At 43.5% G+C, this 71,646-nt stretch overlaps 4 protein-coding genes across 4 annotated transcripts in view; 1 reads left to right on the top strand and 3 right to left on the bottom strand.

Moving 5' to 3' along the window:
* P3H4 (prolyl 3-hydroxylase family member 4 (inactive)) overlaps positions 1-14,742 on the bottom strand; it is a 15,699-nt gene extending 957 nt beyond the window's left edge. Inside the window, exons 1-6 of the mRNA XM_073683305.1 lie at positions 13,811-14,742; positions 10,486-10,635; positions 10,151-10,322; positions 9,667-9,795; positions 9,410-9,555; positions 7,454-7,540 (exon numbers count right to left, since the gene is read on the bottom strand). Of these exons, the coding sequence (XP_073539406.1) occupies positions 7,454-7,540; positions 9,410-9,555; positions 9,667-9,795; positions 10,151-10,322; positions 10,486-10,635; positions 13,811-14,278 (1,152 nt within the window). The 5' untranslated portion in view covers positions 14,279-14,742. The remainder of the gene's footprint in view (positions 1-7,453; positions 7,541-9,409; positions 9,556-9,666; positions 9,796-10,150; positions 10,323-10,485; positions 10,636-13,810) is intronic.
* An 8,295-nt stretch (positions 14,743-23,037) lies between these two features.
* FKBP10 (FKBP prolyl isomerase 10) lies at positions 23,038-37,516 on the top strand. Its single transcript, XM_073683303.1, has 10 exons — positions 23,038-23,391; positions 29,513-29,658; positions 30,104-30,293; positions 30,419-30,564; positions 32,687-32,876; positions 33,000-33,145; positions 33,314-33,503; positions 34,396-34,538; positions 35,703-35,866; positions 36,844-37,516. The coding sequence occupies exons 1-10, from the start codon at positions 23,198-23,200 to the stop codon at positions 37,027-37,029; spliced, it is 1,695 nt and encodes a 564-aa protein (XP_073539404.1). The 5' UTR covers positions 23,038-23,197; the 3' UTR covers positions 37,030-37,516.
* A 1,789-nt stretch (positions 37,517-39,305) lies between these two features.
* NT5C3B (5'-nucleotidase, cytosolic IIIB) lies at positions 39,306-59,566 on the bottom strand. Its single transcript, XM_073683304.1, has 9 exons — positions 59,333-59,566; positions 56,862-56,960; positions 50,574-50,643; positions 50,435-50,481; positions 49,906-49,991; positions 48,475-48,564; positions 48,199-48,361; positions 42,194-42,394; positions 39,306-39,830 (listed from the first exon to the last, which is right to left on the bottom strand). The coding sequence occupies exons 1-9, from the start codon at positions 59,336-59,338 to the stop codon at positions 39,720-39,722; spliced, it is 873 nt and encodes a 290-aa protein (XP_073539405.1). The 5' UTR covers positions 59,339-59,566; the 3' UTR covers positions 39,306-39,719.
* A 7,445-nt stretch (positions 59,567-67,011) lies between these two features.
* Positions 67,012-71,069, bottom strand: ANKRD60 (ankyrin repeat domain 60). The gene is made up of 4 exons (XM_073681082.1): positions 70,756-71,069; positions 68,975-69,105; positions 68,440-68,605; positions 67,012-68,101 (listed from the first exon to the last, which is right to left on the bottom strand). The coding sequence occupies exons 1-4, from the start codon at positions 70,967-70,969 to the stop codon at positions 67,689-67,691; spliced, it is 924 nt and encodes a 307-aa protein (XP_073537183.1). The 5' UTR covers positions 70,970-71,069; the 3' UTR covers positions 67,012-67,688.
* Positions 71,070-71,646: the final 577 nt, after the last annotated feature.

Genomic DNA, 71,646 nt, shown 5'->3' with positions numbered 1-71,646 from the left:
TATATATTGCACTATATGACGGTAATTTTTGTTGTGGATCACTGAAATGGGATCACATTTACGACATATAAGTGGTAGAGGTTTTGTTGTTGCTGGCGAAGAATGGGGTGTCATGTCATTACTTAGTGGGGTCATTTTCCTGGGTAGTTATGGCACTTGTTTCTATTGTTGAGCAGCTGCCTTAGATCACCAAGCACAATGCCGATGGAGTGGTGTGAAGCTGCCGCCACTGGACTCAGGGGCAGTGGAAATGTGTTCTGTGGAGTGGAGAATCACTTCTCTATCTGGTCGTTGGCGTAAGGATGTGGAATAGGATATCATAAAAGCTCTTGTAGGTGTAATGTGTACGTTTCCTAATGCATATGTCCATATAGTGTATATAATGTAAGGTGGGCTGAGTTATCTAACCCCAGCCGTGTTCTGCAGGGCACTGCAGTGTTTAATGAACGTGCTCCTGACTACTGCGCTCTGCTAAGGGTTAATAATGTCATGTTGTTCTATCCCCATCCCATGCATGGTCTCCCTCCTGCCTGCCCAGAACAGCAGGATCCCTCCCCTCCTATGTCTGCTTTATAAAGGGCAAACCCTGCATTTACCCCTCCTCTTCCCAGCTTTCCTGCTTCCCGATGTCTGTTTGACCCATCCTGCCTCCATTTTTTTGTTACTTTTTCTTGATTTGTGAAGTATTCATCGTTAATGTCTTATGCTCCTAGTCTTGGCCGCGGTCCATTTACAATCTGATGTGATTATTGGTACATCGGCCGATTTGCCTCCCGCAGACTCCAGCTGTCGGCATGGCGCTTCGTACCGCTTTTCTTTTGGTTGCACTAGCCATTTGTGCCTTAACTTTTTTAAAAAAAAAATAATACTCAAAAATATCCTAAAATGGTTTAAGCTGTGAATGACCTCGATCCGTTAAAAGAATGTATTAATAACTTGTGGTGTGGTCTATCTAGTCCTTGCATAGGGTTTATGATAAGTTGTATCAAAGCACCACTCCAGTGTTTTTTTAATGTCACCCGTGGAGTGGTATTACTGTACTAATGTCTGTTCCCTGCTTGTAGTAAAATACTGACCAGCCACCATCTTTGGCTCTTCCCAGCACTGCTACGGTCTTGATCCACCATCTTATGACCACATCTCCTGACTGACCGGAAGTCAGAGATAACGGTCACAAGCTCTCAATATACAGTATTTTTTTGATTATAAAATGTACTTTCCCAATGGGGGTGCATCTTGTAATCTGGGTGTAGTTTACAGGGGGGAATGCGGCTTCGGTGGAGCAAGGTTCCAAGAGGCAGGGTCGCTGCTGCTGCTCCCGAGATTTCAATCTGCGCATGCGCCACCTCTGACGGCCATTTTGCCGAAGTACACCGCAGTGAAAAAGATGGGAAGTACCGGGACTCCTGACATTTTGTAAAAGCCCGGGTCACACCTCGCACCGCTGAACACTCCCTCCTCCCAGCTTGGGGCCCGCAGCATCGCTCCCTTCTGCTCCCACCAGCTTCCTGCAGCAGCGACCCAGCCTCCTGGGACCCCGTACCCCCTGTAAGCTACCGTAAAAGCGGACTATAAGATGCACCACCATTTTATTAAAAAAAAGTTTTTCTATTTTCCTCCCCAAAATTTGGAGTGCGTTTTATGGTCCGGTGTGTTTTATAATCAGCAAAATATGGTAAGTCTAGAAGACCCTCATTCTGGCTCCCATAGACTTACATTGAGTTTTGACTTCCGGTCTCTCCCAGCAAATACTGGAGCGATCCGGCAGCTCACAACCTGCATTAAACAATCGGAGTGGCGCCGATAACAGATGAAGATGGCGGCTGGTGAGTATAATACTACGGGCCACCACTCCAGTGGTGGGTGAAAAGAAATAAAAACACCGGAGTGCTGCCTTAATACCGTTTGGTTCTGGTACTAGAGGAGGAGGCTTTTCCCATATCTGCCCATGACTCATCATCATAAATACCAGTTACTATGGCAACCAATGGCTTACTTCTAGATCACAACAATAAGGAGCGATCAAAGTCCTGTTCATGGAGGCAACTACAGTATCTCCTCAGATACCGGAAGACTTGGGCCCAACAGAATATTATCTGCCATCTGTAGATATTTTACCTGTCAGGAGTTCAACGCCTTCATATATGTGTGTCTGCCTATTGTTCTATCCTCTAAAAATACTGTGTATGTTTTGTTTTATATATACAGTCATGGGCGAAAGTATTGGCACCCTTGAAACTCTACAAGAAAATCAAGCATTTCTCCTTGCAAATTATTGCAATTACACATGTTTTGTTACACACATCTTTATTTCCTTTGTGTGTATTGGAACAACACAAAAAAGAACTGAGAAAAAAAGGCAAATTGGACAGAATTTCACACAAAACCCCAAAAATGGGTCGGACAACATTGTTAGCACCCTCAACTTAATATTTGGTTGCACACCCTTTGGAATAAATAACTGCAATCAGTCGCTTCCTATAACCATCAACAAGCTTCTTACTCCTCTCAGCTGGATTTGGGACCACTCTTCTTTTGCAAACTGCTCCAGGTCTCTCATATTTGAAGGGTGCCTTCTACCAACTGCAATTTAACCCCTTAATGACCGGAGCATTTTCCATGTTGGGTTTACGTTTTTTGCTCCCCTTCTTCCCAGAGCCATAACTTTTTTATTTTTCGGTCAATATGTTGTACTTTTGAACGACATTACTGGTTTTACCATATCGTGTACTGGAAAATGGGAAAAAAATTCCAAGTGCGGTGAAATTGCAAAAAAGTACAATTCCACAGTTGTGTTTTTTTTTTTTTTTTTTACCACATTCACAGAATGCTAAAACTGACTTGCCATTATTATTCTCCAGGTCATTACGAGTTCGTAGACACCAAACATGCATAGGTTCTTTTTTATTTAAGTGGTGAAAAAAAAAATCCAAAGTTTGTTAAAAACAATAAAATGGCGCCATTTTCCTAGACCCGTAGCGTCTCCATTTTTCATGATCTGGAGCTGGGTGAAGGCTTATTTGCTGCACGCTGAGCTAACATTTTTATGGATACCATTTTGGGGTAGATAAAATGTTTTGATCGCCCGTTATTGCATTTTATTGCAATGTTGCAGCGACCAAAAAAACGTAATTCTGACGTTTAGAATTTTTTCTCGTTACGCCGTTTACCGATCTGATTAATTATTTTTTTATCTTGATAGATCGGGCGATTCTGAATTTGGCAATACCAAATATGTGTTTTTTTTTGTTTTTTTTTACTGTTTTATTTTGAATGGGGCGAAAGGGGGGTGATTTAAACTTTTATATATACATATATATTTTTTATATATTTTTAAAAACATTTTTTTTACACTTTTTGCATGCTTCAATAGTCTGTGTAATTATCTGATCCCCTCTGCTGCACACAGGCAATGAGCAGATCACCTGTGTGTAGCAGATTTGCTCACTTGCTATGAGCGCCGACCGCTGGGTGGCGCTCATAGCAATCTGGCAGTGACAACCACATGGGTCTCCTGCAGAACCCAGGTTGTCATGCCGATGGGCAGGGCCTATGACGCACTTCCCGGAAGCGCGAGTTGATTGCCACTGTCACAGATTGACAGCGGAATTTAAGAGTTAACAGCTGTGGGTGGATCGCAATTCCACCCGTGGCTGTTGCAGGCACATGTCAGCTGTATAGATCAGTTGTCATGTGCTCGAGAGAGGTGCAGGCCCCAGTGCTGAGGGGGCTTTACGTGGGGCGTACTATTACGCCCCATGTCAGAAAGGGGTTAAATATATGTCCACAGGTGTTCAATGGGATTTGGATCCGGACTCATTGCTGGCCACTTCAGAACTCTCCAGCGCTTTGTTTCCATCCATTTCTGGATGCTTCTTGAAGTATGTCTGGGGTTGTTGTCCAGCTGGAAGACCCATGACTTAGGACACAAACCCAGCTTTCTGACACTGGACACTACATGGCAACCCAAAATCCGTTGTTAATCTTCAGATTTCATGATGTCTTGCACACAGTCAAGGCACCCAGTACCAGAGGCAGCAAAACAACCCCAAAATATCTTTGAACCCCCACCATATTTGACTGTAGGTATTGTGTTCTTTTTTTGTAGGTCTCATTCTGTTTTCAGTAAACAGTAGAATGATGTGCTTTATCAAAAAGCTCTATCTTGGTCTCATCTGTCCACAAAACGCTTTCCTAGAAGGATTTTGACATACTCACATACATTTTGGCAAACTGCAGTCTAGCTTTTTTATGTCTGTGTCAGCAGTGGGGTCCTCCTGGGTCTCCTGCCATAGCCTTTGATTTCATTCAAATGTCGACGGATAGTTTGCGCCGACACTGATGGGCTCTAAGCCTACAGGACAGCTTGAATTTCTTTGGAACTCGATTGGGGCTGCTTATCCACCATCTGGACTATCCTGTGGTGCAACTTTTCATTACTTTTTCTCTGCTGGCTACGTCCAGGGAGATTAGATGCAGTGCTATGGGTTGTAAACTTCTTGATTGTGGACAAAGGAACGTCAAGATCTCTGGAGGTGGACAATTTTAGTTCTCAAGTCCTTAGACAGTTCTCTTCTCCTCTTTCTGTTCTCCATGCTTAGTGTGACACACACAGACACACAATGCAAAGATTCAGTCAACTTCTCTTTTTATCTGGTTTCAGATGTGACCTGTTACTTGCCACAGGTGAGTTTGAACGAGCACCACATGCTTGAAACAACTTTTAAAAGGTGCCAATAATTTTGTCCTGCCCATTTTTGGGTTTTTGTGTGAAATGATGGTCCAATTTGCCATTTTTTCTTAGTTTTTTTTTGTGTTGTTCCAACACACACAATGAAAATAAACGTGTGTAACAAAATATGTGCAATTGCAATAATTTTCTGGTAGAAATAATTCACTTTCTGGAACAAGTTCATGGGTGCCAACACTTTCAGCCATGACTGTACATATATATATATGTATATATATATATATATATATATATATATATGTATATATATATATATATACACTGTGTTCCAAATTATTATGCAAATAATATTTTCTCATATTTTCCCAAATTACCTATGTGAATTGCAGTCATTGTCATTTTCCAGTCAAATAACTATTAGAGTACAATTGAAAGGTTTTTGTACAAACTGCCTATGATAACAGTATATTTTTTTAAAAGATAAAACACTCAAACTGCACTCAAAATGCATGTTCCAAATTATTATGCACAGCAGAGTTTTCAACCTTTTCATTTTAATAAAGAACAAAAAAATGGTCATTTTTGAAATTATAAGCATTAGCAGGTTATTACAAACTGAAATCAAACAGTTTTCAACTCAAAACTTTATTCTAGGTGATGTTACATTTGCACATAGGACCCCTTGTTCGAAAGGAGCTTCTGAACTCTCTCGTCCATTGAATTTGTCAGGTTTTGGATGGTTTCTGCTTCAATTGTTTTGCATGAGGACAGAATACCCTCCCAGAGCTGTTGCTTAGATGTGAACTGCCTCCCACCATCATAGACACTCCTTTTGATGATGCTCCAGTGGTTCTCAATGGGGTTGAGGTCAGGGGAGCATGGGTGCCACACCATAAGTTTGTCCCCTTTTATGCCCAAATCAGCCAGAGATGCAGATGTGTTATGTGCAGCATGAGACGGGGCATTATCATGCATGAAAATGATCTTGCTGCGGAATACACGGTTCTTCTTCTTGAACCATGGAAGGAAGTGCTGTTTGAGAAAATCAACATACATTATGGAGTTCATCTTTACCCCTTCAGGGATCCTAAAAGGGCCGACAATCTCTCTCCCCATGATTCCAGCCCAAAACACTACTCCACCTCCTCCTTGTTAGCGCCGTAGCCGTGTTTGCATGGGGTGTCCATCAACCAGCCATCCTCCACTCCATCCATCTGGACCATCGAGATCATTTCATGCATGATAATGCCCCGTCTCATGCTGCACATAACACATCTGCATCTCTGGCTGCTATGGGCATAAAAGGGGACAAACTTATGGTGTGGCCCCCATGCTCCCCTGACCTCAACCCCATTGAGAACCTCTGGAGCATCATCAAAAGGAGTGTCTATGATGGCGGGAGGCAGTTCACATCTAAGCAACAGCTCTGGGAGGGTATTCTGTCCTCATGCAAAACAATTGAAGCAGAAACCATCCAAAACCTGACAAATTCAATGGACGAGAGAGTTCAGAAGCTCCTTTCGAACAAGGGGTCCTATGTGCAAATGTAACATCACCTAGAATAAAGTTTTGAGTTGAAAACTGTTTGATTTCAGTTTGTAATAACCTGCTAATGCTTATAATTTCAAAAATGACCATTTTTTTGTTCTTTATTAAAATGAAAAGGTTGAAAACTCTGCTGTGCATAATAATTTGGAACATGCATTTTGAGTGCAGTTTGAGTGTTTTATCTTTTAAAAAAATATACTGTTATCATAGGCAGTTTGTACAAAAACCTTTCAATTGTACTCTAATAGTTATTTGACTGGAAAATTACAATGACTGCAATTCATATAGGTAATTTGGGAAAATCTGAGAAAATATTATTTGCATAATAATTTGGAACACTGTGTGTGTGTGTGTGTGTGTGTGTGTGTGTGTGTGTGTGTGTGTGTGTGTGTGTGTGTGTGTGTGTGTGTGTGTGTGTGTGTGTGTGTGTATATAATATATATATATTTATATATATATACTACAGGGCTCAAAGTTATAGGGATTCTATGCAAAACCTTTTAGGGCATATTCTCACATGCAAAACAGTTGTATTTTTATTCTACATAATAGCAATGCGTCCTGATAATTGTATGTTTTTTCCTGCTTTTTGATACATTTTTGGTGTAAATTTTAATGCGTTTTATTTATCTTTTTTAGTGTAGAAATGCTGGGATTCTGCTCTTAAAAACACAACTGTGTTTTTTACATGCATTTTCTCAGGCTCCCCATGAAAACAGAGAAAAAATACTGTCTTAAAATGCACAGTGGACACAAATTTTTATGAAATCATATCCACTTTGCCTGAACTGTTAATCGCAGATTTTCTGCATAAGGCCACAGCCCCACTATCAGTATTCGGTCAGTATTTTTTCTCAGGAGTGGGAGCCAAAGCCAGGAGTGGGTGATAAATGCAGAATTGGTGCCTTGTTCCTATTATACCTTTTCTCTGATTGTTCCTCACCTGGTTTTGGCTCCCACTCCTGAGAAAAAATACTGACCGAATACTGACCAAATACTGATAGTGGGGTCGTGGTCTCAATGGGAGTCTCAGCACCTGCACTCCGAGCAATGAAAACTTCTGACAAGAGAAACGCAATAAACATTTCAGGCCTCCTCAGTCCGTGCACATTATTTTATGGCTACTAAGCTGTTACGTAGTACAGTAACCTTCTTCGGTATCAGGATACCCATTGGGACTGCAACATCTGTAAGGTAAGGTTAATTCATTTTTACCTCATCGTCATCTCGGTGGAGGAAATCTCGGGCAAACTGTAACAGCTCCTTGTGCCTGGTGGTCTGGTTATGATACCTCAGAGCTTCCTGGAAGGAGACATTGCCCCCATAGGAGAAAAGAAAGTCAGATGGGCTTATATACAGTACCCACTAACCAGTATAGAGTACGTCCCCATAATAACATCCTAAGTGCCCCCTTAAAGGGGTTATCCATGACTATTTTTTTCTATGGGTATAAGTACTAACAGGCAGATAGTTGTGCCCGGAGCCGACCTCTGCTGGCACAGAGCAGTCACAGACCAATCCTGCTTGGGATTCTGCGGCTTCTGCTGATGTCGACAGAGCAGGGGCTTCTCTTTACTTCACTGTGTAGAAAGGGCGTGACTGCTGATGTCATGCTGTCTGAAAGTCGGCTCCCCGCTGCCTAACTGCAGGGAGCCGGCTGTCAACAAAGCAGTCCAGAAGAGGAAAAGCTGCTCTGTTGATGCAGAGCAGCTGAATCTCCGGCAGGAGCGGTCTTTTTTTGCCCCCCGAAAAAAAAAATAGCTCCTTAAAGTACTTCTCATAAATGACAGCAGCAGCATGTAAAATATTTACTGAAAAGTGCTACAAAACTCTTTATCTTTATACATTTATACAGAGATCCAGATTCCTTTGCTTCCCATCACAGCATTTCTCCAACACTAGTTGCAACGCCCATTGAAAAATTGTACATATATTTGCAACTAGCTCCCTCTAGTGGTAGCTGTGTTTACAAGAAGCTCCGAGACCATAGAAAAGCAGGCAAGTATGCTCAAAGACTGTCAAGAGTTGGATATCAATTACTAACACCATAAGAACCGGGAGATTTTTTTTTTTTTTACGCTGTCATTTTTCCAAGTGCCAAAACTCTTTTTTTTTTTTTTGGCGACATAACTATATAACGGCTTTTCTTTTGTACTATACTGCAATACTTTTCTATGGCAGTATAGTTACAAAAAATTTCAGTCCGCTATGAACGCCAGATAATCTTCATAGGAGCACCATCATTACAGGCATGGGGGTCTTCAGCAGATACCCGGCTGCTATAGAAACCCATTGGAACCCCGCGGTCGTTTTGCAGGGAAGCCAATGGGTGCATAGTAAATACCTTGCTCTATAAATGCAGATGTCAAAGATTGACAGAGGCATTTAACAGGTTGATAGCAGTAGGCAGAGCTTTGCTCCATCTGGGCCTGTTAGAAGCAGATGATGGCTTAATAACACAGTCTCCATCTGTCAGGAATGATGCAGGATTATCTCTTCAGCCCACTTCATACACCAGCTTCCTACAATCACCGTACATTTTACAGCATTCATCGCTAAAGGGTTAAAGGGAATAGGTACCCAAAAATTAATATACTCTACGTAGAAAGCTGTGATGTCCCAGTCCCGTGAACTGTTTACTTCTGGGCAGACCCCTACCAATCGATACTGATGACTTATCCTAAGTCGCGGAAAACCCCTTTAAAGAGGGCCAGGTCAAAGTGGTCATTTTTTTTCTCTTATTTTATTCTCGCGATTCCCCTGAATATTTAGGTTTTTGTTTTTCTAAAATCCACCATACGGTTCAAAGGATATGATGGGCATTTTAATTTAGTACTAATATTCATGGTCTTTATCAAAGGGACATTGCTCACAAGATAATTATGCAGAGCAGTCTAAAAAGAAGCCCCCTGAAAAATCTTGTTATCCACGCCCCCTTGGTAAAGACCATAATAGTACCGTAATCACTAAATAAAAAGTCTCAAATCTCTGGAAATGTATGGCTGATTTAAAAAAACACCCCAACAAAACAAAAACTGAATACTGAGAGAAGCAGTGGGAATAAAAGAAGAGTAAAAACGGCCCACTTTTGACCTAGTGAGAAATCCTCTTCAAGGGTACATATAGGGGACCTTCAAGAAGGCTAAGATTAGTTTTATCGTTTAACATTACCTCTCTAGGGTTGAAATCTGGGACCTCAAGGTCCCACTTCTCCTTGTAAAACTTGTAGTAAGCCAGATTTTGTTGCATCACCGTATCCGCTGGGTCAAAAAGCATATAGCTGGACACACACTGAACCGCGTTCTTCACATCATTCACTGGATCAGAAATGTTAGTTTGATTTTTATTTTTTTTTATTATAATATATTTTATATTGATATATATGATTCATATCCAATACAGTTGTGATATGAAAAACAGAGACTTACGTTTGTAATATGCAAATTGCAGATAATGATACATGGTCGCAACAAACTTATGAACAAAATAGCCCCCGACGTTAGGGGTCAGGTTAGACTCGCAATCCACCTTACACTCTAGGACATCGGCAAGATGATCTGAAAGGAGAGAAATATAGAAGAGTATGTATACACAGACAAATGATTGTCTGCAAGCTAGCACTGGCCCACCGGTGAGCAGGTAAATTTCCCGGTGGGCCCCTGTGCAAGAGTTGGATCTCTATATATGATCAGTAGTTGACCACTATATAGATATATCAGCTCCTGTTGAAAAGTATGTTTTGCCCTAGAATTTTAGAGTGAAACATACAATCTGCGATAACGAAGCCGGCCGGTCTCTGATTGATACGGCCTTTGGATCGGTCAGCATGAATCAACTGACAGCTTCCCTTGAAAAAAAGAATTTCACACCTCCATCACTTACAATTTAAAAAATATATTGGCATTCTCTTACCTGCAACAGCTGGGTAGAAGTCTTTGAACTCCCTCATCTCATAGACACCCTCACAGCCGGTGAGACAGCTGTTGTACGCCTTGTAGTACAAGGGCAAGGCCTGCTCCATGTCCTCAATACTGCTCCGGAAGTCTCCAGCATTGTAGGACTTTACTGCCTTGACAAACACTCCCTATGGAGAGTGAGAGCTTCTATTAGAAATAAGTACACCATAAGAGACAATTTTCGAAATAGGTGGAGATTTAAAGAAGTAGACAACTTCGGGGCAAACTTTTTTTTCCCCCACGATATGTATCTTGGGAACGTATTTTTGATGAGTTTGAAGAACCTCTTACCTCATACGGCTGAGCCTCCAAATCTATAAGAAACTCATCAACCTCCAGCAGGGTCTTGTAGTAATTCATGTATCTCAGCGTCATTTCATGTGTGGGATTCTTCTGTAGGAAGGTGTGGGCAGCGGATACTGCTTTTTCCAGTTCATTAATCTAGGAGAAATGTTATGAATGAGATACGTTATTATGAGGGTCCTAAATAGCAAGTTGGGGAATGGATGGGCAACTTTCCTTGTTACACATGGTCTTAATTTCTATAAAACGTTCACTGCTTTTATACTATCATGACAGAATTGACCCATGACCCTTATGAGTATTTAGGACAAAAAAATGTCCCATATAATTGGCAATTTTTGAAGGGTAAAGTGCTGGGTCTTCTGGTGACCCTGTCAGCCACCAGCAGGCACCTATGCACCGGACCCACCTGGTGTGTCCTCGGCTCTCCCTTCATGTCTGTCAGCCATATGTGCAGTGTGTTGCCCCCATGTTCCCGCCCCTGACCCTTCTTGTAAGGGGACAGCTCTTCTGCTTTGAGGCAGGAGGAATTTTCAGTCAAAAGTTAAAGTCAAAGTTTACTGATTGTTTTATGTACTTACACCAATTTTTTGTAATTGGTCTTGGCTGCCATTTTTGGCAAAGTGACAACAGGAAGTGTTGCCATACTGATTGTCACCTTTCAATATGCTTCACTGACCAAGCGGACTAAATAGTTTTGCCACCAAGTGAGCAACCAATATGGCCGCTCTTCCTGTTATGTTGTGGCGGCCATTTTTACACAACAGAAATATAACACTATGGCTGAAGTTAAAAACAAAAAATCTTCTATTAGGTACATTAACTTTATTAAAATGTTGTTTTCACTCTTTTCTTTCCTCAATACAAAGCTTAAAGAGGACACTGCCCTGAAGGAATGGTCATTACTCGATGGACAGGGGCCCAGATAAATAGTGATAGGAGGGATAGGGGGGAGTTATTTTCTGGATGTGAAATACTTTTTCCATCCTGAAAGGGCTGATAACTGGAGACAATAAATTGCATGTTTCAGGTAAGAGTCTCTTTAATCAGTGATATACGGTCCAGATGGATTTCTAAGTGGCGTCTCACAGGTTTAAGCATCTGGGAATCACACAGCTTGTAGGATATGAAGTGTGAAGACCTGAGACAGATTCAGGGCATGTCTGGAGACGTGGCAATCCCCGACCTCAGCTGGGAGATCACGAAAACACAAAATCAGATGTGCTGCTGGCAATGACGAGCACATGCTTCCAAGATCAGACTCGCACATCTGTCGCATTTACCTTCATCCAGACATTTGTTGGATAAAAATGAATTTCATTGAAACAGCCCATCAGGGCATGATTGTGCTTGTAGTTTCACTAGTAATTGCATCATGATCAGGATAACACCTTTGTACAGGCCCTATTAAAATGTTTGGATGTCATAGAAGAAGTGCCATCTGTTTTGTACAGGGCCATAATAGGGCACCGTAGTGGGTCATAGGGTTTCTGGACTTCTATATGCCAGAGTATGAAATTGGGTGGACATGTAGAAACAGTATGACCCATCGCATCTAAATGGGTTACTACAGCATGAACCATTGAATGCTTTTAGGGAAAATAGCTCTTTACATATTGCATCAATACAGAGTGGTTTGGGACGCCACGTGCCACCATACTGCCTCCTAACGCCATAGTCTCAGTCATGAGCCCTGTACGACACTGAAGGCAGAATATGCAATAACATAAAATTACACATTTTAAAATGACCAAATACAATCTTATCGGCAGGCCGCTTATGAGGCTATAGCTGCTGGTTTTAGTAGCCTGAGGTCTAACCGTGCGCACCAAGCTGGAGTAAAATGTCCTGTGTCTGTTGACAATGCAACCATGGCGTTATTCTTGGAATCCATATGACCAGCGGAGATGGGTATGACATTGATGCTACAAAATGTATTCCCTTTCCAACGGCTGTTTGGCATTGAGATGCTTAGTATGGACACATCGCCTACCAACCTCTGCAGAGGAATTTATAGCTGTTTTATTAGGCAGCCAGTGAGGCACGAGAGGCGGTGACACTATAATAGCCTCAGGACCCATACATATGGTTAATTCCGAATCATTGTCGCATGAATCCTAATATGACCTCCATACACTGCTATAGGTCCATACTGTACCTCCATGTGTATGTACGTTTTTAGGGGAGAAAATTGACGCACCATCTGGCGATCTACAGTGCCTTCAGCTCTAATAAACAGACCTATAGGGACCCTGTGTGCTGCCATACAGTGTGGCGCTATGTGGGTGCTACATACTATGCCATCTGCTGTGACCTCAATATCATTGTATGAGACAACCTATAATGGGAAAGCATCGCCTGCTTCCAATGGACCAGTGGCAACTCTGTCATTGTTCCGGGAGTCAGATAATGGAGACCAAACATTTCAGGATTTCTAAATTCGAGACTCCTCACAAAATATTGAGAAGAAGGCTATGCTAAAGGGAACGTGATAGGTCCCCCGTGCCCTCCAAACCACCATCATTTCTCTATTCCTTTATAAACATCTTACCTAACAAGCCCTTTATAGTGTTTGACACATTAACAGATCTTTAGAAAAATTATCTCCGCAGTCCATACAGGAGTGAAGACATGTTGGTGGTTTGGAGGGCATGGGGGACCTGTCAGGTTCCCTTTAAACGTGTTTTTCTTTTTTTTTAGCTGTTCAAAAATTACGAGTTTTTCAAGCATAAACCGATTCAGGAAAAGCTCCTTTTTGGAGCAGTTTTTCTTTTCGTGAAATGTTTTTTAAAGCATTTTGGAAGAGTTTTTTTTTTTCCTGAAGCATTTTTTGAAGCCTTTTGATTGGACAGTGCCTCATTTTGGAGCGGATTATATCAGGATCCGCTTGAAAGAAGTTTTCCGCCATGCGTTTTTCAAAGCCTGTTCAGGAAAACATAATGCTCCAAAACATTCTCCAACAAAGTGGATTTCAATTAGAAATGAATAGGAAGAGTTTTCAAGCATTTTTTAAGTGTTTTTTTGAGAAGGATTTTGGAGTGAATCCGCTCAAAAAAACTCTGTGAACATAGCCTGAAGCAGTCTTGTGCATTCAGCTGGTCCATACTTATATCTTCTTTAACCAAAAATATTTTGAGACTATGACAAACATTACAACTTACACAAGGGTTGTCATCCAGCTCTCTTGTGCTCCTGAATGGCAAACTATGGGGACCTTTGTCTGATTGGATGAAAATCTTTATGCTTAAGACCAATTTTTATGAAAATACTGGTGGTAAATACAAAGTGTGAAGGTATCACTTTCACGTCTCACCTTGAAGTAGGTATAATGCAGGTACTGGTAAGCGTCTCGCCTCTGGAAGGCATTTAGGGTCTCCTTGTCTGGGTATGGCTGCTGGAACACTGGCAGGGTGGCTTTACACTTCCTCAGACACACTGCCCGGGATAGGACCCGTCCAAACAATTGCAGCTCGAGCTTCCAGTCGCCACGTTCCTCTTCTCCCTGCAGTTCCTCCAGGCCAGGAATTTGGGATTCATCAATACAGCTCTGACCGCAGAAGGCTTCACTGTCCTGCAGAAGTCTATGGAGCCTTAGGCTGGCCTCTAGCATACGACTAGCCTCCCTCCAGGACTGCGCTTCATACAGTTCCATGGCTTTGGCATAGGTTGGCTTTAGTGGTTTGATATCCGAACGAGGAAAGCCTCGAAAACTGTACTGTTCATACTGGGAATAACTTGGGGACATCAAAACGAGCAATGTGCATAAGAGGAACAGCAGCATGGCGGCAACAGCAGGATGTGCCAGGGAGGATGGGTGTCCCAGAAAAGTTTAGAAACTACAGGTAAACTTCTCAGAAAAGTTTAGAAGGCAGCCTGGAATGTAGCATCAAGCTTTAGTCAGAGCCGAGCCACAAGATGGGGATGAGAGGAATGAGAAAAGTGGAGGGAGACTCAGCCAGAAGAAGGGAAGACTAGCAGGGGGGCTGTAGGGACTGCTTACTGCCAGCTTGGCGGTGACACTCAGACGAGCTCCTTCCAGGCCATACACAGGGATGCAGATAGTCTGAGCTCCTTGAAGGATAAGACTAGGAAGCATCGGATCTTGTGGATCACACAGTAGTCCTCAGTAAATCTCTAAAAAACTTTACTCCACTCACAGTTTCCACCATCTTCCTAAAACAAATGTAGTAATACAGAGCAATCCACACTGAGTAATGTGATCTGGATGCTTACAGCCCTCCTGGAGGACGAAACTGGAATCCACAGGGTCTTAAAGAGCAAGTCATAATGTGAAAAACAGAGAGCGGAATGAATGAAAAGTAGCTAGGGTACCTTGCCACGTAGCAGAAAAACGCATCGGAAAAATGCATTCTGCAGTGCCAGCACCTCAAGACCCCAGAATAAAATATAGATAAATAGTATTTCTGCATAAGTGACAAAAATCAATGATTGTTACCCACATGCAACAATTTTACATCACCCATTCAGTTAACATGTGGAGCAAGACCCTAGACAAGCAGAATTGCTACCCATAAGTGGACTTCAAACCACATAATAAACCGCGATACGTATTTATAAAACTATATGCACTACCCTCATAGTATTATTATAGGATAGTATGCAACTTCTCCTTGTATGACTAATTACTCCAGCTGGTCTTTCAATATACCGGAAAATATCTAAAGTATACAAGTCCTCGACCAGCAGAGCTCATTCAGAAAAGGGGGTAGCAAACATATTTTTTTACAAATACTAAACAATACAACATGAGAGGACCATTTTATTTTAGGATCTTTGCTTCACATCTCTACATATAGTTGTTGAGAATACCAAGGGATGTTAAGCATCTGTGTTTTTACTTAAAAGGGTATTATCAAGTTTTGAAGTTATCCCATATCCACATCTGACTGCTGAGACCCCCACCGATTCCAACAATTGTGGCTCTGAAGAACCCCTTGTGAGTGGAGTCGTGGTTGATCATGTGCGCAGGCACTCCATTCATTCTTAATGGGAGTACCAATAATCAGCCGAGCCATATGCTGATCAATCTCCAGCAGAATCTCAACCGAGCCATGTGCTGATCTATCTCCAGCAGAACCTCAACCGAGCCATGTGCCGATCTATCTCCAGTAGAACCTCAACCGAGCCATGTGCTGATCTATCTCCTGCATAATCTCAGCCGAGCCATGTGCCGATCTATCTCCAGCATAATCTCAGCCGAGCCATGTGCTGATCTATCTCCAGTAGAACCTCAACCGAGCCATGTGCTGATCTATCTCCTGCATAATCTCAGCCGAGCCATGTGCCGATCTATCTCCAGCATAATCTCAGCCGAGCCATTTGCTGATCTATCTCCAGTAGAACCTCAACCGAGCCATGTGCTGATCTATCTCCTGCATAATCTCAGCCGAGCCATGTGCCGATCTATCTCCAGCATAATCTCAGCCGAGCCATGTGCTGATCTATCTCCAGCAGAATCTCAGCCGAGCCATGTGCTGATCTATCTCCAGTAGAACCTCAACCGAGCCATGTGCTGATCTATCTCCAGTAGAACCTCAACCGAGCCATGTGCTGATCTATCTCCAGTAGAACCTCAACCGAGCCATGTGCTGATCTATCTCCTGCATAATCTCAGCCGAGCCATGTGCCGATCTATCTCCAGCATAATCTCAGCCGAGCCATGTGCCGATCTATCTCCAGCAGAATCTCAGCCGAGCCATGTGCTGATCTATCTCCAGCAGAATCTCAGCCGAGCCATGTGCCGATCTATCTCCAGCAGTACCATTAAGAATAGATGGAGCAGCAGTGTGCATTATCCACAGCAGCTTCATTCACAAAGGGGCCATGGTTTCTCGGGATTGGCGGTGTCTTAGTGGTCGGACCGTCAGGATTCGACATTGTTTACCCCATTCTGTAAATAGGGAAACTTGAAAATACCCCTTTAATAAGATGGGACAATTACCCGGGAATCAAATGCATTATATTATATTAAGTTTAACCCCAAATTATTTAAAATATGAGGCTGACTGTTATATCCAGTGGTGGGGTACCACTATGGGAACTAGGTGTGCACCAAGTTACGCATTTTTTTTTTATTTGAGAAGATGAGAGGAACAGTTCATCTTTTCCACAGTTGCCCTTCATTTGAACCTGGTTCTCGAGTACTGGTTTATTGATGACCTTTTTATTTGGCCTGAAGATGTACTGTCACTGTTACAATTTTTTTTTCTTTTCTTTTAAAGACATTAATAAAAACATTTTTTTGCCTCTTACACTGATATTCATTAAAAAGAGACACATCTTCTAGATTTAAACAACAAACCCAATGATAGGAAAAGTCTTATACCCATATCCAGTTGTCATATTCCAAATTGGCTACTGAATATCCTCAAAAGCCAATTCAGAAAATTATGTATGTATAAATTGCATTAGGACTACTGATTATGAACCTGAAGCAGTGCTTACAATATTTAGAAATAAAGGGTACAATATAGACACACGACAAGAAATGAAAATTAAAATGAAAAACTCCAATGGACCATTGACTGAGAGTTAATACTGTTCAAAATTATGCCAATAACAATGAAATAGGCACACAGTTATACGTACCAATTATTGCCCAATACATTGCCCAGGCAGGATTATTTCAAAACCTCGTAAAGAACATTTTGATATTGTACAGATTGATCAAATAATAGGAGAATTGTTATGTACGGACGCAGAATTCATTTTCAGAAAATCCGGTAACATTGGGAGTTTGTTGGCGACAAGAGTGCAGAATTACGAAAAAAATTGGAGCAATTTAAAAATTTTAAAGGAAACCGTCTTTTTTATGTAAGGAAAAAGTGTAGTGTGTATTATGTTGTATGCTACTGGCTAATAATGTGTTAAGAGAGTTTTATAATTAAGAGGGTAACGGGATTTTTGTGGTATAACCTCCGTGATGTTATGTAACTCAGCACTCGGAAACCTAGTGTAGAACACAAGAGCAATTTTCTTTAAGTGAGCGCTCCCGGCCACCGGCCAGGGGGTGGCGCTCCTCATAACGGAACGAGGAGCGCCCCTTGTGTGTATCCTGGTGTTCAGAAAACCAAAGAAATTTCCATGAATATTGAACATCCAACTGGAACTATTAGGCCACAGCCCCACTATCCTTATTCGGTCAGTATTTTTTCTCAGGAGTGGGAGCCAAAACCAGGTGAGGAACAATCAGAGAAAAGGTATAATAGAAATGACTCGCCCCCTGGGCCGTGGGGTACCCGGAACGGGGCTTCTGTACGATGCTGGGGGTAGTAGTGGCAACCCGATCCTGTGGCTCAGGGTGGTCAGACCAAAGTTGTGGCAGTCTATTTATAGATTTGTGAATGTCCGACTACGCCACCCGTGGATTGCGGTCAGGGATAACCGCCGCTGTGAGGCAGACCGCTGAGGCTGGTGTTGATGTGCAGCACAGGGATAGGATAACTCCCCACGGGAAGAGTGTAGCCTCAGGGCAGTGTAGGTGGATGCTGGGGGTGATAGTGCAGGCCGCAATAGTAAGAGTTCAGAGTCCGCTTCAAACAGTCCAGGGTCTTTATTGTAGGAATTATTAATGACCCAACAGTGGTACCGGTTAGGAGTGGGCCTGGGTGTCTGAGAGCATTCGGGCAAGCTCCACTGGTCAGGGTGAGTGTGTAGGCCTACCGTTCTCTCTATGCTCTTTCTGACTATCCCCCTCTTCGTGGTGTAATAGCCCACGTCCCTGAGCTGGCTTTGTACTTCTCGCCCGTATGGCTTGCGACTTGGGTTCCTTTTACCTTTGGCCTCTCTTGGCCTTGCTGGTCCCTTCTGTTGTGGCGGAGCCTCCGGGCTTCTTAGGCCAAAGGACCTGAAATCCCTTGTGGATTGGTTCTCTGCTGCTGGGCTTATAACCCTGACAGCCTCGGACCCCAATGTCCGGTAGATTGGTTCTCTGCCAGGACCGGCTCTCATCGCCTCTGTCCCTGGCTTGCAGTTCCTCCTCTGCCTTACGGACTCCTCAGCTACAGCTGAACTGTCCCTCCTTCTCTGGAACTAGTCTCAGTCTTGAGCTAAGTTGTCCAGTTCTCCCTAACCCTGCCCCCAGTTCCAGCTTTTATAGGGGCAGCCAGCTCCCCCTACTGGCATGGGACAGGAGGTGCTGTATGCTAATTGTCCCTAACCAGGGAACCTCCCTCCTGCTCTCAGACACAGCCTTTAATATTTGCGGCATCCAGACCTGGGGTGACACAGAAACAAGTCACCAATTCTGCATTTATCACCCACTCCTGGTTTTTGCTCCCACTCCTGAGAAAAAATACTGACCGAATACTGATAGTGAGGTCGTGGCCTAAGGAGAATACTATACTAATACTATGAGGTTAGTGTTCATGGTTTTATAAATACGTGTTGTGGTTTATTATTTAATTTGAAGTCCACCCATGGGCAGCTACTCTCATGCATATGCTGCAATATATCCTAACCGTAGACTGACCAATACTGTGTATTTGAGATCTGAAGCATGTAATTTCAACCTGAGGATATTATTGTGTACCGTTTCCACTGCAAAGGGTGAAATGCGAGGACCACCCACACCTTTTTTTGCAACTAGGTCAGTGAGGAAAATTTCTCTCCAAAAATGAACGTGCCAGTCCTTGAGACTTTGTTGTAAAATTTAAGTCCTCAATTCTACCTGTTTCTAGACGAGGTGAAAATGAATATGGCTGCCACTGGTTACTTGGCTTTTATCAGAGCTTTTGACAGCAAACTGGAGGTTCCCCCATACCAGTCAATAAGATGACGGCATTGATTTTTCTAGTGGAAACACGGAAGTGGTGATTTTATCAGCTGTGATGGACAAGTCTGTCATTTCTTGTCTTCTAAGGTTATTTTCTAATGGAATTTTTGAGGGGGGTCAAAGACTAGTCTTTCAAGTGGAAACTGGTTCTGGAAACGCTCTTTTTTGGGGAGTTTTTGAAGAAATTTTTCATTTCCGGAAAAGTTTTTTTTTTAGCTGTTCGATTGGACAGTGGCTTCTTTGGAGTGGATTGCATCAGGAGCCGCTTCAAAAAAGTGACATGCAGCTTTTTATTTTCCACAAGGTGTTTTCAAAACCTTTTCAGAAAAAAAAGAAAATGCTTAAACTCCAGATGAACAGCAAAGTGGATTTCCCATTGAAATGAATAGCAAGAGTTTCCCATGTGTTTTTGAAGCGATTTGCATACATGCGGTCACATGCTGTCTTGACGTGCGTGGCCTCCCTCAATACTAGTGAATTGAATGAGGCCGAGCACATCTAGTCTGCAGGTACTCGGAAGTGTGTAAATCGCATACTTCCGGTTGCATGACCACCCACTCTCACCGGCAACACTGCAGAATCCTGACAGTGAGTGGTGCGCATGCTGTACGGATTCAGAAGTCTGCAGTCACATAGGGACAACCCCTTTAAGTAACAGATATTTGGCTTAAGAATGATAAGACACACTGCTTTAAATGGTTGAGAACCTGAGGTGTTTGGTCCATCTGAACCCTATACCTGGCTATTATAATTCCCCCATTTAAATAATATTAGTGACGTCACCTGCTAGAGCAGCACCACTACCATAGATGCCCACCATAAACACCGCCCACTATTGAATACTACATTCCTCAACATTGAAATTGCAGCACAAAGAAGGAAAATTCATGGACTTATGGAAATCACATGGTTGATATTCATAATAATGATATGCCAAGGCATATTTGGTTTCTTGCCCTGAAAAAGGCACCGGTCCGGAGATGAGACGCATAGTTAATAAAAACCTTAGATTATCCATTGGAGAAGGATCCTTTATTCCAGCAGCGTGAATTATCCATTTTGTTCAAGGCATGTGGCACTCATGCAATTATAAAGAATTCAAGATTTTTGTCAGAATGTTGATTCCATTTTTTAATCATTTGCATATCATTAACATGTCTATCCATCCTGTGATTTCCATAATTCCTTGACTTCTTCTTGGTGTTGCAATTTTAATATTGAGGAGTGAGAATATTGGTGCAGGTGGTCATCCATTCGTTTAGTTTAAGGCCTCATTCAGACTTCTGTTCTTCACGCAGAGAACATGTACCTTTTATAATCTATGAGACACCTAATGGTAGTTTGGAGTTTTTTTTCTTTTTTTTGCACATGAGAAAAATGGATGATAAAAATGAACACAGATGGATGAAAATTGGATCCAGCACATTGTTGAACAAGGACCTTTTTTTTTCTTTTTTTCTTATATGCAAAAAGAATACGTAAAGACGTGTGATGAGGCGTAACCCCCTTCCAGTGCCAGCTGCTTTCCTTCACAATTCAGTCATTACACAAGCCATTTCCATGTCCCCCGGGGTGAAAATAACGTCATGGTGGCAAATACTCTGAAGATCTCGTCAAATATTTGAACAGCCCCATGTGAATCTTATGTGTCCTGGACAGTGTGCATTATGGCCCCGAATCACCATTTGAGTTTTTTTAAGTCACTTTTGTTTTTTGTCTTGTGGTATTAGTTGTTGTTTTTGGCACCAAATTCATCAAAATGGCGCACACTATTCAAAAATTTAGCGCAAAGTCACCACGTTTTATTTTTCTTGTCTTGAACTGTTTTTGGCACCAAAAGTCCCAAAAATTAGACCTAGTTTTGGCATGCTTAAAAAAATATACCAGGGGGAGACTGGAGTGGAGATGCGCCAAATTTTGCTACTTTCAATAAAGTCAAAATTGAACAATCAGGCGATTAAACATCTGGAATAACTAGACAGGGCGAAAAACAAAACAGCCGAGCACATATAAAATAGACTTCAGAAAAGGCGCAAATAGAATAATGAATAGAGTGCAAAACATACAATACTAGACAAAAACAGAAGGCAATGATGAGATAGTAAAATGTGTTAATTTTAGTATATGTTGTACATTTGCATTGCAACCAGCTCCTGTCGAGGCCGTGCCTGTAATAATGTTCATCCTGTTCCAGTTCATGAGTAGAGATCTAGAACAGCAGTGAAGACTGACACTAACTATGAGAAAAGAAGGACTGGAAGTACAATTCTATATACCAGTCCTGAGTTATATATGAGCCTACAGTCACACATCCTTGTGCTCTCTGAACCCATAGATCACACACGGATGTATAGAGATTCATGAATCCATAAACACAAAATGGATCTGTGCGTTCGATTTCAGAGACTTGGAGCATCTCCTGTTTTTATCCATTGACTCGGTCATTACAGTCTATGGGGATTTGTTCAAAATGAGTGAAAATGGAAGACATCCTTCTGAGTGCCATCTGTGCTTCATCTGCTTTTTAACTGAACCATTGTTATGGATCAATTAATAAAAAAAAGTTTATTCTGCCTGCTTGAGTGAAAAAAGGGATGGGGAAAAAAAAACAGATACAAAATGGACGACACATGGCAGAAACACAGTTTTGTTTTTTTTCAGACTTCTGTTTTTCATAGACCAGTTCTGTCTGTGTTTTTCACGGTCTACTGAGCTGTTCACACGTCCATGTTTTTTACAGACCGCCTGTTTGCCAAAAAAATAATGGCAACGTGTCCATTTTTTATTTGAGTCAAAGATCAAAATCATCCATACAAGTCTTTGCCCTAGTCGGAGTCTGTGATAAGGTCAGTGATTATCTAGAAATGGCAGAAAAAAAATCTTAAAAGATTTCATATAAGAGGATAAATTATTTTAGCTAATGTATTGGTTTTGGTGGCCCACAGTGTCACAAATAGGTCCCGATATGATGTGTGGACTCTTTAAGACTGGGCTTAAAGGAGCAGTCTAAGCAAAACACACATGGATCCAAAGAACACTACAGTGTCATTACCACCGCCCTCACCATCAGGTCTATGTGGTTGGATCTCCAGTCATTCATTCTTCAGCTCTAGTAAAACTACAATTCCCCAAATCAGCTGGAGAGCCCCAGGTTGGAGGTCACTACGTTAGGCTGCATTCACCTGTTGTCGCCATTTGTGTGTTTTTTTTTTTGTTTTTTTTTGCTGCAGTCACGATTTATTTTGGAAAATCTCCATCTAATATCAAATTGTGAAGAAGATCCTAATTAGCAGGACCCTTTATGGCTGCATTCACATGTTGCAGCCATAAAGGGCCCTGCCTGTCACAGCATTCAATTCCACCTCTTCGTTCCCAATGTCAGATTGGTTGAAAAATTGTAATTAGTAGGGCACTTTAAGTATCTCTGTGTATAACTACAACCTAGTGTGAGAATACAACTCTTTCAGAACACGCTGAGAGTTGTAGCTGAAAAACAGCAGACGACCTCTCTGCGAATTGGTGCAGCACTAGGACCCTGAGGTTTTGCACTCCCTCAATCCTAGGTTTGGCCAAATTCCTACTTTTTCCTATCCCCTTAATATTCATTCTGTTATTTTAGTTTCTTAAGTGTAGCTGATCTTTTTCCATAAACTAACAATTAATTTTATTTTGTCTTTTTGCAATGTAAGATTTTAGAACAGAAGAGAGAAAAAGAATCTGCTTCCTCTCCTCTTTGGGGGAAGTTCAGTCTCCTCCCCCGGCTCAGATATCTCCAGCCTGAAGCCCCGCTTTCCACGTTAACAGAAATTCCTTTATAACCAGAGACTTGGCAGTCAATGAAGGAACAGTAGAGAGGAAGCAGAAGCAGCGGTGACAGTCTGCAGGGCCACTGGATCTCCTGCAAATATGATTTTTAATAGCCTTATAGTGTGGCTTCAGTTCCTAATCTTGTGTGTCTCTTCTGAATCTGGACCCTTAGAAGATGTCGTCATTGACCGCTACGACATCCCCAAGATATGTCCAAGGGAAGTTCAGATGGGAGACTTTGTAAGATATCATTACAACGGGACTCTTAAAGATGGACAGAAGTTTGATGCCAGGTACTCAACCCTCTTATCGATGCTAATGGTCAGTGGCGGGAGATCCCTGGGTTAGTTGCCCCTTTGTGGTGGCTTCAGAATTTTCTTGAGATATTTTCTCGTGAGATCACAAGGGTAGGTGAAGACCAGTGAGGCCTAATATTATCAGGATGAGCAAAATTTTAATTTTTACAGCTAAACTTACCCTTATCGTTTTATATAAGACAGGATGGACCTAACCAAATGTATGTATTATGTGGAGAAACAATTGTAGGCCCTTTGTTTTTGGGATATGTGATGGAAGTCACCACTTTGTGTATAGATCTCTCTATGAAAATGTAATTACTCCATATAGTAATAGAGTAGGGTCATTCTACTGAGATTGATGGGATATATGTTCTATTCATTGTTGGGTGGATGGGAGTTTGACCACTATAATGACCCCTACCAATTGCTAGAACATGATAGAGGCTGTGCCAAGAAAGTGCAATCCCACTTCAGCTCCTGATGGTTATGCTTGCCTTTTTTTTGTAGGCCTTATGGGTGGGTAGTCTGAATTGGGCTCATCAAGCTGAGCCTAACCAACACGGGCCTAAGTGGCCCTCCACACTCCTAGCTGCACTACCATGCTACAGATCTGTAGGGGTCATAGCTGTGGGACCCCCAGCAAATAGAAATGAATGGAATATTTTATCAAGAAGCCATCACCATCTGTAGTGAGGCAACCATAGATGTGAGTATCTAGAGTTCAGTGATGGACATTTTCTCTGTTAACCCCTGACTCATAGGACAGTGAAAAACGTAGGACAATGACAAATTTCAGTTAATAGGTTTGCATTTGAAAAATCTTGTAATTGGGGGATGGACATTAGGATATTAGTTCTCTTAGTTGGAGGAGGAAAATTTCTGAAGTCCACCTTTAAATTATCAACCTCCTTAATTGAAGCTTTGGGTAGTTAATTCTTAAGCTATATTCACACTGAGGTTTTTTTTCCAGAGTTTTCGGAGCAGAAACGCTTTAGAAACAAAATTTGTGGTCCTGGAAAGTTTCTGCTCCAAAAACTCAGTGTGAACAAACCCTAATAGAGAAACTTAGATTCACCGTAAAAGTCTGGTGGAAGACTCCAGTGAAGTGATAGATTTGGAGGTCGAAGTGCTGGTGTTATAATAAGTTCTATATTGTCTTTGTCCCACATGTTGTAGCCCACCTCTACTGCACAATGTAGTGGTAAGAGGTGCTGGGGCCTAGCAGGAGTTGCAGCTGTGTAAATGGATGGAAGGGAGGCGTGCATGTGTGATGGGTGGGATTCGGGCTTCTATTTGTAGACGTGGCCGAGCCAAACATTGCCTGCAGCTCTGGCCGCCTGAAGATGTCCCGTTGCAGGAGGGATCTCCATGTAACCTCTATATACTGTATAATACTAATGAGCATTCCCACCAAAAATAAGCAAATTGCGAATAAAGTCTTGAGTTGCTAAAAACTCTTAGCTCTGTTTTTTTTTCTAGGAAAGTGGGTTAACCATACAGTCCCAAGCACTTCTACGGTGTCAATCACACAAGGGTATTACAGAAAGTTGTATCTAATACAGCATCTACATGTGCGTGCTCCTTGTTATGCCTCCAGTTACATACAATTGCATCTTTCATCAAAATTGTATTACGGAGGTATCCTGCATACAGGAGATATTCATCACTAGGAGCAGAATAATATCCCCCTCATTGCCGCTAAATTAGGTAGATTAACTATACAGAACTCTAGAAAAGCTGGCTGACTTCCGAAAAAGAGAGTGGTCTGTATTCCTAATGGGAGGGGAGAACCTGTGCATACTTCTCCTCTCCACAGACCTTACAATGCACCGAGACCGTTAGTTCAGGGCTGCCATAGTATAACCAGCACCAGAAGGGAGCCCAATTTTAATTTTTGCCCCTGTCTGTGTGGACTTCAGCAGTGGCCATCTTGGTTGTAGCCATCTATCTTGGAAAGAGATTTAGGAACTTGATGGAGAGCTAGAATCTGATGCAGAGAATATTTAGCAGCATTTGTACATATTAGTACAACAGAACCGTATAGCGGGCCAATGGTTCTGAACGAGGTTCTGATTCATGGGATAAAATGTCCTCTAGAACAGTTTTCCTTTTTCCTAACCTTTGATTGTCCAGCTGTTACAATGAGAGAACTCATAACAATATAATGCATGTGAGGGGTTAACACTACAGTTAAGCATCATACAAAACTGATACTGTGTTATACCCAGTGCAGGGCCTATAGGGGCGGAGCATGACAAACACAGTCTCTTTAAATTCACTAAGTCTTTGTCACGCTCCGCCCCCTCGGGCTCTTCACTGGGTATAACACAGTAGATTAGATTTTCCTGGTGCTTATGTATGATAATTAGTGGTTATAGGTGATCGGCCACTGTTAAACGTTAGCTTTCATTTCAACCCTGCGTATAAAACTCCAGGAATGATCGACGTGTATGTGGCAGGAAGCCTCAGAGATACATATACATCCCAACATCAGAATACTCATTTTTGGTCATTTTAAGCTATGCCCTTGACCCACCAAGTCAAATAGAAAACTGTTATTAAAGGGGACACATCTTGAGATTCATAATGGTCGAATCAGATTCTGGATCCGTTATTGTTTTACTCTGAAACTAAGCGGTCACAGACTTCAGGGAGAGGCCTGACTAGTCCAAGAGACCGGTCCCCAGTGGCTTCTTCCCGCCTCACTCCCCTAGACTGACAGTTTTCTTCCTATACACATACAGCCAGCCTTCTTTAACCACTTACTTGGTCTTCCATATTTGCTTTGTATTAATGTTACCCTGGCTGGTACCGAATTACATGGTGGAGAACGTCTTAGAAGGAATACCAGAGTGAGGCGTGGTGAACGTGTAAGAACCTGAGCCTATTCTACATAGTCACACCATCTTGGCATGTCCAGAACTGTACGGCCTCCATGTAATGAGCTTATTTGCATTAGAGAAGTTCAGCCAGAGGTGTTCACAGTCCGATAACCTCTTCCCTGACCTCCTGCTTCATGTAGCCTCAAGCCACAAAAATGTAGAAATCCTAAATGAGTGGTGGTGGTGGAGATGCGGTATGAGTTAGTGAATGATGGGCAAATGCAGATCTCTACAAGGGGATCTACTACGGGAGGGCTGTAGTCTATATGAGATGGAATTATAACGTTTCCATAGTGCCCGCATGATTATCTACCGAAGTACCATAATGTTACATAGTCCCTCGCATTTTTCAATATATTTACCTGCACACTTTCTAGTGGTTTGAGGTTGGCTACAGCTTTAATGAAAGGGAAAATTTCCTGTTGAAAATGGCATTTGATCTGCAGGCAGGATGTTATAGAACAGGAGGAGCTGATCATATTGATATACACTTTTGAGGGAAAAGTTTCAGGAGAACTTGCTTTTTATTTATTGAAATCCTTGGTGTTTGTATGGATGAGTCCAGTGGGCGGTCCTAATCAGTGATTGACAGTTGTGCCTGTAAGACTGTGCATTGAGATAGCTTTCAATCACTAGTATGACCGTATACTAGACTCGCATCCATGCAAACAACTATTTGAATGAATAAAATACAAGTTATACTGAATCTGAATACTACAAACCTATATATCATTCTGCTCAGCTTCTCCTTCTCTATACTGTACTGTCCACAGATCAGACTGCATCTACAGCATGTCAGCTTCCCTTTAAGTTTGCTCCTCTCCACATACAGTGATCAGCCATTGCAATGTGTCATCTAATAGTACGTCACATTTCGGCTGCCCATGTATGGAATTTGCTCAGGAACTGAGCGCCATCATATTCTATGTCGCTTTACAGACATTATCATCGCTGTCCTCATTGGGGCTCCTGACACGCCCCCTGGGCCGTGGGGTACCTGGAGCCTGGGCGGTAGACGCTGAGGGTTGTAGTCACAGTGGCGGTGACCCAGTCCGTGACCCAGGGCGGTCAATCCAAGGGGTTATCTATAAGGGTTTTATAATGTCCGACTACGTCACCTGTGGAGTGCGGCTAATGAGGCCACCGCTGCGGAACAGTCCTCTGAAGCTGGTGGTTTGGCAGCAAGGGTGGTATAACTCCCCACAGGAAGAGTTAGCTTCAGGGCAGTGTGGGTGGATGATGGTGGTTGTAGTGCAGGGAGTCAGTAATGAACACAGAGTCTGTGTGATGCAGTCCCAAGATCTTTACTCACAGTTGTTGCAGTTCTTGTTACAGGGACCCATGTAACGGCCCTCGTCGTTCTGTGCTCACTCAGTGAGGGGTTCAGCCGACCCTCAGGTAACTCCGGAGCATTTAACAGGACCCCCTTCTGTGTGTCCTTTCTCTGGCCTTCTCCCTGCACCTCTCACCCAGTGACACTTCTATCCGGTACCCTCTGGCCTTGGCGGGCGACGTGTGTTCCGTCCCCTGGGTCCTATGTGGCTACCGTCTTAGTGAGACTGGTGTGGACTTTTGGCTTACGGTACATAAAGTGCTGCAGCCTCCGGTTTCTAGTTGAGCCTTGCTGTTTCTCCGCTAGTTGAGGGACCGGTTCCCCTTATCTGGCCTGACCCCTCTACCTCCTGGTAGCAGCGGGCGTACAGGTTGCCTTCTGCACGGCCCATACCCCTAGGGTCCCTTCGGTTCCTGGAGCCTTCCTTCTCCCACTCCTCTCTTCTCTCCTTCAGTCCTGGGCCTCACAGGCTCGGCCCGCCTCTGGAGCAGAGCTCCTACAGAGCCCCTGCTCCTTCACTTCTCCTCCTCTGACTGGCTGCTTCTAGATGGTTCCATCCCCTTTTATATGCTCCTACTCCAGTGCTCTCAGGATCTACGTCCTCCAACCCATCCACTACGTGGTTCCCCCTCTCTAGGTGGTTCCCCCCACTCCAGCCAGGGATCAGGGACTGTGCTCTCCCGTAGGAGCAATCTCGTCCTGTCCCCCGGAAATGTGGTGTAGTGAATGCTGGTGTTAGGGTCCTGAGCCATACTCCTTCCTTACCTGAGAGTGAGGTACTACACCTCTGGATGAGATGCAATCTCATGGCGACCGAACCCTCAGGGGCGCCACACTCCCAATCTAGATTCCCTATCAAAATGTTTTTCAAATGTGGGAGGAAACCTGAATACCTGGAGGAAACCCACGCAAACACAGGGAGAACATACAAACTCCATGCAGATGTTGTCCTTGGTGGGATTTGAACCCAGGACCCCAGCACCACAAAGAAATATTGCTAACCACTGAGCCACCGTGTTGCAGATGCTGACTGTATTACGTATGGGTCTTTCAACAGAAAGAGAAAAAAAACCTATAGCATAAAAATGAAAAATAGCCCAGAAAGGGTTTGAAACAGGTTTTGTGACTTGTTTCCATTCTTCAATGGTTAGCACTTACCACTAGTGGTCCCGAGGAAGAACAACCATTGATCCAGAGACAGGGTCATGGGCACCTACAGCTCATTCATGCATTGAGGAGGGAAGGCTAGGCCATCTTGTATTCTCCTACAGAAGAGCACAAATTGCTACTATTCCCAGCAGCCCAACGGTCTATGAACGTAGTGGTGTCACGAATGTGGTATCGTCACTCCACTGAAATGGGGCACACCATCATTTCCAGGATTGGTGGGGGTCCTAGTGGTGGAATCCTCAGCGATCAACAAGTTATGACCTCTCCTGAGTATAGGTGAAAACTTGTATTTATGGTTCAAAATATGTTAGAACACAAAAGGCATGTGCAACTTTTTTTTTCTGTTTGTTTTCTTTGGGAAGGGGGGTTTATGTGGCCAAAGTGCCCATTGCCCATGCTGACCCATTTCCACAGTCAAAAGCACTTACAATGGGCACATGAGTTTTCAAACTAGACCATGAAGCAATGAAAGAAGGCGGCCTCATCTGATTTTGTCCTACATCCTGTCGATGGTTAGGTGCGCATAAATCTCTTACCTGGGGAAAAAGATGGCACTGGGAAGCACTATAGGCCTGGTATTCATTTGCCATCCTCCAAAGTATGCTCTCTTTATTAAACCAATCTGATTTTTTTTTTTTAAATTTTCACCAGATATTTATGACATCCACTTGTTATCTTGAACCTACCCTTAAAAGGTGAGATCTTCATTGTTTCTCTATATTTCTTGCAGTCATGACAGAGGGATTGCTGTAGCAGGATTTGTGGGAATAGGACGCCTCATCACTGGTTTGGACAGAGGGATTCTGGGTATGTGCGTGAACGAGAGACGGAAATTGATTGTCCCCCCGCACCTGGGATATGGCAGCATAGGAGTCCGTAAGTATGCTCAATGTTCTCCACCATGTTGTTGTGTCATCGTGTTGCCCTTCCCCTGTAGACGACATCTGACGCAGATGTCCTCCCGATATAGAAGTCTACCCGATCTATGGCCGATTCATCAAGACTGGCATTTTGTCTTGATTAATATTAATTTTATGAATTCAGCGCATCTTTCAACTGCGCACCACCACCAGAAATGTATGTCGGCCAGGGATTGGACTACATTCACACCACTTTTGTGTCAAAAATTATGATGAACTTGTCAGGTTGCTTGGCCGCACCCCATACGGCCTGAGTTCTGCTAACTTTTCAAATGGTAGGCGGAACAGGCGTAAAACTCCTAAAAGTTTCTACAAGTTGCACAAAAATTTTGAAACATAAAAAAAATCTTCTTGATGATTTGAGGCCTATAAGATTCTTCTAACACTTTATTCATTCTCAGCCGGGATGATCCCTGCCGATGCTACTCTCTACTTCGACATCATCTTGGTGGATCTGTGGAACAAGAAAGACGAGGTGCAGATCACAACTCTAGAAAAGCCCAGCCAATGTAACAGAACCGTCCAGGACACGGACTTTGTGAGATACCATTATAACGGGACGCTCTTGGATGGGACATATTTTGACTCAAGGTAATAATCCACTTCAGAGCATTAGTCCACTGGCTTATGGTCAGAGAGCCCCTTCTAACAAAAAGGGATTGAGCAAAAAAGAAAATCTCTTTATGGTCTCTGACTTTAACGCTCTTTCCCTACAGCTACAGTCGCTCTGGCACCTACGATACCTATGTGGGGTCAGGATGGCTAATTAAAGGCATGGACCAAGGTTTAGTGGGCATGTGCGCTGGAGAGAGGAGGAAAATCATTGTCCCACCATTTTTGGCCTATGCAGAAAAGGGATATGGTAAATAGTCTCACTAATTTCCTTAATGTACTGTTCTGATTAGTTTCTTAAAGGTGTTGTCTCATTACCTATATTAGGTAAAATCGCAACGACTTCATAAAAGTAAGCAGCTTTGCAATTTACCACTTATTAAAAAATCCTCTCTGTTCTCAAGAATGGATGAATTTCTAATGTTATAGTATAGTGCTTGTTGTTTAGGGTGCTGGCCACCAGTGCACTTTATCAAAGTTGGTCGGTTTCCTTGGAAAGGAGCGCACTTTTGCTAAACAGCTTAAAGGCACTGCTCTGAAGTGGACTGGATTGCTGGGTCAAGTCAGCGTCTGTTCACTAGAGTCAGCTAAGCTACAGAGCTACCTCTGCTATCAACATCAGAGAGCACACAGTTCATCCAAGCTGCTGGACGGAACTGCCAATCATCAGGAGCGCACCACCCACCAGGCAAGCAGGAAGCCAGGAGGCAGGGGAGTAGTGCGCTCCTGCAGAACAGCGATGAGAATGATCCTTAATATATCTATTTTCTGTCTTCATACTTGCACGGCTACAGATCTAAAAGATAACCTGCTTGCTGCCTACAGCCCCCAACAGAGGGAGCTAAGTTGTAAAAGGGAGTCAGCTAACCCCAAAATGCAAAATTAAGCTAGTTAAATATCTGTAAAGGTGACCTATAAAAATCAGAACAGTAATATACACTTTAGTGTTGTAGTTGCAGATACAATTACTTTACTTTCATATGCAAATGGGAGGGCTTGAGTTCACTTTTAGCATGACCAAGAACTTGGTGCACAATTGTGCCCTCCGATTTGCATATCCAGTTCTGGCCCTGATCTAGATAGAAATCACTCGCTTGCCAAGAGTGAGCGCTGCTTAAAGAACTCTCCCATCAAAATTTTTATCCTATTAATATACTGCATATATAGCACTCTGTACTTACAATTGCTCATTTTGCCTTTCTACCCAGCTAATTCTTCTCTTTTTCATTAGGTTTATGACATTATGTGATTAAAAACTGACTAGCTGAATCCTTCTAAGCTCTATGTTGAAACAGGTCAATTTTCCCTGTATGAGTCATGACTGCAAAAGTTCCTGGCAGGGAGAGGACTAAGCAGCTGGGTCAGGAGTTGCCAAGGAGAATGATTTATGCAGGGACAAGAGACTTCCTGTTTCTACATAGAGCGGAGAAAAAGAATAATTAGCTGGGTAGAAAGGAAAAAATAGCAATTGTAAGTGCACAGTGCTTTATAATATGATGATTGCAATATATTAAGAGGATAAAAACTTTGATGGGAGGAGGAGTGCTTTTTAAATCCGTGTTCCTGCGTGACATTGGAGGAGCACATGCTCTCAGTGTGAGTGCAGGCTCGCTCTGATCTCTAGCTTCTCTCTGAAGTTCACTTGCTACACTTTCACTTTCTGTGGTGAGCAGCAGCCACAGACTGGAAGGAGCCAGGTGTCACAGAGGGATGACACTGTGATCTTGCCACTGGTCTCCTTAGTGTCAGTGTGCACATGCAGGAACAGGGGCCTGAAATTAGGCAGCACTCATTCTTAGCAAGCAAGCGCTGGAAATCAAGATCAGGGACAGGGCTGGATATGCAAATCTGAGGGTATAAAGGTGCACTGAGCTGCTGGCCACGCAAAGGGTGCACTGAAGCTCCCACATCTGCATATAAAGTATAAATCAATTTACCTGCAACTGCAACACTAAAAAGTGCTTGCTATGGGGGCTAAGGTCCCTGCATAGATGTTTAAATTGCTAAATTTGCATTTTGGGGGTGACAGACTCCCTTTAACTGCACCCTGTTAATATATAGAATTTAATATATATGTTTGCTGTATGCAGTGAGCTCCCATGCTCCCTCTAACAGTGGCCAATATCTCTTACATGTATGGCTAGGTAGAAGCTCTATATAAGAACAGAACGACTACTATGCGGATATATTATGAAATTGATCCAAAACCCCAAATTGTTCCTATAAACTGTTCACGTTACATTAATATCATAGTCTATATAATTATATATAGTACAATATAAGCTAAAACAAAATGGATGATCCCAATAAAATATCAGGAAATGCTTTTAAAAGATGTTCTCCATATAATGCTCGTTTGTCCTTCGCTATAGGATCAATCATCCCTCCACACGCTTCTCTGGTGTTCCATGTTCTGCTGATAGACTTTCACAACCCCAAAGATGGAATTACAGTACAGAACCAAGTCATCCCCCAAGACTGCAAGCGGAAGGCTGTTACGGGAGACTACGTCCGTTACCACTACAATGGCACTCTCATGGATGGAGTGTTGTTTGATTCCAGGTAGGTCTTACCTGTAATGAACTGTTCAACAGCAGGATCCTCCAAAATTCTTGGGCTAGTTGTCTTGGATGACTCTCCATCTGCACTGATGTCTAATACATATTGTATAACCTTTGTCTGCAGCTACTCCAGGAATAACACATACAACACATACATTGGAATGGGTTACATTATTCAAGGCATGGATGCTGGTCTTCAAGGCATTTGCATAGGAGAATGGAGAAGAATCATCGTCCCTCCACATCTTGGCTATGGAGAAAAGGGAGCAGGTAGGTGACCAAGTATCTAAGACCTAATCATAATTTCTACTGAATGTCTTACACCTACCAGAATAGATCTTTAGCTTTACGGACGCCACATTACCTTGTGCACTATTTTTCAGAAAACCAATTAATCCATATCATTCTAATTGTATGCGCTCGATTTCCCACAACTAGGAAACAGTATTCCTGGATCTGCTGTGTTGATCTTCGATGTTCATGTGATTGACTTCCATAATCCCAAAGACTCTATTGACGTGGAGGTGATCCATAAGCCAGAAGTCTGTAATGTTACTTCTAAAACAGGCGATTTCATCCAGTATCACTACAACTGCTCCTTATTGGACGGGACCCCGCTCTTCTCATCGTGAGTATGAACGTCAACTCCTTACTTGAAGATGTGATCAACCACACAGAGATGACAACCATTTCACTGTAATGAATTTGCTGGCCACGATCATGGCACAAGTAGACACCTCAAATTATCTACTTTTACATAGTTACATAGTTACATAGTTAGTAAAGCCGAATAAAGACTTGCGTCCATCAAGTTCGACCTGTTAGTTCTGTAATTGCTAAAGTTGATCCAGAGGAGGGCAAAAACCCCAAATGATTTAGCCAATCTTCACCTGAGGAAAAATTCCCTCCCGACTCTGAAACCAGCAGTCAGAATAAATCCCTGTATCAACCTACTATTTTATTCTATTTTTAAGTATATGCTGAAATCTGCCTGGTATCTAGAAATGCATCCAGTCCCCGCTTGAACTGGTTTAGTGAATCCGACATTTTAAAGAATAGGACTGTGTGTGGAGGAGCATGAGTTTTCAACCAAAGGACATGGAGGAGAAAGCATCCTCCTCCACTATGTTAGATTCATTTCTATCACTTCTTAAAGAATACCTACCAACATAGCCATGACCAGAAGTTTATATTAGTGGCGGCTACCCTTGCTGAGACTTTCAACTTTCCTTGGAAGCCGCCAACAAGCTAGATAATGTATATAACACAAAAACAGTAGAAACAATTTACAGTGTAAGGATAAGGAGCACAGTACTCTGTGCCTTACATTTTTGTGCCTGTTGAGGGTTTTGAACACCATTGAATATAATTTTCTGACGTGTGTGACCTGTTTATATAATGAAGGGTGCTCTTTTAAACTAGAAACCATGGAATCCCAGAATGTTTAGGTCCCATTACAGCTCCCTCTTTTATGATCTAAGACTAAAGGCAAATTTGTACCTTATCCATTTGTCTTTCAGATACTCATATGAAAATCCACAGCAGATCACCTTGGGCACAAACAAAGTTATAGATGGTCTTGATATGGGTCTGAATGGAATGTGTGTAGGAGAGAAGAGGACGGTCATTGTGCCTCCCCACCTAGGACATGGAGAAAGTGGAGGTGAGTCTTGTATGAATTAAAAAAATAAAATAAAATTGCTCTTGGCAAAGGCTGAGAAATGGATGGATGCCCCACTGTGACTTTGCCTCTCACCATGAGTTATCCTTCCATAAAAGGATCCAGGGTTAGCAGTGTATTTTGGTCTGGTCATTTAAAATAATGATCCCCACGGCAGAGTAGCTCAGCGACTATCTGGCCCAACATGTGCAAGGTACCTCTGTGAAAAACATGGATGGGGCAGCAAGTCTCTTTCGGAATACCTGAGCCAGTAATTTGGTTCTAGGTCCAGTTGGACTGTTCAGTTGGACTCCTTGGATAAAGATGCCTTTTGAAAGGAGACTTCATCCATGTTCAGGCACAGTCCACGCACTGCCACATTTTGTCCATGCTGACCATCTACATTTTGACAAAAAAAATTTAATTTCTGTGTTTGGAATCGGCACATTGTTGGCTATCCTTTCTCATTGACAGCTAGAGAGACGATATCTCTGAAGGCAGGGCTGCCCTACTTGTAAGAGATGTGCAGTACTGCTGCGGATGACATGAGCTCATTCCATTTTTCTGGCTCATTACTCAAAATCTTAAAAGCAAATGTTTCTAGCTCCTGAATATATTGACTTTCTACTGCTTTAGTCTTTTACAGTGGAACAAGTCCTATTAAACAGGATGTTAGTTATGGTTATGTACATAATAAGAAATGGGCACAACATGGGTCTCCATCTTTAGAAAAATTCCCTGCTGGCATTTCTTAACTTCTTACTGAGGCGTAATGCAGTTTTCGGGCCCACATTATCCATCTATGCACATGACACACCACCTGTTAGACTATGATTTGTTTTTGCGTCCGTCTTGGATTGTAAATCACCAAACCTGTGGACAACTTTCTCTCCCACTTTGGGATGCAAGGAGTTTCCTGATCCGTACTTAGTTTACTTTGGCCTATATTGGGCAACTCCACCTGCTAGAGAAACGGATCCAACATATCCAATCCTTCTTTCCAATGTCTGCCAGTAGGAGACTGTTGGGTTCCTGCAACACAAAAACTTTGATCTAATGCGTATAACCAGCTTAATGTACTTACACAATGTAGAGTATCTTCATATGTAATATGATGTAGGTAACTTCCTCTGACTCTAGAATTAATTCTCGGGTATTTTACTGTAGCTCGCGGAGTTCCTGCAAGTGCCGTGATGAAGTTTGAGATAGAACTGATCCATAGAGAAGAAGGAGTACCGGATGGGTATCTGTTTATATGGCTTGCAGATACTCCCGACAATCTATTTGAAGTAATGGATTTGGATAAAAATGGAGAGGTTCCATTGGAAGAAGTAAGTGAAGATTATCTTTAGGTTAGAGCTCTAGGGCAGAAATCCAGCAAGGCTGGATGCAACGCGCCCATATGTAATATCATTAGTTACAAAGTAGTGATGGTACATTGCAGTCTTATGTCACAGAATGATACGTTTCCGTGTACCCTCTAGCCTTATATTTCCTTTTATATACATGTCACTTCACAAATTCATCACACTTCTCTTGTGGTGCTGGGATATCTCTACAGGCAGGTGGTTTCGCCGATATCTACGCGTTTGGATGACGGTCTAAAGTGTATGGGACTGTAGGCTGATGGTGGGGAAAGATGTTGATTGCGTATGTCCAATTTTGGACTGCGGATTGCATTGTTCTCCCAGTGAAAAGCTGCTGGCTGACATGTCAGCTAGCGTCTTTCCCATAGAGAACACAGAAGCACTTTGTTGAACGAGCACTCCTGTATAATAGTCAGCTTAGATGGCCGTCAGCCGAACGATCAGCCGAAGCATCGTTCGACAGACAACCATCTAATGTGTATGAACAGCTTTAAAGTAGTGAAAAATACTCAAACAGATAAGGTACCTGCCAAATGCAAAGTCACGAGCCAACCAGTGTAATGGGCCCCACAAATTCCTCCATACAGACTAACGGCCCTCACATAGTCCTCCATACAGAATACTGGGCCCCACATAGTCCTCCATACAGAATAATGGGTATCACATAGTCCTCCATACAGAATAATGAGTATCACATAGGGGTGGTGGTTCTGGTGTCGCAGGCCAAATAAAACCACCCTGAGGGGCCAGATTTGGCCCACGGGCCAGAGCTTGACATGTATGTGCTAGGGATACCTGGTGGTGAAGCGTGGTATTACAGTGGTGGGGGAACCCGGATGACTTTGTGTAAGCCCCTGAATTATAAATGTTAATTTATATACCGCCAAGCTATTCCGTAGCACTTTACAATTAAATGTTAATTCAAAAACATTGTTTTTCAGTTTTCCACCTTCCTAAAGGCTCAGGTAGAGGAAGGGAAAGGACGATTCCTTCCTGGTGTAGACCGTGAAAAGTCCATCGCTGACATGTTTCTAAATCAAGACAGAAACAAGGATGAAAAAATTACCGCTGATGAACTGAAACTGAAGACGGAAGAAGAGGCAGAGAGGGTTCATGAAGAACTATAGGAGGCAGCCTGCTGACAAATCAGGAGAGATGCCAGTCCACCCCCGATACCACCATCCCTGCCTAGCTCCTTTGTGCACTGCTGGTGCGGACTGTGACTTCTGGATCCCTAGTACAGCCAGGGGTGGCTTTGACCGGTTGTAGATGATGTGCTTATAGACTCTTCAAGGAGGTTATTTGGCAGCTCTGCACAATCCAATCCACAATTGTGGAGGTTATAATCCAAGGACAGATCTGATGGACACCAAGTGAGGAAAACAGGACTTCATGTAATTAACTGCTAATGCAACAGACTTGATAGTTTGTTTCTTTTGCCCAGTGAGTAATGGACCTTTTAATTGTCCAAGGAAAGCCTGAATTTCATTGATGCTGTATTTCAGCCCCTCCCCCACCCCAACACATCAATGTTGCAGGTTGTTCTCAACAGGACACAATGTTATTTTTGCAAATATATTTTCCACTATTAAAAGCAGTGGATGAATTTTACAATGACTTACTCAACTTTATTTTAGTATGGTTGTACATATAAGAGAGCTCACTCCAGACGCAGCGACACATGCACCCTCAGCTGAGCGTTCATGGGTTTTGCATGCAAAGTGGGATAAGCAGCTGCCAGGGCCCCACTGGGTGCTACTTATTTCCTTGTAGATCAAAAAGGCATCGAGATGCAGGAGGCCCCCCATACACATTAGATGGTTTGCCAACTTTAACTTAAATGTGCATGGGAGGTCTTAAAGGGAATCTGTCAGTAGGATCAACAGTCAAAACAATTCATATGCGCATGTAGGTCATAGGAAGCTTAATAAAATGCTACTTTGATATCTGCGATCCGAAGTCTTATTTTAAAAAAATGTACACTTCTCTGGAATATGTAAATGAGCTGTTAATCTATGGTCTGGACACTGATCTCCCCAAGAATCTGCCTCCAGAGCTTGTTTTAAAATGAAAGGAGGAGTTACCAGTGTGAGACATGTAATGCCTAACAGTCTTTTCTCCTGAGCTACATGTCTCACACTGGTAACACCCCCTTTCATTTTAAAACACTCTGGAGGCGGAGTCTCATTCAGATCTTTATCCGGCCCATAGATCTTAACAGCTCATATACATATTAAGAAAAACGTGGATTTCTCAGGAATAAGATATCGGATCTCAAATATCAAGGCATCATTTTAATTCAGTTTCCTATGACCTACATGCCCATATAGATTGCTTAGGACGGTTGATCTTACTGACAGATTCCCTTTAACAACAGATTGCAAAAACATACAAAATGAGGGTCAAAGATTTTCTTCAGTTTTATTAAAACAGATGCATTTTGTAAAACAATCAAATTGGGTGTTAGAACGTAGCTGGACCCACAGACTAATACGTTGCATGGTAATTCCAATACACAGTTGATGGTTGGTAAAATCAGCCTATTGGAAATAGATAATGATCCTATTTCTCACTTTATAGAGACTTTTAGACTAGGAGACCTAGACCTAAAGAAAAAGGTGGATGTAGGGTCTTGGCATAAAACTAGTGTTACGCAACGGCCTTTGATCATTCACAAATTGTGATAAAATTGCAGCAATCGCCTCAATGTTTCTCCATGGGAAATGTTCTCCTCCTCCCATTTCAGAGCTCTGTTTTCAGAATAGGTGGGGGTCCCAGTGGTCAGCAAGTTACCACCTCACCTGAGAATTTTCTATTCTCAAGAAAGCTATAGACGTGGCACCAAAAAATGAGCACCTGTGTACACCGAGAAAATAAAAGCCATAAACACAATATGGCAACCGTCGCTCTAGATAATCCTACTATAATAAAAAAAATACCTACAAAATGAAAAGGAATTTTTGCAGAAATTAAGCTTTTACAAGGTGCCTACTGAAAAATAAGTGATCTCAATACATGTCCAACCATCACATTACCTCCACAGCCGACCTGCAGTATAAGGCCACAGCCCCACTGTTAATATTTGGTCAGTATTCGGTCAGTATTTTTTCTCAGGAGTGGGAGCCAAAACCAGGTGAGGAACAATCAGAGAAAATGTATAATAGAAACAAGTCACCAATTCTGCATTAATCACCCACTCCTGGTTTTGGCTCCCACCCCTGAGAAAAAATACTGACTGAATACTGACCAAATACTGATAGTGGGGCCGTGGCCTTATATTTACTTCTGCATTCTTTGGTGGTGCGATGAGGTAAAGCTGCCAGTAGTATTATCACTGAATAGTCGGCCAAAGAGAAAATTCTAAATCTAAAGGAACGCTCTAGCCATAACCGATACATTGGAGAACATTTCCTACTGCGCCTTGACTTTTTTTTTTTTTTTTTGGAAAAGTCACAACTAAAAATTATCACATCAGTTTTATTTTAGAGCACATTCACAAACCAAAATTCTCCTGAATTCTCTTTCAAACCTGCCCTCCCATTATAACCCAGTGGTGTAGGCCATAATGGCTTCCGCATCTGATGCAGCCTGTGCAAGACATGCTAACTGAGCAACCACAAGGTGGCGTAATGGCAGACACAGCCTCGTCACATAGAGACCAGCAGTGACCATATAAACGGCTGAGGGAGACATTCCCTGGTTACTGCACATTTTAGAAGAGCTGTGGGAACACGACTGAATAAATCAATGAGATCCTTGGGTTGAGATGGAAGGAATCCGTACCAGCTTGATTATTAATAGGTGTTATTGAAGCTAATCAGTTCTTGGCGGTTACAAAGTTCAGAATCCCATTCACCACATCTAGGGTCTCATCTGCGATCAGAACTATGTCATAGGACTGTAAAAACTGCTCCGTCAGCTCCTCAACCTGTAATAAATAAGAGATAGGGTATTTCTTTGTTCTTAGAGTATAAACATAAGACATCAATCAGACACCAAGCTTTCCTGAGATCGCTTCAGGAAATCGCTGGCGGTTGTTTTCCTGAGGTGGCTTTGCGGTCATTCTGGTGGCTTTCACGCTATACTGTTAAAGGGGTAGTCCACTACTCGGACAACCCCTATGTTCCCCCCGGTAAAAAAAACACATACTCACCTTCGGCACCGTTCCAGCAACATCGGTTCTGGCTCTCCCAGGGCTTGCATAACATTGTCATGTCACACGATCTCTGTGGCCAATCAGTGATGGCTTCAATCTCCCCGCTGTTGGACAAAATCACATACATCCGGAGGAAATGGGACCTCCGGATGTGTGTGATTTTGTCCAACGGCGGGGAGATTGAAGCCACAGAGATCAAGTGACATGACATTACATGAGCCCCAAAGAGAGCCAGGGTCGGCACCGGAGGGGAGTATACAGTCATGGCCAAAAGTTTTGAGAATGACACCAAAATTATATTTTCACATGATCTGCTGGCCTCTGGTTTTTATTAGTGTTTGTCTGATGTTTATATCACATACAGAAATATAATTGCAATCATATTATGAGTACCAATAGGTTATATTGACAGTTAGAATGAGTTAATGCAGCAAGTCAATATTTGCAGTTTTGCCCCTTCTTCTTCAAGACCTCTGTAATTCTCCCTGGCATGCTCTCAATCAACTTTTGGACCAAATCCTGACTGATAGCAGTCCATTCTTGCATAATCAATGCTTGCATTTTGCCAGAATTTGTTGGTTTTTGTTTGTCCACCCGTCTCTTGATGATTGACCACAAGTTCTCAATGGGATTAAGATCTGGGGAGTTTCCAGGCCATGGACCCAAAATCTCTATGTTTTGTTCCATGAGCCATTTAGTTATCACCTTTGCTTTATGGCAAGGTGCTCCATCATGCTGGAAAAGGCATTGTTGGGCTCCAAACTGCTCTTGGACGGTTGGGAGAAGTTGCTCTTGGAGGACATTCTGGTACCATTCTTTATTCATGGCTGTGTTTTTAGGCAAGACTGTGAGTGAGCTGATTCCCTTGGCTGAGAAGCAACCCCACACATGAATGGTTTCAGGATGCTTTACAGTTAGCATGAGACAAGACTGGTGGTAGCGCTCACCTCTTCTTCTCCGAATAAGCTGTTTTCCAGATGTCCCAAACAATCGAAAAGGGGATTCATCAGAGAAAATGACTTTGCCCCAGTCCTCACCAGTCCACTCCCTGTACCTTTTGCAGAATATCAGTCGGTCCCTGATGTTTTTTGTGGAGAGAAGTGGCTTCTTTGCTGCCCTCCTTGAAACCAGCCCTTGCTCAAAGAGTCTCCGCCTCACAGTGCGTGCAGAAGCACTCACACCAGCCTGCTGCCATTCCTGAGCAAGCTCGGCACTGCTGGTAGTCCGATCCCGCAGCTGAAACAGTTTTAAGATACGGTCCTGGCGCTTGCTGGTCTTTCTTGGGCGCCCTGGAGCCTTTTTGACAACAATGGAAGCTCTCTCCTTGAAGTTCTTGATGATGCGATAGATTGTTGACTGAGGTGCAATCTTTGTAGCTGCGATACTCTTCCCTGTTAGGCCATTTTTGTGCAGTGCAATGATGGCTGCACGTGTTTCTTTAGAGATAACCATGGTTAACTGAAGAGAAACAATGATACCAAGAACCAGCCTCTTTTTAAAGTGTCCAGTGATGTCATTCTTACTTAATCATGACTGATTGATCGCCAGCCCTGTCCTCATCAACACCCACACCTGTGTTAATGGATCAATCACTAAAACGATGTTAGCTGCTCCTTTTAAGGCAGGACTGCAATGATGTTGAAATGTGTTTTGGGGGTTAAAGTTCATTTTCTGGGCAAATATTGACTTTGCAAGTACAGTAATTGCTGTTAAGCTGATCACTCTTTGACATTCAGGAGTATATGCAAATTGCCATTACAAAAATGAAGCAGTAAACTTTGGAAAAATTACTATTTGTCTCATTCTCAATACTTTTGGCCATGACTGTAGGTGTTACTATTTTACAAGGGGAAACATGAGGATTAAGAAGGGGGTTGTCCGAAAAGCGGACAACCCCTGTTAAGTATAGTGCGCACGCGGAAGCCACCTGAAGAATGAGCAGATTCTATCCTTTAACTGCTTCACGGTTTTCGAACCCTGAACCGGTTAAAAGAAATTACATAAAGACGGAACATGTGCACAGTTATGCCGTTTTGACATTGCTGTTCAAAAATGGTGGGCTTTCATTTAAATATCCTGGTATGATGCCCATCAAAATGGGATGATTTGCCAGTGGGGCTCAGTTCTGTCCTCACCTTGTCATTGAGGAAGCCGATGGTGAGAATGTTCTGCACAGTGGTGACTCCTTCGGACATTGTGAGGTCGCCTAAAGTATCTCCGAGGAGCAGGATGTTACTGCGGTGGCTGATCTGCTGGAAATACTCAGTGTCTTTCAGGACAGAGTTATTCTTGTTATACGTGTGAATCAAGTCACCCTTAAATCCAGTCAGGACACCCTAGATGCAAATGATTGAATGTACAGAATTACACACATCTTATGGTCACCTGTACTGACACTTAGTCTTTTTCCATTGATTTTAGAGCAATTTATGCAGAAAAATCCAGGTGAAAAAAAAAATTAAATTCTGCCTATGCTATTTAGTTAAGAGTCCTATTCATTCAATGGGAAAACACCAATATTGGGCACACTGTGCCGTTTTTATAAACACGTAAAATGAAGCAACACATCAATTCTAAAGGTGTTTACTTTTAAAATTCTTAAAATTTTACTTCTAATTCAATTGCAGTAGAAAATGCATTAAACAATGTGCCAATTTTTTTTGAAGGCAGAAAAATCTACATTAGGGCACATTTACACTTCTAGTTAAAGGGAATCTGTCAGCAGGTTTTCGCTACCTCATCCGAGAGCAGCATGATATAGACAGAGAGGCTGAATCCAACAATGTATCGCTTAGTTTACTGGGTGCAGAAGATCTGACACAGTTTTTAGATTTAGCAACGCAGCAGAGCTGAGAAAGCGGCCCCCACCCCCACCAGGCTGTGTGTGTACATTGTCTATACACAGTGAGCGGCTTATCACAGGAGGGGGCGGAGTCAGACTAGCATGCATGTGCTGTTGTAGTCCAGACCATGATAATCATCAGGTGATAAAACCTTTAGATAAAGTAAACAACAGCACACAGCCTGACATGTGACACATCGTTGAAATCTGTGTTTTAACCAGGGCTGTGGAGTCTGAGTCGGAGCCCATTTTGGTGCAGTTGGTATAAAATGGACCAACTCAGACTCCTAAAATATATAATAAATTGGGTACAGTAGTTCAATGCAGTTTGTGGAGAACATTTTTTCATAAGAATTTGGGAAAGTTATGAAATGTCCTATTCCTGAGCTAAGGGTCTAGACTTTTAGCTGAGATGAATCTGTGCTGCAGTAAATTTATCACTTAAACATGACCCATGTATGAGGGAGTCGGAGTTGCAGTTGGTGTCATGGAAATTGAAGAGTTGGAGGGTTGGCTTACTGACTCCACAGCCCTGGTTTTAACCCCTACCTCATGCTGTCCTCAGATTACATAGCAAACACCGGCTGACAGATTCCCTTTAAAAAAAAACAAACATTTAAATAAACAGTTTTTGATATGGTTTTGTGTATGAGGGATTACTGCTTAAATTTATTCAATGGACAATTTTAGAGTGTTGCTTTGTTATTTTCATACAGAACTGCTGAAAGAATTGACCGCATCATGTGTATGGCAGATGTGGTGTGTTATCTCCTTAAAAATCAATAGTAAGATACTCCGAGTATTTGAAGCATATTTTTTTGGGAAGGGTAAATTATGGAGTCAAATTTTCACCAAAATGCATGTAAAAAAAAAAGCCTAAGTGATCATACACTTAAAGAGTAATTTCTCTTTCAGAAACCATCTGATTGGTGGGAGGGTCCAGATACTGAGACTCTCTCTCATCACTAAAGCAGAGGGGGAAACAGAGTGCTAAACACCTCTGAAAGTGAAGAGGACTCAGAGCTTTTACATCTTTATTTTATATAGCAAATATTATAGCCTCGGTGCACGGACCAGCAAAGCTCAAAACTTCTGACATGTCAAAAAATCTCCTGAATACTCAGAGGTTAAGGGGGTTTGCTGTTGGAGATGTGCTACTCCATCTGCGAGCAGCATGCTGTAGAGGCAGAGACACTGATCACTTAGTGGGCTGTTTACTGCAGTTTTGATTAAAAACATTTTTATCTGCTACAGATCTACTAGTTGTCTGAATGCTTAACTCTGTATAACCCCATCCACACCACTGAGCGTCAGCTTTATCTGGATACACTGTGCATAGGCAGAAAACTGCCAATCAGAGGTGGGGGCGTGGCTGGTCTTCCTGGCAACAGGCCAAGTTTTCTAGTTATAATCTCCTGCTGATAAAAATTATTGCTTTATCAAAACTGCAGCAAGCATCCCAATAACTGACACATTGCCGTAATCAGGGTCTCTGCCCATACATTATGCTACTCTCTGATTAGGTAGCCAAAACCTGATTACAGAGTCTGGTTGAAAAAAAAAAAAAAACAAGCTGCTCACCCTCCCCGGTCCAGCACAGAGTGTTCACAGTGTTTGTTATTTTCTGTAGCGCTGACGTCACATCAAGAACACTGCAGTCAATAATTTAGATCCGTGGCTCTGCCGGAGTCAATGGCATGAGCAACTTAGGTCAGATTGGTTGTAGAACTGTCAACATGACATCAGCACTGCAGGCAATAACAGACATTAGGATCAGTGGTGGAGACCAAGTGCTGGACCTGGGGAGGAAGACAGAAGGACTTTTTTTTTTTTTTTTAAAAACAAACCAGGAGACAGGAGGTTTAAAAAATGGAAACCCTCTTCTTTAAAAGGCCCCTTTTTATCAATTTATTTTATGGTGCATTTTAATTCAAAATAATCTAACCCGCTGTGAGTAGACTGTCACCATATTAAAAATGAGCATCATGGAGGGCACAGAACCCTGAAGCACCGCAAGTGTGGTTAGGTAGTATGTCAAGCAATGCCTCTCTTATCAAGCTCTGTAGTTTTGTTTGCTTGCAGTGATTGTTTTTGCACCAGGAGCTTATCAATGCTGGGACAAAAGCTCATGCCTCCTGGTCCGACTCCACCCCCTCCTGTGATCAGCACCTCACTGTCTATGGACATCGTTTATACAGAGCCTGGTGTGGGCGGAGTTAGCTTCCTCAGCTCTGCTGCAATGCTAAATCTAAGAATTCTGATTGTGGAGCACGATATCGGGAGAATGCGTGGATGACGTACGGGATGAGTCATCCACATGAAGCAAGGAGGAGGACGGCATCGCAAGAAGAAGGGAGGTGCCGGACCAAGACGAGTGTCACCCCACGGACCGGATCACCTCCCAGGGGAGTATAAGAAAAGCTCTTTCATATTTTGCAGGTCGGATCGGGGGCTTATATACAGCATCATAGAGTGCTGTATATGAGGGCTTAAAGGTGGTGGCCGTATCTCATATAGGCCAAACCTGGTGACAGGTTCCCTTTAAACCCCTTCATCCCCCGGCGATTTTCCGTTTTTTTTCCTCCTCCTTCCAAGAGCCATAATTTTTTTTTTTTTATAATTCTATCAATATAGTCATATGAGGGCTTGTTTTTTTGTGGGTCGAGTTGTACTTTTGAATGACATCATTGATTTTACTATATAGTGTTCTGGAAAATGGAAAAAAAATTCCAAGTGCGGTAAAATAACAAAAAAAAAAGTGCAATTCCACAATTGTCTTTTTTACTTACCATGTTTACTATATGGTAAAACTTACCTGCCAATATGATTCCCCAGGTCAGTACACGTACGGAGATACCAAACATGTATAGTTTATTTTTTATTTAAAGTGGGGAAAAAAAATTCTGAAATTTGTATGAAAAAAAAAAGTTTTTGCGTTTGTCGCCATTTTCCCGAGACCCGTAACGTTCTCATTTTTTGTGATCTGGGGCTGGGTGAAGGCTTATTTTTTGCTACCCCCAACTGACGTTTTTATTAATACCATTTTGGGGTAGATCCGATGTTTTGATTTCCTCTTATTGCAATATTGCGACGACCATAAAACCGTAATTCTGGCGTTTTGATTTTTTTTCTTGTTGCGCTTTTTCCTGATCTGATTTTGATAGAACGGACATTTCTCAACACAGTGATAGCAAATATGTGTTATTTTTTTTTCATTGTTTTATTTTTAATGGGACAAAAAAAAGAGTGATTTGAACTGTTTTTTTTTTTTTTCTTCACTGTTCACTTTATTCAATAGTCTCCTTAGGACCTGAAGCAGCGATTGTCCAATCACTTGTGCTACACATAGTAAAAAAAAAAAATCACGATCTCCTATGAATGCCGGCCAAAGGAGTATCGTAATGACAGGCACGGGAATCTGCTGCAGACCTCCGGCTGTCATGACAACCCACTGGCTCCCCACGATCATGTGACAGGGGTAGGATGGGCGGGACTTGTGACGCGCTTCCGGACAGCGAGTGTTAAATGTCACTGTCAGAGATTGGTAGCGGCATTTAACAGGCATTGGTGGATCTCGGATCCACCAGCAACTGTTAGAGGCACTTGATGGCTAACTAAATCAGACATCAAGTGCAGGGAAACATGCTGGCTCAGTGCCGGAGCAAGCATCAAAAGCAGAGACACGGACGATGATGTAAATGTATGTATGAGATCTATATCTATCTATCTACAGTGCTGTGCAAATTAATTGGGACAAAGCATTTTTAAGTAAAATCGTAAGTTGGTTACCAGTCAGTGATTCAAACCAGTTTTAACTGCTTTGAACAGGTGTGAGTGTACAACCTTGAGTAACAAAATGTGGTTTGACTGGTTTTAGTCAGAAAATAACAGCGAGCTGCCCCCTCAGCTTCAGCTGAGAGCTTGTTTCTGTGAGGAGTGGTTTAGTGTACTTTTTCTCTCAGTGTGATTCGTGCCTGTAAAAATGGATGTTACTCCACAGAAGAGGTCTAGAATTATCACTCTTAATGAACATACAAGTCTGACTGTAAGAGAAATCGCTTCCACCGTTGGTATTGGAAAATCTACCATTTCAAGAATAATTCGCAGACACAATGAAACTGGATTGTTTTCTTCAAAACGAAAAGGGAAATGTGGAAGAAAAAGGAAAACGACACCAAGAACTGATAAGTGTTTTATCAAAAATAGTAAAATTAATGCAAGAAAGACAAGTAAAGACCTCCAAAGAGACTTGTTCGCTGCAGGTATTGATATTAGCAATTTGACTGTACGGCGCAGGTTTGAAGTTGGTTGAAGAGCAACAAAGCCAGTAAAGAAACAACTTCTGACATCTCCAATGAAGGCAAAACGACTCGCATGGGCAAAAAAATATAAAATCTTGGACAACTGGCCAATGGAAAAAGGTAATTTTCAGTAATGAAACCATCTTTTTGTTCAAGGGTACAGAGCAAGTGTTGTTAGAAGAAGCAAAAATGAACCATTGTAAGCTGATCATATTCAATAAACTGTAAAACACCCTCAAAAACAGATGTTTTGGGGCTTTTTTTTTTTTTTACAGCTGATGGTACACGGAGCTTATTTCCTGTTGATGGTATGATGAATTCATCCAAATACTGTCGTTTTATTGTGCCATTCATGCGTAAATTTGAAGGGACATTCCAACAAGATTTGGCTCCATGCCACAATTCCATATGTGTGAAGAAATTCCTGGAAGAAAATAAAGTAAAAGTGCCGGACTGGCCTGGCAATTCACCAGACTAAAATCCTATAGAAAATTTGTGGAGCATTGTGAAGAGACGTCTTGGCAAAATGGACTGTACAACCAAAGAACGCATGATAAACAGTGCCATACAAGTGTGGTTCCATGATGAAGAATTTATGCAAAAATTTGGTAGAATCAATGCCAAAACGCATTGAAAATCTCATATGTGTTAAAGGAGGATATATTTCTTACTAAAGTTAGTATGTAACAGTGCATTCTAACATTTTATTATTAAATATCCAAAAATGTGTTTTTTTTCTTTGTCCCAATTAATTTGCACAGCACAGCACAGCACTAATATTATATATATAAAAATCGGTCGTGAGGGGGTTACGTCCTATTGGACCATGTTCATGTAGGTACACATCTAATTGACAAAGAGAATGGCAAGCTCCCAGTTAAACATTTTCAGGAGTCATGACAGAGGATCAGCACAATACAGAGTTTTGCAAAAGATGCTCCAGGTCAAGATTTTACAAAAATAGACGTCATATGTACCGAGTGCTCCTCTTACTTACATGATCATCAAAATCCATGTAGTTGGAGACCACTTTGATATTGGAGTGATACACCCCAGCCTGGCGGATAATCTCCTCTAGAACATCCCCAATGCCGGCAGAGAAGATAAAAAGTGGGATCTCACTGTGGTATAAGCTGTCGAAAAACTTCTCATACCCCTCCCTGGAAAAACACAAGAACAAGGCAAGGAAAACATGGACACTTGTGGTATAGAGATGTACAATGGTAGGAAGTGGAACAGGATGTGGTCTATACAGCGGAGCCCGTGTCATTACCTTAGTCTGGCCTGGGACTCCTTCACAACTTGTGACAGCTTCTGCTTCTCAATCCTCTGTTCACATAGCAGGGTGTGCGCCTTACTCCACCTGGAAGACAAACCCTGGATGCAGAACGTCACACCATCTCTATCCATCAGATCTCTGGACGGAAAGGGGAAGGGGCGCAGGGCAGATACATTTTCTCAATCTAAGTAATGATAGTGGGCTAAATACATACTGTAACATTGCAACGACACTGCATTTAATCTTAATTACGACAAATGTAAATTCAGTAGGCCCAGAGACAGACTATTTGTTTGAACATTAAATTGTTTCTAAATTGATGAATGGCTGCTGCTTGCTTCTTAAATCAGCTCCTACAGATTATCGCCTGTTATCTTTGCAAGACAGGGACGCAGGGTCATTGAATAATGAGGTTTGCTAATATGTTGATTACACATTATACCAGCAAGTGCAGTTTCATGACTTGCAAATATTGAAGGATAAACTATAAATACTAAAATAATACGAGTTAACCTCTTCACCCCTTCCCCTTGATCTTTGGATGGCTTGAAGGACAGTTGTGAACTATATAAGGAGAATCTGCCTCTTTTCCAAGTGACTCTACAGGATGTCAGGTTACGGGACCACGGCCCCAGCTGGAAGAACACAGATCTGCTCCATTGACCATCGCTGAATCCTCAGAGACGTTTTGAAGAATTCAGGTTGAGACAGAGGTCACCTGGCCACGTACCTCCATGGACTGTCAGCTTCCTAAGCTTGCTGCTACCTCCTCTCTGTGCGTGCCTGCCAAAAGTGGGGTGCCACTGGTTGGGGTAGTCGGCCCTGGAAGCCCCGAAGTCGCAGCTGCTCTAATCCCGGCAAGCCAGAGGAAGCGTGAGCCTCTCTACTTTGCACCATCTTGTGTATTTGCTGAGACTGTTCTATGTGTTATTGTCTGTTGGTGGTTCAATAAAGTATTGCCACACTGTTTACCATCACCCTGTGTTGTCTGAGTAGTATTCTGCCCATGGAAAAAGGGCGTTCAGATGGATGAGCCCTGGTTCATGCGGTCTCGGACAGGAACACCCACTGACCCCCCGTGTCGTCAAACATAAATTAGATTGATCTGATTTCTGTGGCCACATATTGGCTTACTGATGTCCTTCCTCTGCCATGGACTGTACACAGGAAAGACAGGGATGCAAGAAAAAGCCCAGCTAATTTTTTAAGTTTTGGCCATACTCTAGCACTACTCTATTAATACAGAGCTATGAAATGACTTCAGCTTCACGGTATCATAACAGATTTAGGCTTAGGTTGCTTCAGTGTCTCCCCCCCCCCCATGCTTTATATTGCAACACTATTTTTTTTTAATTGGCTGCTGTGCTTTACATTCCAAGTCAGCCATTTAGCACTGAATACAATTTAGCCTCCTTTTTCTCCTACCATTCCACCATGAGCGGGAACTTTTCTTCAGTCGTCCGATCCGGGTCGATTTCAAGGGGGTAGTAGGTGTTAAAAAGATCTTTCAACTACAGAAAAAAAAGAGCCATAAAAATAAATCTGTATAAATCTAAAAAACATGGATGAAGATCTACAGCGCCCATCAGTGACCCCTACTGGACAATGATGCCAGAGGAGAGGGCCAGTCAGTAGACAGCCAGGCCATCACACTTGCGGAATCCGTGCGGCCGTCGGTTATGAATGGAAAACCCCAATCTGTATCCTCTGTATTCTTATATTACTGTGGTTTCATCAGATGTAACCTCTGGGAACAAATGTTGTGGAGACGATGGCAACTTTCAACCACCAACCATAGCCCTTTACTGGCCCAGGAGTGGCAGCCATGTCTGTACAATCTTATGAGAACACCTTAGCAGCTAACTCCAGAGTACAAAAAAAAAAATGTAGGTGCCCTACAGGGCAACTGGATGTTGAATCTCGCCCTAAACTTCCATGTGAGCCCACGACCTACCTTCTTCCTGCAGTCCTCACTAATGATCTTGCTGTTGTCAATAATATCTGTGTAGGAGAGATGGCATGAAATGTGCAGCAGGTTTATTAAGCACAGAATGCTACAGGCGGCCTGTAGGGGGCGACAGGCGTATACTCACTATAGCACGTAGGACTCCTCTCTCCATTATATTTGAACCTGCTCAGTGTCATGTCAAAATCAGAGATCACCTAAAAAATGGAAGACAGAAGTGACAGACAGTAAATGAGGGCATAAAACAGTCAGTAGCGACACCTTATGGATAGAGAGAATTTAAAATTGTGCTATATATTATATATATACACGTGTATTTTCATGACTATGAAAATTGTACATTCACACTGAAGGCATCAAAACTATGAATTAACACATGTGGAATTATATACTTAACAAAAAAGTGTGAAACAACTGAAAATATGTCTTATATTCTAGGCTCTTCAAAGTAGCCACCTTTTGCTTTGATGACTGCTTTGCACACTCTTGGCATTCTCTTGATGAGCTTCAAGAGGTAGTCACCGGAAATGGTCTTCCAACAATCTTGAAGGAGTTCCCAGAGATGCTTAGCACTTGTTGACCCTTTTGCCTTCACTCTGCGGTCCAGCTCACCCCAAACCATCTCGATTGGGTTCAGGTCTGGTGACTGTGGAGGCCAGGTCATCTAGCGTAGCACCCCATAACTCTCCTTCTTGGTCAAATAGCCCTTACACAGCCTGGAGGTAGGTTTGGGGTCATTGTCCTGTTGAAAAATAAATGATGGTCCAACTAAACGCAAACCGGATGGAATAGCATGCCGCTGCAAGATGCTGTGGTAGCCATGCTGGTCCAGTATGCCTTCAATTTTGAATAAATCCCCAACAGTGTCACCAGCAAAGCACCCCCACACCATCACACCTCCTCCTCCATGCTTCACGGTGGGAACCAGGCATGTAGAGTCCATCCGTTCACCTTTTCTGCATCGCACAAAGACACGGTGGTTGGAACCAAAGATCTCAAATTTGGACTCATCAGACCAAAGCACAGATTTCCACTGGTCTAATGTCCATTCCTTGTGTTCTTAGCCCAAACAAGTCTCTTCTGCTTGTTGCCTGTCCTTAGCAGTGGTTTCCTAGCAGCTATTTTACCATGAAGGCCTGCTGCACAAAGTCTCCTCTTAACAGTTGTTGTAGAGATGTGTCTGCTGCTAGAACTCTGTGTGGCATTGACCTGGTCTCTAATCTGAGCTGCTGTTAACCTGCGATTTCTGAGGCTGGTGACTCGGATAAACTTATCCTCAGAAGCAGAGGTGACTCTTGGTCTTCCTTTCCTGGGGCGGTCCTCAAGTGAGCCAGTTTCTTTGTAGCGCTTGATGGTTTTTGCAACTGCACTTGGGGACACATTCAAAGTTTGCCCAATTTTTCGCATATTGTCAGTTGTTTCACACTTTTTTGTTAAGTATATAATTCCACATGTGTTAATTCATAGTTTTGATGCCTTCAGTGTGAATGTACAATTTTCAAAGTCATGAAAATACAGAAAAATCTTTAAATGAGGTGTGTCCAAACTTTTGGTCTGTAATATATATATATATATATATATACACACACACACACACATACACAGTGCCTACAAGTAGTATTCAACCCCCTGCAGATTTAGCTGGTTGACACATGCGGAATTAACTTGGCATTGTGACATTTGTACTGTAGATCAGCCTGGAAGTGGGAAATGCACTGCAGCAATTTTTTTTTTTTTTTTTAAAAAACGTTAAAAGTTAATTCAGAGTGTCATTTATTATTCAACCCCTCAAACCACAAGAATTCTGTTTGGTCCCCCAAAAGTATTAAGAAGTAGTTCAGGCACTAAGAATAATGAGCTTCACATGTGTGGATTAAAGATCTATTTTGCCAGCCTTTTCTGACTATTTAAGACCCTCCCCAAACTTGTGAACAGCACTCAGACATGGTCAACATGGGAAAGACAAAGGAGCATTCCAAGGCCATCAGAGACAAGATCGTGGAGGGTCACAAGGCTGGCAAGGGATACAAAACCCTTTCCAAGGAGTTGGGCCTACCTGTCTCCACTGTTGGGAGCATCATCCGTAAGTGGAAGGCTTATGGAACTACTGTTAGCCTTCCACGGCCAGGACAGCCTTTGAAAGTGTCCTCCCGTGCCGAGGCCAGGCTTGTCCGAAGAGTCAAGGCTAACCCAAGGACAACAAGGAAGGAGCTCGGGGAAGATCTCATGGCAGTGGGGACATTGGTTTCAGTCAATACCATAAGTAACGTACTCCACCGCAATGGTCTCCGTTCCAGACGAGCCCGTAAGGTACCTTTACTTTCAAAGCGTCATGTCAAGGCTCGTCTACAGTTTGCTCATGATCACTTGGAGGACTCTGAGACAGACTGGTTCAAGGTTCTATGGTCTGATGAGACCAAGATCGAGATCTTTGGTGCCAACCACACACGTGACGTTTGGAGACTGGATGGCACTGCATACGACCCCAAGAATACCATCCCTACAGTCAAGCATGGTGGTGGCAGCATCATGCTGTGGGGCTGTTTCTCTGCCAAGGGGCCTGGCCATCTGGTCCGCATCCATGGGAAGATGGATAGCACGGCCTACCTGGAGATTTTGGCCAAGAACCTCCGCTCCTCCATCAAGGATCTTAAGATGGGTCGTAATTTCATCTTCCAACAAGACAACGACCCAAAGCACACAGCCAAGAAAACCAAGGCCTGGTTCAAGAGGGAAAAAGTCAAGGTGTTGGAGTGGCCTAGTCAGTCTCCTGACCTTAACCCAATTGAAAACTTGTGGAAGGAGCTCAAGAATAAAGTCCACATGAGACACCCAAAGAACCTAGATAACTTGGAGAAGATCTGCATGGAGGAGTGGGCCAAGATAACTCCACAGACCTGTGCTGGCCTGATCAGGTCTTATAAAAGACGATTATTAGCTGTAATTGCAAACAAGGGTTATTCCTCAAAATATTAAACATAGGGGTTGTATAATAATTGACCCACACTTTTATGTTTAAAATTTAATAAAATTCAACTGAGCAACATAACTTTTTGGTTTGTAAGATTTATGCTTCTGTTCATAAAACCTACTCTCGTTTGCAGTTTGAAGGCTCTAACTTATTTGCATCTTATCAAACCAGCTAAATCTGCAGGGGGTTGAATACTACTTGTAGGCACTGTATATATTATACACACACACACATTTTCTAGACACTTAAGAAGGCACAAAAATAATAAGGTGCCCTGTAAAATCCAGTCTAGCAATAGCCTGAATATCTGGCATCAGATAAAGACTACTATTGAAGGGTAAGGGGAGCGTTGATCATAGTGGTCGGCAAGAGTCTCTAGCACAGGGGTCTCAAACACGCGGCCCGCATGCGGCCCCTGAGGCTGCTTTATGCGGCCCGCAGGCACAGACCCCTTGACGATCCCGACCTGGTCCACGAGGAGCCGCCGACAGCAGCGCTGAATTGCCACACAGAGACCGTTTCCCAGCACTGCATTTCCAATGCCAGCCGCTGGCCAATCAGAGGCCAGCAGCTGATATCTGAGTGTCGGCGCAGCGAGTATGACGTCATTGCCATATGCAGATGTCAGCTGCTGGCCTCTGATTGGCCGGCGGCTGACATTGAAAATGCTGTGCTGGGAGACAGTCTCTGTGCGGCAATGCAGCGCTGCTGTCGGCGGCTCCTCCTGGACCAGGTCGGGATCGTCAAGGGGTCGGACTCTGTGGTGCCTGCGGGCCACATCTGCAGGAAGGCCGCCGAGGGAACGGAGGACAGGTGAGAATCATCTTTTTTTTTTTCTATTTTATGTGTGTGAAGAACAGCACAGGGGGCACATAGCCACAAGAGGGGACCTGGATGGGGCACATAGCCACAGGATGGGGACCTGGATGAGGCACATTAGTACAAGATGGGCGCCAGGATGGGGAACATAGCCACAGGATGGGGACCTGGATGGGGCACATAGCCACAGGATGGGGACCTGGATGGGGCACATTAGTACAAGATGGGGACTTGGATGGGGAACATTACTACAAGATGTTTTCCATTATTACTATATGATGCTAATTGTAAGACAATATTACTGTATGTGGCCAATTGGGGGAAATAAAATTGTAAAAAAAATAAAAAATAAAATAAAGCATGAAAAAATATTGGACACTAAAAATGCTGTTTTATATGTAAACTAAAGTAAACACAAAAAAGTGCACGTTTATTATCGCCACATCCATAACGACCCAAGCCATAAAAAAATAAACACGGCAAAAATGTTCAAAAGGTGTATACAAAAAAAAATGGTATCACTAAAAATGTCACATTGAACAAAGAATGCGGCCCCCCAAATTCAAATTTTTTCCATGTGCGGCCCATATACCCAGCCGAGTTTGAGACCCCTGCTCTAGCACATGGGCATGATTTGGGCTCATCCTGACAGTTGCAGCAGCTGTCAGATTATAGGAACTTGGATGGAAAAAACGGATTACTTATTGGTGATGGTCATGCGTGTTTTTTGCACAACCACACAGCCAATAACAAGAAGTAATCAATTTACCCTTATGTATAAGTTGAGGAGACGTCCTCATCACACCCATGTGCCAACTGCTACCCATGACCCTACACTATAGCATTATATGCCCTCACTGCTGCATCTATACACCACCTCTCTGGCTTTTCTAGCTCCAGCTGATCGAAGTGAATAACTTGGATTATCCCATTAGAATGGCACCCAAGTGAGTGGCGGCTGTAGTCACTGCCTGGCACTCTGAGTGGCATCTCGCTCCACAGCGCATTTGTGCAATTTGCCAATCAGAGTGCTGGGAGTGACTAGAGCCGCGACTCACTGTGTCTGGAGACTGAAGCTGACGGCCCCTGGGAGGAAAAAAAAAGGTCCTTTTCTCCCAGTCCACATGTTTTCAGTATGGTGGCTGGACAGCTTTGTAACTCTATTAACCCCTTATCTGCAGGTTAATAGTGTTTGGGGACATGACAGGTTCCCTTTAAAGTGGATGAACCAAAATTCACAAGGTGACTGAGTCAGAGCATATCCAGGTCAGTAGGTGTTGTGGCGGCACTCACTATATGTAGTAGTACCCACCAAATATGGTCCGATAAAATGACAGTGAGTGATCAGTTAAAGGGGTCATGGCACCAAAGGTTTATTGATACATTTATGTGTCCAATCAACAGAAGAGGGGCTGTAGCCCAAACTGCTGGTGAATCCTGGCTATAATGGAAAGCTGAGTGCACAGTGCAGGGCACGGCGGGCGGGCTGTGTACAGGCTGACATTGTGCAGACCCCTGGAAATATGGTGGTCAGCAGCACTCACTGCAAGGGACGCATGTCCATAATCCTTAATGAACCCACTCGAGGAAATATCAGCACAGAAAAGTAAAAGGCAGCGTCCATACCAGGGTGTTCAGTTGCAAAAGAGGTGTTTATTCAGTCATACCAAAAACACACAACGTTTCGACCCTGTGTGGGTCTTTGTCAAGTATATTATATTTGTATAATGGTATGGACGCTGTCTTTTACTTTTGTATTGTGCTGATCCCTGTCCCCTCCAAAAGCATCTACAATGGGCACAAGAATATCAGAACTGCCCCTTGGATTTATGGAAAGACGGGGTCTGCTCGGAATAGTCAAATGTGCTCTCCAGCAGCTATGAAATGTATCTTATTAAAAATCCTCACTGCTCCCAACAGAGGGATTTCTAATATCATTTACTGCTGGTTGCCTAGGTTACACACCACCTCTGCGGTCTATCAGCGGTGGTCAGTCTCTTAGGTGAGGCTTACAGCTCTTTCCTATAGCACATGTAAGTTCTGCTCTGACAATGGTCATATAGCTAGATCTAGAGAGCTTTAGTAAGTCGTTTCCCTAGGGAAGAGATGCAGGACCCTGGCGCTAGGGGCAAAGCTGTGTGGGGCAGCCCAACGCTAGGGGCAGAGCTGTGGGGGGGGGGGGGGGCAGCCCAATGCTAGGGGCAGAGCTGTGGGGGGGGGGGGGGGGGGCAGCCCAACACCAGGGGCAGAGCTGTGGGGGGGCAGCCCAACGCTAGGGGCAGAGCTGTGGGGGGGCAGCCCAACGCTAGGGGCAGAGCTGTGGGGGGGCAGCCCAACGCTAGGGGCAGAGCTGTGGGGGGGCAGCCCAACGCTAGGGGCAGAGCTGTGGGGGGGCAGCCCAACGCTAGGGGCAGAGCTGTGGGGGGGCAGCCCAACGCTAGGGGCAGAGCTGTGGGGGGGCAGCCCAACGCTAGGGGCAGAGCTGTGGGGGGGCAGCCCAACGCTAGGGGCAGAGCAGTGGGGGGGCAGCCCAATGCTAGGGGCAGAGCTGTGGGGGGCGGTTATGCTGGAAATCCCTGTGTGATCAGTGTATATGGCGGTTACCATCTTGGATCTGTGCCTTACCTGTAATTTCTTATCTCCTCCTTTTTGCAGTGCCAGGATCAGCTCTCTGACTTTTTCTGGGTCCTTCATGTGGACTGTGTCTTTCTTCAGCTCTGGGATCTGAGGATGTAATTAGGACATTAATTAAAATGGTTTTCTGGGAAAATACATTTAGGGATAAGTCGTCCACGTGGAATCATATACTATGACTTTATAGCAATCTGTAGAGGGGAAAAAGGCAGCATTCCAGTGACGGACAAAGACCCTACTGGGCTCATCCGGGGTCACGCTGCTGCCTCCTGTCACGTAGATGTGCCCGGCACTGCAGCGGAGGTGTAGTACAAGGCACATCTGCAGCCCTGGTCGCTCTTTCCACGCAAGCACGAGGTTCTCAGCGGTCCAATATCACGTTAAAGACACAACAAAACTCAAGTTTTGCAACTTTCCTCTATACTTGGTGTTTCAATTCCTCGCCATTTTCAAGATCTCTGCTTGTTGTCTGTGTATAGAAACATTTTTTTTTCCTACCGAAACTGAAATACTGTCCTGATCATGCCCATTCCTGACCCCAAGCAGAGATCTGGAGGATGAAGAAGCAAAAACACAATGAGGGGTGTTGCATTGGGTAGTAAGTTCAGACCTGTGATAGTTCATGAGGACTGGAGAACCTCACTCACCTCATCTGGTTGTACTAATATTGGCAAAAGGCTGAAGAGCACTCGTCTGGGTATTAAAGTGCACCTGTCAGCAGGACTGTGCTCAGTAAACTACATACACTGTCAGGTGGGCAACATTACACTGAGTAAAATGATACCTTACTTGATGAAATCCGTCCTGTGGTTCTTGTGTAATCTTTATTTTCAGTTCTGCCATACTGATATGCTCGTACTCTGGCATACTGATATGCTCGTACTCTGGGGCGGGACTTTAGGGAGGGGCTGTAACTCGTGCTCCATTATGTATTCCTATCTCTGGCCTCTGACAGGTCACTGTGCTTTCAGTGACCTGCTTACCATTTTAAATACTGACTGTGCCATTTCTGTGGCAAAGAGAAAATGTACATCCCCCAAAATGGCTCGTGCTCCGGGGCGGCCTGTATCTGGTGCTCTGCTTACATATTCATCTGTATGCTCTTATGACAGCTCACTGTGCCTTCACTGACCTGCCTCCTATTTTACCTAGCCCCACACTACTAGATGAATTATGTAAAATAGGAGGCAGGTCAGTGAAGGTACAGTGAGCTGTCATAAGAGCATACAGATGAATATGTAAGCAGAGCACCAGATACAGGCCGCCCCGGAGCACGAGCATGTCATTATCTCCAAACTGAAAGTAAAGATTACACAAGAACCACAGGACGGATTTCATCAACCAAGGTATCATATTAATCAGTGTAATGTCGCCCACCTGGCAGTGTATGTAGTTTAATGAGCACAATCCTGATGACAAGTGCACTTTAAAGGGAATCTGTAAATAGGTTTTTGGTAGCTATAGAATCTGAGCGCTGCATGATGTAGGAACAGGGAGCCTGATTCCAGCGATGTGTCTTATTATTATGTGTCACTTACTGGGCTGCTTGGTGAAATTTTTATACCATCCTTGTTTTCTCTAGTGTAGATGTAGCAGAGCTCAGAGTGCTGAGCTGTGTATAACCCCACCCACACCCCTGATTAACAGCTGCTGGTGTACACTCTGCATAGGCAGAAAGCTGCCAATCAGGGGTGGGTCGGGGTTACACAGATTAGCTGGACTGCCTTGCACAGGTCACCTAGTCTTGCAGTGATAATCTCCTGCTGATAAAATACTGATTGTACTGAAACTACAGCACACAGCCTAACAAGTGACACATCGCTGGAATCAGGCTCTCAGTCGCGACATTATGCTGCTGTCGGATTAAATAGCAAAGTCTGCTGACAGATTCACTTTAAGGAAAAACTATAAAATACCTTAAAAAAAAAAAATAATAATAAAAAAATCACAGTATAGTCCTACGTGTTTATTTATAGTCACACTGGTTAGAATAAGGGCATGTTCACACCTGGCAATTTTTGCAGAGTAGAACATACAGCGTTTTACAGTACCAGCAAAATCAATGTGATTTCTGATGTCTTGTGCACATGTTGCTGTTTTTTTCCTGCTGCGTTTTTGCTAAGATGCGGCCTGTATAGTCTTTCAGCTTTTTTCACACATTCAAATGAATGGCTAAAAGCATATAAAACAAAGTCTAAAGTGTGTGTGATCTGGCAGTGTTATTCCTGCCAAGACTTTGTTTTTTGGTACAGAAAAAATAAAAAAAAGCAGCAAAAAAGCCACATGTGAACATACCCTGAAACTCAACCAGTAAATTCTGCTGCAGATACTGGAGCTGAGGGGATTCCTGTGCATTGGTGGAAAGCAGAAAGTAATAAATAGGATGGATAGGACAAGCTCCCGCCCACACTGTCCATCAGCAGCAATGACCGCTGCTATCGGTCACAACACACGTTACTCACCGACATGCTGCGGCACCCGAGCTCCCCCGGCCGCTGTGTGACTGCACGGGACTGAACTCTATGGGGACGGGGCTTACAGAGCACACAGCGCTGTATCACTCCGCACAGCGCCCCCTGGTGGCGGGATCCATTGGTAACCGCAGTAGTCGGCCCTAGGTAACACACACACGTGCCGCATACGTGTATCCCACGCCCAGAGCCTAGCGTTGCACATCACTTCCGGGTCACAACAACACTTCCGGCTGACGCAGATCTGTGGTCGCTGAATGGTTCCGTCCGCCATTTTGTTGGTTGACGAGCTAGGATGATCAAATACAATGTTACCCTGTAATGAGCACTGCTGCGGACCCCTGAAAACAAGGGTGGATGTCGCCCATAGCAACCAATCAGATCACTGTTCTTAATAAAGTTATATTGAAAACTGGATTGGGTCGCTGTGGCAACTCGTTTTGAAATGTAGTTTTTACGCATTGGGACAGACTTCATTTTTTTTACATATGGAAACATACGGTGTTAGGATTTATTAATGCACTTACTGGCTTTTAGCCAGACCGCGGTGCATTGTCGGGAACATTTCTGGGGATGTTTAAGTCTCCCCTCAACCCTTCTGTTCTCGGCCCACCTGGACCCTTTTAGGCTTAGGGGTCCAGCGAAAGACAGGAGAGTTGGCAAATATGCTTCCATTGTCAGTACGGTGGGCAAAGTGCCCCCTTTTACATGCCATGCTGCTCTACCCCATGTTCTATGCCCCATTCACACCCACTTTCCATGCCCTCACTGCTGTCACGGACAATAAACCTTTCAGAAGCACCACTTTACACATAAGAAGGTTGAAATTTGAAATGAGATGTCTGTTTATTTCGGAAACAGCGCCACTGCTGACCATGAGCTCAGTGAGCGGAGTCCTGTCACTCAGTGAGCTCAGCGCAGTTCAGGGGCGCTCGCTGCAGGGAGTCATTCTCCTCTGCTCCTCAGCGTGTGCGGTCGCCTCAAGACACCACACACGCTGATGCAGAATTGTCGATCAGATGGATTACAGCGTGGGACAGTATGTCCGACCGGTGAGTATTATGGTTGTTTTATATTTTATTTTTTTTACAGGGGACAATGGCTTTAGGGAATTAGGTTTAAAGGTATGTTTTTTATTTTATTCTTATTTTTACACTTGCTGGACACAGCGGGGACAGAATACTACTCTCAATATGTCCCTTGCTTGCGCTGATCTCAGCGCCGGTAGGGGACAATGATGAGATTAACCTGCAGCACCTGGCACCTGGTAACATCGCAAGCTGATTCCCAGGTACTGGTATGTGTGGTTCTAATGCGGCACACGGGCGCAACACAGGTACACACGGACATCTCTAGTACTGGTTTTTCCAATACCGGAAATATCAGGACGTGTGAAAGAGCCAGTGCCACTCCTGGACACAAAGAACAGAGCCAGTGCCACTCCGAGATACAAGCCACAGCACCAGTGCCACTCCGAGATACAAGCCACAGCACCAGTGTCACTACCGTACACAAGCCACAGCACCAGTGCCATTCTGAGATACAAGCCACAGCACCAGTGCCACTCCCAGACACAAGCCACAGCACCAGTGCCACTGCCACTTCCGGATACAAGCCACAGCACCAGTGCCACTCCCAGACACAAGACACAACACCAGTGCCACTGCCACTGTGGCGCCCCTGAGGGTTCGACCGCCACAGGGATGCTGCACTTCTCTAATGGAGTGTAGTGTTCCTCCTCTGAGTTAAGAACAGTGTGATGGTCAGGACCCCACCTCCACATTCAACACCACACTTCTCCACCAGAGGGGGCTAGAAGGCACTAGGTGCTGCCCCTACTGGTACTCGGGAGACAGGGGAACCAAGAGAGAGGGGAACCAATTAGTGGGTGAGGGTGGAGGACTCACATTTTAGTGACACTTAATATTTCATATTTAATACACAGCCATCTTGGTTCTTGGTCGTCTTTTGATGATGATCTCCCTCCCTGAGCGTGGATCCTGTGTGGACCTCCAGAGGATGGGGACATGGCCCTCGTACCCTGGCCTTGGGTCGAGGGGCAGGCTGTAGACGATGTATGTCTCAGCCCGGTCAAGTACGATGACCAAGAAGGCCCGGAGCTTAGGAGTATAGCTCCACCGCAAATGGATCCGGAGCGGTATACGCCACCTGTCCTCGCCTAGCTGATCTATTCAGAGGGATTCTGGCTGCAAGAGGGGTACCGGCCCCCGACACCTGACCTTGCTACTCTACGTCCTGGTCAGGGAAGTCCGGTAGGCCATGAGGATCCCACCGGGTAACGGAAGGAGCGGAGCTGCCACCCGTACCCTTTTTCTGAGTGAAGTTCAGAGGGAGACCCGGCCTATCTACACACACAGACAGGAAAGGACTCGGTCTGAAGTCTAGGAACACTGGTGTGGGGTCCAGATTGAACACTTGACTTACTCGGAGGTTGTCGGACCCCCCGTTCTTGGTGACAGTAGAACTCCGCGAGGAGCAGGGAGAAGCCTTGCAGCTGTACTCTTCACCGTGAGTAAAAACCCTGGAAGTCAACCCCTATGGCCTCCGGACTCTTACTCTGCACTACGCAGCACCAGACCTCCTAGACTACTACCCCCTCCATCCTGTCTCTCTCTGCCCTGAGGCCCTGCTCCGCCTGTGGGGAGTAGTAACAACGACGGCTGCGATAACACCATGCCTCAGCGGACTGCTGCAGCGCTGGTGGCCTTCACCAGGTGCCACAGGTGGCGTAGTCGAGATCAGCCACTCAACCCGGATAAGCCCATACCATCCTTTTTTTAATGTGACGGCCCTGGGCACGGAGCGGGTCCGGGCCACGGCTGCACCCCATCTACCACACAGGACCCGGCTCCGAGTCCCCCATCTCCCAGGGTAGGGCTTCCATCCAGTGAGGCTTCACACACCACTTCCAGATAAAAGCCACAGCACCAGTGCCACTCCAAGATAGAAGCCACGGCACCAGTGCCACTCCCGGATAGAAGCCACAGCACCAGTGCCACTCCTGGACACAAGCCACAGCACCAGTGCCTCTTCCGGATACCAGCCACAGCACCAGTGCCACTCCCGGATTCAAGCCACAGCACCAGTGACACTGCCGGACACAATCCACAGCACCAGTGCCACTCCAGGATAGAAGCCACAGCACCATTGCCACTCCCGGATACAAGCCACAGCAGCAGTGCTACTCCCGGATACTAACCACTGCCACTCCGGGATACAAACAACACCAGTGCCACTCCCAGACACAAGCCACAACACCAGTGCCACTGCCACTTCTGGATACAAGCCGCAGCACCAGTGCTACTCCCGGACACAATCCACAGCACCAGTGTCACTTCCGAATACAATCCACAGCACCAGTGCCACTTCCAGACACAATCCACAGCACCAGTGCCAGTCCCGGATACTAACCACAAGACCAGTGGCACTCCCAGAAACAAGCCACAGTACCAGAGGCTGCAGAACTATAACTGCTGTGTTATGATTGGAAGGACGCCTGCTCAAGTGATTGTGAGGAACCCACAAGTGACCCGACCTGATCTACACCCACTGCCTGATAGGAGAACTTATGGAGCAAGTGTGGTCTACTAGCATGTAGTGGAACGGCCTCCTGCATTCTATGTATACATGGACAACAGGGGTGCGCATGCCCTTCATCTTTATATTCTTGATTCGGAAGTGTCTATGGTATTTCCACTTTCTGTAGTTTCACGGTTTGTTAAGTGCAATTTTGTAATTATTTTTTCGCACTTTTAAACTTTTATCTTTTCCACCCTGTCAACAGTATAAAATGTATTTATGTACAGTAGGATTTTTTTTTTACAATATTCCAGTCTAGTATCTCATTTATATAAACCTCATTGCTTCATTAGGAGTGTCCTCCATACTAGAGATCCACAGGTGGTATATTACATTCCCACTTGATTGTCTCCACGTCTTCTATCATTGACCAACCACCCCTAGATGAAGCATTCCTTGCGAAACACATGTCAGGTGTCTTTATACCTGTTCAAAATTTTGCATCAGTATTTGTAAGCCAAAACCAGAGGAAAAGTATAATAGAAACATGTCACCACTTCTGTATTTATCAGAATACATTATTATTTATGGCTCACAAATACTGAGGTAAAATACTGAACGTGTGAACGTGGCCTTATCGTGTCTTTCACTTTTTTCCATGATGCTATTTGTCTTCAGGGCATTATTAATGGATTACTGAAAAAAACATTTATGTGTCTTAATCTTACTTCCTTAGTCACAAATACTAGCCAAAATAGGCATGTATATATCTATATATATGTTTCTGCATATTATATAGTTATTATTTGTTGCCCATATAGTTGACAAAGGAAATTAATTCATTGTCTGAGCATTTTTCAATTCATTCAATTGAAGCATGTGTGCCTGACGTGTGACAGCCGAGCTTCCTTCCCATGCATTGTGATTAGAGTATCACTGGAGGACAGGTGCTATCTACACAACCAGTGACCTTAAAGAGAACCTGTCGCTTGCCATAAATATGTATATTTTTATCTGGCATAAATGCCGCTGTTCTTTGGAGGGAGCAGCCAGACGGCCGTATAACACGGATGACGACTGCATTGCAGAGCACGGACTGGCCAGCGGCTCTCCTGACCTGAGCGTGACCGAATGTATTTTAGCATGTTAGCAACTACCTGCCGGTTAGTGCTTCGGGCCCAGAGTGAAAATTAATAGTCCTGGATGGTTAACCCCTTGAAGAGGCGCATGCCTATTAAACGGGTAGATCTTAAGTAGCATGCACCTCCTTGCAACGTGCCACAAATCCTACTCCTGTCAGGGACTGGAGTAAGTTTTATGGTGTAAGGTACGCCACAGCTTGTCATGAATTAGAAGAGTTGGCATCGCCAAGCCCCATCCCACCTCAACTGTGCCCATTTTGTCAAAACTGGCCAAAATTGATAAGAAAATATAAAATCTCAATCCTTTTGCACAACCTTGCGTTGCACAAAAATCTTGCGTATTTTCAAAGTGTTTTACACCTGTTTTCTGGCATAAATAGTTTGATGAATTGGAGGTTTAGTCTTTTTATCCAAGGGGGCATGGTCCTCAGCTCCTCTCTCGGGGGGGTGGGAGTCTTCTTGAGGATCAGGCTCACTTGGCCAAGAAGCCTAGATTTACACACATGGATGAGGGGGCTGTATTTCAGGAGTAGAGAGGGGTAGACATCATCAAATTCAGGAAAACAGCTGTATTTGCATATCATAGTATCCTTGTTGTTGCTGTATTATTTGTGTATCACCTCGTCCACTGTAATGCTATGAATACATTTTGTAACTTTGACTCCCAAAATATTTTCTTTTTGTACCCTTGTGGTTATTCTGTGCCACACGTCCGTTTTGACCTGAAAACAATATATAGAAAAGAGGAAAAATAATCCAGCACCTCCATAAAATCGTTAGGCTTTATTTAATACATTTTCATATAAAAATTAAACATCCATGATGATACAAACGGTAGTATCCAAGCAACATGTTTTGAACCCTTGTGGGTTCTTTGTGTGTTACCTTTATTAAAAAAAACAAATCTCTAATCACTTGCTTGTAGGTCTTCCTTGAATAAGATTTTTTGGAGTAGGGCGCAGATAGATGGTAAACATGTAGACGGGATGGTGCAATGAACTGCTCGGCCATGGGTGCACCGAGTGCCTGTGCTTGGTTTGAAGAGTCATTTTATGCTGACAGTGTTAAATGTTAATAGAACTATGTGCGGATACCTATGACAATCATGCGATTAGAGAGCTGGTATTGTATAGGGTTAAAGGGAATCTGTCAGCAGGTTTTTGCTATTTAATCTGACAGCAGAATGTAGGGGCAGAGACCATGATTCCAGTGATGCGTCACTTATTGGGCTGCTTGTTCCAGTTTCAATAAAATCAGTGTTTTATCAGTAGGAGATTATCACTAGAGGACTAGGTGTCTCGGCCATGTAGTACTCCTGCTCTGTAAAAGCCCGCCCCCAGCACTGATTGGCAGCTTTCCAACAGTGTACACAGAAAGCTGCTAATCAGTGGTGTGGGCGGGGTTACACAGAGCTCAGGAATCCATGCTCTGCTAGATCTGTAGCAGATAAAACAGTGATTTTACCAAAACTGCAGCAAGCAGCCCAGTAAGTGATATACAGTGGGTACGGAAAGTATTCAGACCCTTTTAAATTTTTCACTCTTTGTTTCATTGCAGCCATTTGGTAAATTCTAAAAAGTTCATTTTTTTTCTCATTAAAGTACACTCAGCATCCCATCTTGACTGAAAAAAAAGAAATGTAGAAATTTTTGCAAATTTCTTAAAAAAGAAAAACTCAAATATCACATGGTCATAAGTATTCAGACCCTTTGCTCAGACACTCCTATTTACGTCACATGCTGTCCATTTCCTTGTGATCCTCCTTGAGATGGTTCTACTCCTTCATTGGAGTCCAGCTGTGTTTAATTAAACTGATAGGACTTGATTTGGAAAGGCACACACCTGTCTATATAAGACCTCACAGCTCACAGTGCATGTCAGACCAAATGAGAATCATGAGCTCAAAGGAACTGCCCAAGGAGCTCAGATTCAGAATTGTGGCAAGGCACAGATCTGGCCAAGGTTACAAAAGAATTTCTGCAGTACTCAAGGTTCCTAAGAGCACAGTGGCCTCCATAATCCTTAAATGGAAGAAGTTTGGGACCACCAGAAGTTTTCCTTGACCAGGCCGTCCAGCCAAACTGAGCAATCGTGGAAGAAGAGCCTTGGTGAGAGAGGTAAAGAAGAACCCCAAGATCACTGTGGCTGAGCTCCAGAGATGCAGTAGGGAGATGGGAGAAAGTTCACAAAGTCAACTATCACTGCAGCCCTCCACCAGTCGGGCCTTTATGGCAGAGAGGCCCGACGGAAACCTCTCCTCAGTGCAAGACATATGAAAGCCCACATAGAGTTTGCTCAAAAATACATGAAGGACTCCCAGACTATGAGAAATAAGATTCTCTGGTCTGATGAGATGAAGAAAGAACTTTTTGGTGATAATTCTAAGTGGTATGTGTGGAGAAAAACAGGCACTGCTCATCACCTGCCCAATACAATCCCAATAGTGAAACATGGTGGTGGCATCATCATGCTATGGGGGTGTTTTTCAGCTGCAGGGACAGGACGACTGGTTGCAATTGAAGGAAATATGAATGCGGCCAAGTACAGAGATATCCTGGATGAAAACCTCTTCCAGAGTGCTCTGGACCTCAGACTTGGCCGAAGGTTCACCTTCCAACAAAACAATGACCCTAAGCACACAGCTAAAATAACAAAGGAGTGGCTTCAGAACAACTCTGTGACCATTCTTGACTGGCCCAGCCAGAGCCCTGACCTAAACTCAATTGAGCATCACTGGAGAGACCTGAAAATGGCTGTTCACCAACGTTCACCGTCCAACCTGACGGAACTGGAGAGGATCTGCAAGGAAGAATGGCAGAGGATCCCCAAATCCAGGTGTGAAAAACTTGTTGCATCATTTCCAAGAAGACTTATGGCTGTACTAGCTCAAAAGGGTGCTTCTACTCAATACTGATCAAAGGGTCTGAATACTTATGACCATGTGATATTTCAGTTTTTCTTTTTTAATAAATTTGCAAAAATTTCTACATTTCTGGGGTTTTTTGCAGTCAAGATGGGGTGAAGAGCGTACTTTAATGAGAGAAAAAAATATCTTTTTAGAATTTACCAAATGGCTGCAATGAAACAGAGTGAAACATTTAAAGGGGTCTGAATACTTTCCGTACCCACTGTATCGCTGGAATCAGGCTCTCCGCCCCTACATTATGCCGCTCTCAGATTACATAGCAACAACCTGGTAACAGATTCCCTTTATTGCCAGCTTGCATCCCTGTTGTGATAAAGGCATCCACAAGGGTTTGAAACTCATCCTTGGGATATTACTGCTTGTATCACGCTGGATATTTAATTTGTATACGGAAATTTATTAAATAAAGCCTGAAGATTTTTACAGAGATGCTGGATAATTTTTTATTTTTTCTACATGTGCAAAAAGTCAGAGATCCAGGGGAAAATCAGTGCACTCCTAGATGAGTGAGTTACAGCTGTCATGTCCTGGGGAACCTGCACATCAACTGATTTTTTTTACTATATATCAATCCCACCATGTGTTGTCTTGAGTCCTGGTATTGTGCCTTATCCGTACCTACACCAGCGTGTGACATACATGTCCTGGTGCTTTGTGAGGTTTTCTCTTCTTTTTTTTTGTCTGTACTTTTCTGTTGAATGGTTTAGTCCTTCACAAAGTGCTGATCACCGCCTTATTCTTATTTTACATTTTTTCGGACAGGAGTGTTTTTTGGCGGGGCGCTGATGTGTGTCCCGAAGAAATCTTGCACCTGGGTGAGATTCGCCATGTATTTTCTTGCATACGATCCTGTAAACCAGGTCTTCTGTTTAGAATCAAATTTTTGATGTGCGAAGAGTTCGGAACTTTCCAGATGACTTTTCAGTGACACGTTGGCCGCTCTCTCCTCCCACTGGAACAGGAAGAGTTTCCGTTCGCTTTTCACGTTGCCCCACGTTCGTGCCATGTCCAGCGCTGTCTGTCCTCTTGTATTGGTGACTTGTGTTTGGGCTCCATTATTTAATAGTTCTTGGAGGCAGTCATTTTGGCCCATGGCTGCTGCCACGTGAAGGGGAGTATTACCAAGCTGGGTGTTGTACTGTACATTGTGTCCTACACAACAGAGAAAAATACTATGTCGTCACAGCGGTCAGCAATGACATTAGATCTGAGGGTAGGTCCTACGTTGTAAATCTGGGAACACCACTGGCTAAAAGACCCCCAAACAATTAGATATTTTGGCCAACAATTATTTCTCCCGACTCCCCAAGACAAAGTAACAGCGCTCCTGTTCTCTATGAGACAGCTATGACCAGATCCCTCTGGCAGCCGCTTATTCTTCTGCCGAACAAGAAGATCGGTTGCTGAAATTTAAATGGCCGGATCCTTCTCTCTCCCCATGTCATAAGAGTACATAAAAGACTATCGTCCGATCCCACCAACCATCTTACCAATCCGTGAAAGGAATCGCACTATGTGCAGGTGGCCGCGGTGGGCCGCGATGTACAAGGCTATGCCTGCTCTATTAGCCAGCCACTCCTTCTTCTCCATTGTATCCAAGCGTAATGAATGCTCGGTGTTGTATGTAGAATCTGGGGTGACACCCACACTCATCAGCTGATGAGAAAATGGAATAATGTTACTATGTAGTTCCAGAAGCCGCCATCATAGAACAGAAAGTGGTACATCGAGGACCGACATAAAGGATAGGTCATCACTGTCTGATCAGTGGCGTAACTAAAGTCTGATGGGCCCCCGGTGCAAGATTTGGACCGCCCCCCCCCCCCCATCATATATATATGTCCCTCATCGTGGTATATATATGTCCTCCATCCTGGTATATATGTCCCTCATTCTGGTATATAAGCCCTCCATCCTGGTATATGTCCCTTATCCTGGGCCCCAATATATATCCCCCGTCTTGGTATGTGAGTCCGACCCCTGAAGAACACCTATTACAATCAGTACACAGGCTATATATAGTACCTTGGCTAAGTCTCCTTTAGCTGCAAATGTTATCAGATCAGTTAAGCCATCATAATGCCAGACGCTCATAGACAGCGTTCCTCCTGGAATAATTGCATTAAACTTCAATGTGGAACTATCAGGCATGTCCCCTACAAGAGAAGAAACATGGAGTTACACGAATAATGTGAATACATGCTTAAACTTTAGATAGTGAGGTCAAACCTATGGCTCTTCATCTGCAGACACTACAACTTCCAGCATGGCCTGACAATGGCTCCAGTAAGAGGAGTGCACATAACACCATAGAATGTGCATTTATGTGTGATCTGTGAAGATGATCACCTAACCTGTTCCATGACTCCGCTACAGGGATCCTTACATAACTCCTTGTTGAGTTGAGGGGCTTTCCAATCTCATTAACCGTTTCCCAACATCTATATATGCAGCATGTCAGGCGAGGATGTATGGAGTGGGCTCCAACACACGGTGGGTGCAGGCTTTGTTATATACACAAACATCAGCGACCAGAGCTAGCTCAGATTGCAGCTATTTATATGCAGCAGTCAATCAATGTCACTGGCATTTAAAGAGTAAGGCCACAGCCCCACTATCAGTATTCGGTCAGTATTTGGTCAGTATTTTTTCTCAGGAGTGGGAGCCAAAACCAGGAGTGGGTGATAAATGCAGAATTGGTGACTTGTTTCTATTACACCTTATATCTGATTGTTCCACACCTGAGAAAAAATACTGACCGAATACTGATAGTGGGGCCATGGCCTAACCATCATTTTCACCGTATACTGCAAAGCTATGGTATCGCAGTATATAGAACAAACAATCAAACAATTGCAGTTCCAAGCCCCCTAAAGGGACTGAAGAATAAAGTAAAATGTGATAAAAAGCTTAAAAATTATTAAAAAAAAAAGAATAAAAATATGAATCTCCATCCTCTCCCCATTAAAAAATAAAAAAATTAACATTTTGTATTTCTTTATCTTCATACCTCAAAAAAGTCTAATCTATTAAAATATAAAATTATTTCACCCTTAAGGGAAATGAAGTAAAGTAAAACAAAGTCGAAAAGCCAGAAATGTTGTTTTTCAGTCACTGCGGCTCCACCACAAAGTGCTATAGAAAGCGATCAAAACCATCCAAAATAGCGGTAACACATCAGCTCAACACGCAAAACAAAAAGCCCTCACACTGCTTCATCCACCGACAAATGACTGCACAATCCAAATGTTCTTTGTACAAACGTCTTCATTTTCTTCACCACTTAAATATAAAACAAACAGAAAACTACAGGATTTCGGTATCGCCATAATCGTTCTAACCTGGAGAATCACGCTGCCGTGTCATTTTTACAATAAACGCCGTAATAACAAAGCTAAAAAAAAACAATGGTGTCTTGCGTGTTTTACACCATTTCGTCATATTTGTAACTTTTCCCCGTTTTACAGTACGTTTTAAGAAGAAATAAATGGTGTCATTCAAAGTTATAACTCATCCTGCAAAAAAAACTAGGCTATGAAAAAGATACACAGGGAAGGAAAAAACTAAGGTGGAAAAATTGTCCGTTAGGTTTATTTTGTCCTAATATGACAGTTATATTTCTGCTTCACATAAAGGGATGATAATAGAGCAACATTTCATATTTGCAGTGTGTAGAAACAGCGCCACTTTTATCTGCAGGCTGTCCTTGGTACTGCAACCCAGCCCTGTTTATTTGCATAGAGCCCCCCTTTAAAGAGTTTGACTGCTCCCAATAGGCTGCCAGTTCTGCAGATACAACCACCCACCATCATCCAGGTAGGACAGAGTCTGCAGGTGTTTGGGGACCCCAGCCAGCAGCTCCAGCTTCTCCTTCACCTCTCCCACCGTCACCAGCAGGCTGCAGCGAGCTACAGAGAACTTCTCCCCGGTCTCCCGAAGCCGGACCTTCACAGTGAAGAGTCTACCACTGGGGGTGGAGGTCCCGGGATGCGGGGGCTTCATCTTCCCCCGGGAAGCCATGCAGGAAACGGTTACAATAAAGTAGCCAAGTCCCCTAGGTACGAGTAAACATCCCGCGCCTCCTCCAATCAGCGCGCTCGGCAAAAGTCTGAACGTTCCAATGTTGCTAGGCAACCATAGATCTGTTACAGAGCCTGATCAGGATATGGCTGAAGTCGGGCAAGTGGAAGACATACTGCTGCGCTATTTCCAGGACAGGTCCTGTTTATTGCTCTTTTATCCCCATTGGGGGAGGGAAGCTCCTTACACTTTATGTAGGAAATTCCTCAGTATATTCCGTTTTTTAACCTCTTCACGACAGGCCCAATTTCAGTTTCTGTGTTTTCGTTTTTACCTCCCCTTCTTTCCAGAGCCATAACTTCTTTATTTTTCAGTCCAAGTAGCCGTATGAGGGCTTGTTTTTTTTTTCGGGACGAGTTGTACTTTTGAATGACACTAATAATTTTACCACATAGTGTACTGTAAAACTGCAAAAAAAAAAAAATTGGGGAAAAATTGTGAAAAAAACCCCCTCAATTCTGACATGTTATGGGAATTGTTTTTACGGTGTACATTTTGTGGTAGAAGTGACCTCTCAATATGATTCTGCTCATCAGTATGATTACGACGATACCAAACATGTCCAGTTTTTTGTTATTATTTTAGTGGTGAAAAAGAATCAGACGTTTGCAAAAAAT

Source organism: Phyllobates terribilis, unplaced genomic scaffold (assembly GCF_046119375.1).
Source record: "Phyllobates terribilis strain yellow unplaced genomic scaffold, ASM4611937v1 Scaffold_5__5_contigs__length_657084704, whole genome shotgun sequence".
NCBI classification, from domain to species: Eukaryota; Metazoa; Chordata; class Amphibia; order Anura; family Dendrobatidae; genus Phyllobates; species Phyllobates terribilis.
Note: the sequence above shows the minus strand (reverse complement) of the source record. Positions and strands in the feature narration are given on the sequence as shown.

Excerpts from the sequence above, each read along its gene's own strand:
- ANKRD60 (XM_073681082.1), bottom strand. The coding sequence starts at position 70,969 with ATGGCTTCCCGGGGGAAGATGAAGCCCCCGCATCCCGGGACCTCCACC. Across the intron at positions 69,106-70,755 it reads TCTGTCCTACCTGGATGATG|GGGACATGCCTGATAGTTCC; the intron begins GTGGGTGGTTGT and ends CTTCTCTTGTAG. Across the intron at positions 68,606-68,974 it reads CTAAAGGAGACTTAGCCAAG|CTGATGAGTGTGGGTGTCAC; the intron begins GTACTATATATA and ends TTTTCTCATCAG.
- NT5C3B (XM_073683304.1), bottom strand. Across the intron at positions 48,565-49,905 it reads TTCCCGCTCATGGTGGAATG|GTGGAGTAAGGCGCACACCC; the intron begins GTAGGAGAAAAA and ends TTTGTCTTCCAG. Across the intron at positions 48,362-48,474 it reads GAGTCCCAGGCCAGACTAAG|GGAGGGGTATGAGAAGTTTT; the intron begins GTAATGACACGG and ends GTGTTTTTCCAG.
- FKBP10 (XM_073683303.1), top strand. The coding sequence starts at position 23,198 with ATGATTTTTAATAGCCTTATAGTGTGGCTTCAGTTCCTAATCTTGTGT. Across the intron at positions 34,539-35,702 it reads AGGACATGGAGAAAGTGGAG|CTCGCGGAGTTCCTGCAAGT; the intron begins GTGAGTCTTGTA and ends ATTTTACTGTAG. Across the intron at positions 35,867-36,843 it reads GAGAGGTTCCATTGGAAGAA|TTTTCCACCTTCCTAAAGGC; the intron begins GTAAGTGAAGAT and ends ATTGTTTTTCAG.